This window comes from Alligator mississippiensis, chromosome 3, assembly GCF_030867095.1.
Source record: "Alligator mississippiensis isolate rAllMis1 chromosome 3, rAllMis1, whole genome shotgun sequence".
Classification (NCBI taxonomy): Eukaryota; Metazoa; Chordata; order Crocodylia; family Alligatoridae; genus Alligator; species Alligator mississippiensis.
Window position 1 is genome coordinate 167,155,930 of NC_081826.1, and position 66,672 is coordinate 167,222,601.

The 66,672-nt window shown below is 44.1% G+C and overlaps 1 protein-coding gene across 2 annotated transcripts; it reads right to left on the bottom strand.

The window, feature by feature from the left end:
- Window positions 1-3,551: 3,551 nt before the first annotated feature.
- Window positions 3,552-52,407, bottom strand: ACO1 (aconitase 1). 2 transcript variants are annotated; one of them, XM_014596344.3, is made up of 21 exons: window positions 52,300-52,407; window positions 40,228-40,345; window positions 38,459-38,627; window positions 29,316-29,453; window positions 27,289-27,358; window positions 27,000-27,183; window positions 24,527-24,666; window positions 23,018-23,189; window positions 22,366-22,466; window positions 21,183-21,299; window positions 19,643-19,802; window positions 17,318-17,453; window positions 16,568-16,652; window positions 15,128-15,284; window positions 14,510-14,634; window positions 14,277-14,381; window positions 13,375-13,517; window positions 11,445-11,592; window positions 9,211-9,333; window positions 6,963-7,148; window positions 3,552-4,753 (listed from the first exon to the last, which is right to left on the bottom strand). In XM_014596344.3, exons 2-21 carry the CDS (start codon window positions 40,322-40,324, stop codon window positions 4,640-4,642), a joined length of 2,670 nt encoding a protein of 889 aa, XP_014451830.2. In that variant the 5' UTR covers window positions 40,325-40,345; window positions 52,300-52,407; the 3' UTR covers window positions 3,552-4,639. The 2 variants fall into 2 exon arrangements, with proteins under 2 accessions (XP_014451830.2, XP_014451831.2); XM_014596345.3 differs by lacking the exon at window positions 52,300-52,407 and adding an exon at window positions 51,579-51,684.
- Window positions 52,408-66,672: the final 14,265 nt, after the last annotated feature.

Genomic DNA, 66,672 nt, shown 5'->3' on the forward strand with positions numbered 1-66,672 from the left:
AAACCCACTGCTAGAGAGATTTACTGCCACCAAGCGCGCACATTGACCTCCCCTCTAAATATCTTCTAGAACAGTAAATACAACAACCTACAGAGCTCTAAGAGTGATCCACACAGGTGTCTTTTTGTAGTCTTGAAATCAATTAACAAAAGCACTCCAAAACATGTACTCTAGCAGCACATTTAAAATACCATGCTCTAACTCTCTGACTTCTGAATAATTGTTTGAAATTCAGGACTGATCAACTGCCAGACAAAATTTTGGATCAGTGGTGACCAACCTGTGGTGTGTGCACCATAGACAACCAGCATGTTTGGCGCACATGCCCTGGGCACCAGTGCAGCACTTTGAAGGAGTGCAGAGATCAGGGATTGTTGGTGGCTCAAGGGTTTGGCTCTGGGGAAGCTGCCAAAATAGGTTCCTACCCCAGTGGTAGTGGCTGATTAGAGTGGCACTCTTTTATACTTTGAACTTAATTAGTATACCTGCCACAAAAAGTTTGCCACCACGGTTTTAGATACAATAGTACTGATGAATACAACCTTGAGTCCTATTATAACTGGAGTAATAAAGATGCTTCTTTTGACGCATGACTCTCTTAAAACTAATTTCCTCTTTGTGCCATTGTCTCATCTGGTAGCAAGGCTGCAGGAGAAGAAATTTTGTGCTTAAGTGCCTCTTTGGATGAGACTTATTTCCAGCTGGTGTTATGCAGATTGTGCTGTGGTAATGTCAGGTACTTTAGGGGGATAATACCAGCAATTTGAATTCCTCCTGTGTCCCTAGGTTGCACCACTCTCAGCCTCCCACTTGTAAATGATCCATTTTCCCAAACTTTTTTGCTCCACATGCACTCAGAGCCAGGTAACTGCAGGTGAGTGGGAGCCAGGGAGGATGCTAGGGTGACACAGGCCCAATCCTGGAAAAGCCTACACAGCTGCTAGAGAGCTGGGCAGGCATGGAACAGACTTGACAGCTCCTAGCCACACTTCTGTTCACCAGCCCTATAGTCGCAGGTCACAGCTGTGCATGTTAAAGGGTGTTAACCTTTAACGTTCAACTGCTGACAACACACACTGACTTTAATACTGTCCAACATTTCTTAGAGTTAGCACATGCAAATTGTAACCTACACCCTAAGAATTCTTTGCTCGTCCTTCCCACCAGCTGTATTGCTGCCATATTAGTTACTAGAGAGAAACTAATAAGTTAACCAGTGGGAGTGTTGTGTTTGTGCAAAACAAAACCAAGCTGTCTAAAGACCACACTCCATTTATAAGCTATTTTAGCACTTTCGGAGCCAAATACATGCACTTTTACTTCTCAGAGGGTGCATCTACACATGCAATTAATGTAACTGAATAAACTCTGAGCCAGAGTAAACTAATCCTGATGTCACCATCTACCTGTGTGGTTAAGTGCAGTAATTTACTTTGCTCTCAGATAGTCCTGTCAGATACAGGTACTATCTTACACTGGGGTATCCTACTATACTCTAATTATAGTGCATGTGTAGATGGTAATGCTTTACTGTGCAGTAAAGTAACCTACTGCACAGTAAAGCACATGTGTAGATGCAGCTAGATACAGGATTTCTTTTCAGCTGATCTGCTAGGGCATGCAAAGATAAATTCGGTGTATATAGACAAAATTGAAAGTGAAATGCCATGAATTCCTGTATCAAAAGGTATCATTATAGGCAGCCCCGTCTTGGCATTCGTACTGATGAGCTATGGGAAATCTGTAAAGGCTATAAAGTTACAATCCTTAATGTGTCTTTGCACTTGTTTGTAATAATTTTCTCCCACACACTTCTGCATAAATACAGAAGAAATTGCAGGCATAGTCAGTTCATTTCTGTAAATTAACCAAATTTGGGGGTGGGAGTGCCAGAAGTAAAAAACAGGTTTAGAAGAGAGATATTCAACTTAATTATGGAGAGAATTGCCTCAAAAGACTACGTATTTAATACATTTTCTTGTTTTGTGAACATGAATGCTACATGCCCCTGCAGGCTGGGCACAGCGAGCTCCTGCAGGTGGCAGCAGGAGTGTGGCGGAAGTGAGTGGGGAGCTGTTGCAGGCAGCTGCAGTGCTAATGGCAGCAGTGGTGGCGAGCACCAACCAGTGGTCAGTGACACCTGTAGACACTGCTGGCGGCCAGCGGCCATCATGGACTGCCCACAGACACTGCCAGTGGTGTTGGTGGTGAGGGGGGGTGGCAAGCAGCAACTGCCCACAGGCACCACCATTGGTGGTGCCTTTTGGCAGGGGGTGCATGTGCATGCACATGCACCCCTTACGCATCATCAATGTTTGTAAAGACAGCTGGATAAGTTTCAGTTGAACATGTTCTTCAGTTAAATAGTGAGGTTTTTTTAAGAAAAGGCTATTCAGGAATGCCACTCAGTTAATGTCAAATGCCACTGATCTGCTCTGCCAGTCACTGACCATTTACATATGGTGGGAGCAAGGTGTCACTAAAACATTTGGGGGGAAAAATAATTCAAACCATATTTCTTGCTTTACCAGCAACAAGTTAGCTTAATCCCTCATGTTAGAATCTTTGTTTGTCAAAACTAACATCCAGTGATTACCTATGCTTTAATAGGCACCTCCCTAGCTACGTTGTTTTCCCTACCTATAATTTTTCTATCCTGTCTTAGTTTTGTATTTGGCAAGTGCTCATAACAGGTCACAGCATGGTTCTGGAAAGCCTAGCTATCTGTAGGCAAACAGATATCTTTGCTACCGTTATTGTTTTGTTAATTCTTCAGGAAAACACATTCATTCGGTGCTTTAATGGAAGCTGCATGACAGATCTACAATTTATAATTCAAGACTGGCCTCTTTACAGGCAGGTTGCTACCTGTATCAACATGTTAACTGTAGCAAACAAGGGGTTTGAAAGATAGTGGGAAACTGATGGCCACTATTATTATTTCCCTCCACAGGATTTTAGAAGTTTTCCATTGCAGAAAGTGTTCTTGCACTTAATAGCTATCATAAAAGGGATTGCAGTGTTCTAGACATAACCTAACCTTTCCTAGATATGCTGTTATTCAACCAGGTACTATAGAATGAACTTTCAATGCCCTCTTTGTAGGACTGGATTAAGAGCAGTAGTAAAGAACCTTTTCTTTTGAAAACTATGATCACTCCTAAGAAGGTTTATACTCCCTTTCCATATAGTTTTCCATTAAATAGTTTGCCATCCCCATGGTCACTTTCTCCTAGAAGCAAGCAGAGCTATAATTCTCATAGCAGTGGAAGAGTGATTTCAGCTGTGACAGAGTTGGCAACATTGAATTCACTTGGAAGCTGTGTTATTTCTTCATAAAGCAAGAGACAAATGCTTATTTTTCTAGAAAAAACAGGATTATAAACTCTTGTCATGCCTCTTTTGGGTTAGATACCCTGTACTTTCATGGATTGGATAAAGGTCATTGTTGGGATTAGTTTTTGATAGTAACTCAAACATATCCCCATAACAGGTTCAAGCTGTTAGTTTGTTCAGAGACTTAGACACTACGCAAAGAAATCCATGGCAACTTATTTTTGAAAATAGATTTAATTTCATTAGTTAGAAATTTTTTCCTGCCCCCTTCCCTGCCCCACAAAAGAGACCCACACTTTCATAAAAGCTTGTGCTCAGACTTCAAAGGAACAAAGTTCACATTTTTTTGTAATTCATAACAGCTAAGCCATTTAATACATTTCAGCATTAGACTCCAAGGGATTCCGGCCAACTTCTATAAAAGCAAGAAAAAGCAAGTCAGGGTTTGATGCTTAGTCCAAAATCAGAAAAGGAGAAAACCCCCAGTTTGCACTGTCAGTTAATTTCTGGAACACTGAAAGAAGCTGTTTGGTGACAGAGTCTAACCCTAGATGGACTGAATATACAAATCAGCAATCAATACTTAACAGATCCACAGATTCCAGCACTGTTTTTGAATTAACCTCCATATACTAGAACAGTTCATCAGTCCAGCCACCATACAAAACAATAATAATAAGAAATTTAACTGGGGAAGATAAGAGGATTTTTAATGTCAAGAAACTGGATACCTAAGGCCACGTTCACACGTGGTGTGGACATTTGATTCCCCAGGGACAACTAGCAAAGGTGTACGGTGTGCTGCTACTTGTTGTCCCTGGGGAATGCCCATGGCACACATGCTCTGGCATGTGGCAGGCTCCTGTGGGGGTAGTACAGGAGGCAGTCTTACCTGGGGGCCTCCCAGGGCTGCAGCAGCGGTGATTCTGCCACATGAAGCCTGGCCAGCACCTGCAGTGTGGCTCTGTGTAGCCCAGCTCCACTTTTGACTGGCGCTCACTGCCCCTTCATGTGCCACTCTGCTTTTCTACTCCATGGGTTTTTTTGACCCCTGGATATCCAGGGGTCAAAAAACCCTCTGTGCTGGTCCCTTGCAGCATGGAGAACAACTGAATGTGGGGTATGTGGTGCCGCAGATGTGTTTGTGGCACCACATACTGCACAGCCGTGTTCGTCTGGACATGGCCTAAGAGTGTAAATGAGCTCCTTGATAATATAATCCACAAGGAGACCATTTCAGTTTAGGCTTCTAAAGTTGTGATTATGAGGCTTCTGTCTGGACGTGTGCTCAGTGTTGCTTCGATTAGGTTGCCATTTTGCGAATCATGTAGTTCAAAATGCCGCCATTGTGGAAATAAGTGAGTTCCACATCAGTGTCGAATCTCATGATGGTTGGAAAGGTTTTCCCAGTATCCAGCTGTAGGAGTAAAAAAAACCCAAAACAATAAAATACAGGTCATGCTAAGAGAGGACAACATGCAAGTTCCAAATGCAATGTATGTTATTTGATAGCTTGATTAACAGGTCAGAAAACCAGAGTCCAGAAACCATGGTTTAGGTTATAGAAAGTAACGGTAACAGACAACCTTCTATTAGGGGGAACCTCTGCAGATTGCCCCAAGCTAGCATATACACTCTCTTCTTTCTAGAATAGGCAAATGCAGCCATTTGTAGAGCTCTAACAGCTATCTAGACAATAAGGTTCAAAAAGCAAACAAGGGTTCATGTGAAGTTTGAAGCTTTATTTGAGCAACAAGAAACATTAGGAAAGAAGCAGTCAATGTGCAGCTATTAAAGTGCCACAGGAACAGGTATTCTGATTATTGGTCCATGTAGTCCAGTATCATGTGTTTGCCCAGAACCAGATGCTTCAAAAGAACATGAATCCCTCGTAATGGCCAGGTAAAAGGGATCATGTAGGACTTCTGCCTTGGTACATGAAAGGTTACACATTCCCTAAAGGTAGATATCCTTGACTATGGAAGGGAAACAGCCCCAGCTATTTAAAAAAAATACCTTTAATACCAAGATTTTAGTTTATTTTTATTCTAAATTTATTATTCTATTTTTTAAACCAAGCACTGATTTGTGTTTCTGTTACTGGCTATTAGAGAAAAATCTTACCTCTCCACTTTCTCGATCAATAAGAATTTCCAGGAGCTATGCACACACAATCTATACAGTTTTGTCAGTTTATTAAATGATTCACTGGCAGCAGGAGTTCCTTCATCTTAAGAGGATTTAGAAATTTGACCAGAATGGGCACAACTGATTGCTACTATTTGTATTGTGGTAGTGTGCAGTATCTCATCATGCTAGCTGCTATACAGACTGCCTCAATGAGGCATGTATAGAATCATAGAAAATGAGGGTGACCACCCCCAACTAGATCATCCTAGCCAAGGCTCTGTATAGCCAGGACTTAAAAATCTCCAAGGATGGAGAGTCCACAACCTCGCTGGGTAACCTGTTCCACTGCTTCACCACCCTCCTAGTGAGAAAGTTCTTCCTAATATCTATATCTAACCAGTATAAACTGATTTAAAATGTGAGTAGGCCAAATCTGACTCTCTATACCAGTGTAAACCAGAGCTCTCTGTTAAATATCATCACTTTCGCAAGGGATAACTAGTAATGAGAAGTCAAGGCAGATATTCAAAGACATAGGTAAGCAACAGCCTTCTACATCCAGCATCTTTAGTTTATTCAGATTTCCTGCCTGGCAGGTGCATCAGGGTGCAAACACACATTGCTTTAGTGCTGCCATAACTGTTTTTCCTTTTACCACCATAAACATTAATGAAGATCGATACCATTTGTCATACCATCAATGCCAAAATTGGTGGCTGTGAGAAGAGGAGATAACAGCTTCTGCTGCTTTATTGTGGCACATGTCTGTTAGCTTTATGGCAGGAGAGCACAGTCAGCTCAGAGCTGCCCTTCCTCTCCAGTGGCCATGGGCAGGTGCTCACAGTGCTTGAGGGGCCCAGTCCTGCAACTGCAGGAATCCCCACACAGGTTTGGGCACCTGCCCAGCTTTTCCCTCTTAAAGAGATGCACGCTAGGCAATTTCTGTGGCATGCCTCTGCGAGCAAGGAACATATCATCCATTGTTCCTTAAGACTGGGCCCCAGCCCAATATGGAAACAGCAGGCAACGTGCTTTTTCCCAGTCAAGTGGATTAACTGTGCTGGGACAGATCCTGCCACAGCTGATCCATTTCATTTGACAGCACCTGTTTATACCATTGGAGCCCATTAGGAATGGCTGGACATCACCTAGACTGTGGTTCCCAATCATTACTTTCTCATTTATTTGGATATAATGCATTTACGTGTTTCCAAATTAGCTGTACATTACTGAGATCTCAGCATGACTACTGCGATTCACTGCTGGAGAAAGGGGCGGGGAGGATTAAATCAAACTCAGGATATTGAGGGAATTCATCAATCCTTAAGCTATGATCCCCACAGTTTTAAGCATGTTCATTTTATCTCTTGCCATGCTACAGCCCTGTAACAATGTATGCTTACTACCATACCTGTGACTAGACCAAAAATGCTATTATGCAGAACTTCTAATTTGTTAACTGCTTTTGAAAATCTGATCCATAGTATCTCATTTACCTTGATCTGGACATTCATCCTTGGTTTGAGTTCTTCAGGAATGACGATTGTGTAGCGTTCCCGTCCAGTGAGGCCTAGAGTCCCAGCATTCTCCCCAGGCAGGTATTGCAAGGGAATCACCCCCATTCCTACTAAGTTACTGCGATGAATTCGCTCGTAGCTCTCAGCAATGACAGCTTTGATGCCCTGGGAAAATCAAACAGATTCACTGCACTTACATTTTGAATGATCTCTTGAGTGGGGGAAACACGCATCTAACCAAAATGTATTCTCTTGCTGTACTACAATTATAGACCAATACTCTAACAAAGATGTCAAGCTTCCTACACAAATGCAGGGGCCTCCCTGATTTTCAGTGCTCAGCACTCTCTGAAAACTGGATCCTTTTAGAGGAGTCCCCAAGCAGGGAAGCATTAGTCATTTGAAAGTCTAACCTTTGTTGACATTTATTTTTTTTTATTCCCAAGGGCAGCATTAGGGAGGGGCTAGGGGGGGAGCTATAGTCTCCCCAAAATTTGCCTTAGCACCCCCCCCCGCAGGCCAGTGCTGCCTGCCCGCAGAGGCTCAGCCCCCACACCAGGAAGAGGCTGGCGCTGCCCCTGCCCAAGACAAAGAACAGAAAGAAGCATGTACCTGTGCAGCCTGAGTAAGCTTTCACTGCAATGAGTGCCTATGCTAAGGATTTGTTTCAATATTGTGTCTCATAGCCATTTTCTAGATGCCCATACAGAAACAAAGACCAGGAAGACAAAACACCAACCTCTGCATCAGTGGTAGGAGTTTCTAGACTATATTTAATCACAATATTGAACAATGCAATAAAAGGTATACTTAAAATAGCCCAAATTCAAGTACAAACTTTCACTTAAGTCCAGACCCTCAGAAAGGACCTGGACAAGCAGAAGGATAATGCACAGATAAGCAGAAGTTCCATTACACTTTCAGGAAAGAAGTTAAGAGCAAAATTTATTTTTCATTTACTAAAATGGCAGTAGATTCCCTTTACAAAATGTGTATTGCAGTAGTATCCAGGAGCCCTTTGTATATGGTGCTGGACAAACACAGAATGAAACTAGTCCCCATCTCAAAGAGTGGTAAATATGCTGTGGCATTATTGCAGTCCTATCTTCCAACCCTCCTAGAAAGTACTGAAGGTAATGCTAGAGGGGTGATAACAAAGGCCAGAAAGTCCCTGGGCCAGATAACAAAGGGCCAGATGACAACCCACAATGTGGCTGCACATATCTTCCTCCTCCAGCTCTTCTTATACTACATATAAGACTGAAATTATCCAAAACCAATGAACAGATAAACAAACAAAATATCTAGCCACAGTTTGGTTAATGAATGATCCACATAAACCCTACTGGCTATGAAGTCATTCCTTGTTCCTAAGCTGCTGCTGAGGAGTCTGCAAATAATCAATAGTCTAAAAACTGATCATAATGTGAAGCACTACTGGTTAACTTTCATTAGAATTCATGACAGGCATTACACTTTAACTTCAAAAGCAGGCAGACAAAACACCAACATCTGCATGATTAGCAGGAGTTCCTAGACAAAAATCATGCATTTTCCTGCGAGAAAAATATTCTCAGATACCTATCATCAATTATCTGAACACCACACTCAAACTGCAAATCCTGGCACTTTCATTCATTCAAACGTACTTGCATAAGCTTGTGTCTTACTAATTACACTACAGCCTTAGGCCCTTTTCAAAAGGGCAGTCTTGTGTAGCAACGTAACGATTGCAAAATATAACACTACCTATAGAACACAACAGTTCTTAGTACGTCTGATGAGTTAATTTTTAATTTGCTTTTCCAGCACAGATCTTAATATGGGCTAAGTCACCATTGAACTTAAAAAAAAAACAAAAAAAAAAAACACCACCCAGCAGGAGGTTCTGATATAAATGTAACTCTTGTTCTTAAATGCCACTTAGTTTATCCATAGGAAGCCACATCAGGCAAATATGATCTTTAAATTCACAGTGTTTATGGTTAGAGTCTTCTCGCCATATGTGTCTGGGTGCCATATCCCATTTAAAATGGATGCATGAAAAAAAACATGGTATGAATATTTCTTTGAGAAACTTAGACACCTAAATGAAGTGGGGAATGTGTGCACTAGGGTGCTACTCTTAAGCTACTCAGGAATTTGTCAAAAATGGGTACCCATACGACCCTCCCAAACATTCCTGGCTTCTCTCCTCTTCACTCTCCCTTAAAGATTAGCTACTCACCAGCAGGAAAGGTCCCTTTGCTGCCCAGTCCCGAGAGCTTCCTGAGCCATATTCCTTACCAGTCAGCACGATGAGGGGCTGGCCAGCCTGCATATACCTCTCAGCAGCATCAAACACATCAAGCTGGAAAGAGAAGACCAGGCACATTGCAAACCTGGTGGGGAAATGCAACTACACAGAGGTAAGAGGGACCAAAAAACACTGCCACAAGGGGGCTCTAGCTCCTCACTTCACACCAGTACCATTTCATTCCATATTCTCTATGATCAAAAGCAAATGGCTAACATCATGCAGCAAGGGAGTGAGACATAAGCTACAATCAGTCCACTCTGTTCAGATAATAACTAGAGACACTGATGTAGTTACACAAGACTGATTCAGAAAGTAACAGCGCTTTCACAACAAAACCACTGTATGCGCCATGAGTGGGAAGCTACACAGCAGCAGTAAAAACTGATAGCAGTAGCATCAAATGCACCCATTATTTAGCACTGTGTAGAGAAGTCATATAGTTCATTAAGTGATCATGGCACACAAAATGGTTTTATTTCAAAATTACCATTACTTTTTTAAACACCCTTGTAGATATTACCCACTCCCAAAGTTTTGTTCCTTTCAGGTCATATGAATAGGCATTATACCAACATTTTATTCCCAGAAAAACGACATGTCATCCAGCATTTACTGACAAGTTGTCTCCATGCCACTATCACTTTTTCCATATTCTCACAAGGGGTGACCAGAACAGGACAACAGATATTGTCTTTCATGGTGTATAAGTTGGGTTTTGAAGCCCAATTTTTGGATCTTAAAAATCACACTTGACTTATACATGATGCCACATCAAATAATTGGGCATGGAGCTGGACTCTGCTGGCGCAACCCCATCCCCTGGGCCTGGGCCACAGCAGTGCTGCTTGCAGGGGATGGGGGCACACCAGCCGAGTGCCAAGCACGGCGCTGCTCACAGGGGATGGGACCAGGGCCGGGCTTGGCACTCGGCTGGTGCAGGCCCATCCCCTGTGAGTGGCGCTGGTGTGGCACAGGCACCGCTGCTCGCAAGGGATGGGGGTCGCACCAGCCAAGCACTGAACCCAGCCCCATGCCTGTCTCCCAAGAGCAGCACCAGGCTCAACGCCGCTCGCAGGGAACAGGGCTGAGCTCAGCACTCGACTGGGGATGCGCTGCTCAGTGGACAGGGACAGGCTCAGCACTTGGCTGTTGTGGCCCTGAGCCCAGCCTCAACTTCTGTGCCTACAAAAATACTTATCTTCCAAATCAGAAAGCTGAGGGTCGATCTATACACTGTGTCAACTTATACACTGTGAAATACAGCATTTTATGTAAAACCAGATTCTCCACTGGTCCTCTGTAAGTCCTGTTAAACATAGTCTTTGGCATACATTTGTTTGTAGTGCTACAAGTGCTGTATCACTCTGCAGCACTACAGAAGTGAGTGGTGTACACATTGTTCAGAGCTCCCTGGCTCGAGTGCATAGTTGCTGAATAGGTGTGCTCCTCTGCTCTGCCCCGCCCCCCCTCACAAGCACCAGGTGAGGACATCTGCTGCTGCACTGCTGACCCATCAGTCCCTGGTGGGACATCAGCTGTTTTCAGGACCCCAACAGAATAGCAGTAGCGCTCCCTGATGCTGCTCCTACAGAGGCAGCAGCACCCATCCTGCCACAGCAGTGATGGCACTGGATTCCCTGAGCAGAGCTGCAGCTCCCCTAGTGCAGCAGCGAGCTCCATGACAGCTCACTGTGGTGAGCAGAGCTGTAACCTTAGGTCACAAGTGGGCTGCAGGGTTCCTCCCTGTGGGTTGTCAGGGAATTGGCTGCTTTGCCTCACCCTTCAAAGGGATGGGGTGGGAGGGAGGAAAAGAAAGCCTTGTTGGATGCTGAGGGGTCACAGATCCTCTGTAGCACAAGTAACTGGATATATTACATTACATTTTGTGACACTACAAGACCTAGTGCTACAGAAGTTCCAGTTTCAAAACAGAAACATTTCTGTGGTGCTGCAGGCCACATATAGCGCTGCAAATGTAATGCGTGTCCAAGGCCACAATTTCCAAAATAGCTGCCACCAGACAAATAATACAACTCAATAAACTTGCAGAAAAAGGAACTCCCCCACCCCCTTTAGACCCCAGCCATCCTAGATTTAAAGAACAGGCTACTATGCCAAACCCAATCAAACTGTGGGAAGACAGCCAGCCCCACTTTACTCACAGTTTCCCCAGAAGGAAAGTGGATGGTCTGAGGTCCCTGTTTATTGATGAATTTGTTTAACAAGCGAATGTTGGCAAATGTTCCTCTGGCCATGACATCGTCATTACCTCTGCGGGAGCCGTAAGAGTTGAATTCTCTAGGAGTCAAACTTAAAAACAAACAAACAAAAAAACAGGTCTGTTTTTAAATCAAAGTACCTCCATACTTTAAAGTGATGAAAAGACCTTTTTCAGTTCAAATCCAGCCATGCTTAAATTTGGTTCAACAGCCCTCTCATCAGGCTCTTACAAGATTCCCATAAACACATTATGTCAGCAGCTCTCGACTATACATTAGTTCTATTTTTCAGATTCTTTTCTAGCCAGTCTGTTTCAGAGCCTGTTCTCATAACCCAGAACCTGCCTAGAATAGCTGTCAAAACAAAACACTGTTAGTCCCACCACAATGACAATAGGATTGCAGTCAACATTTATTAGATTCACAGCCACAAAAACCAATAGAAACCACTTCAGATTCCCCATTATTCAAAAAGTTCCCAATGAATATAAATACTGCAACAACCAGAGATCCTATAGTTCTGATCATGTATATAGTGCCTTGCACAAAGATGGTCCCTGTCTAGAGTGCTTAGTCTTGGTCAGTGGTGCTCAACCTTTTGGCCTCATGGGCTGGGTACATGGTGCAGCACCTGTTCACAGGCCAGATTTGTTGGACTGGTGCTTGGATCAGGACCTGTGCACCAAGATCCCACCTTCTGTTACACCTGGATCCAACCTTGCGCAACCTGGATTGGGCCCCACTTGCCCATATCTCACCGTGTACTGCCTAACGAGCCCCATGCACCAGATCTAGCCTCACACCCCTGGATCCCAACTTATACTTCCCAAATCAGGCCCAGAGCACTCAGATCCCACCTTGTATTGCCCTTGCCTCATGCACCCACTTTAACCCACACTATCTAGCCCACAGGACTTCCTACAGGTCCAAAATTTGGCATCAAGGGAGTGTCAGCACTGCCAATACTCTCCAACCACCAATTTTTTTGACCCATGAGGAGCCCTGCTGGCTGGATGACATGGTGCCACGAGTTGTATCTGGTTCTTGGGCTGGGGGTTGAGCAATTCCTGGTCTAGGTTACTAGGCAAACAAACGGACACAAGGTATCTGTGAGGAAGAGTATTTGGAATCCTAATTTATCAAAAAAAGTGTAGGAATCACAGCTGAGCCCCAGCCCAACTATACATCCAAGACTACTTCCCAACCCAGCCTGTAACAGGTGTGTGGTACAGAGAGCTGCAGTTTGTACTGGGCTACTGCCAAAGTGTGGTTGAAACATGTTGCAGTTATTACACAAGTTGAATGTGAGATTAATTAGATTTTAAACTGATTGACATCACTGGGACAAATGAAGCAAGACATTTGCCTTCAATGACCCATGTTACTTCAGTTCATTTTATTTACAAAATGATTGGATAAACTGTTACAAAAGCACAGTTAGGGTGTACTTCTGATTTTAAGAGACTTGGACCATTCTGAGAGAATGGAGGTAGACAGGGAACAAAGTTGCCACATTGCTTGTGAAGCAAAATGGGAAGCCATTCCCCTCTGGGTCATTACAACATTAAGTCAACTCAAGACAAACAAAAAAAAGAATGGGAACTCATTTACAGCAGTATCACAAAAACAAGATGTTCTCAACAACATGCTTTGGTGACTTTATCAGTGCAGCTGCTGCAACTGGCAAAGATTGAAGATTTAAGCAGGAGCTTCTTTGGCTCAGAATGACCCATAAAAGAGAAGTCTTGTATTGCAAAGGAAGTGCATTTGAGACAAAAATCCTAGTTCTGCTAAAGTGTAAGTATGTGTTGCTGCTGCTTTTGATGGAACCAAGACTTGGCAAGGTTCTCTGGAAGGAGGAAACTTGACTTACCCTCTGCTGGTTAAGTAACGGGCAGCAGGGCTGTTCCTTGCTATATTCCCAGCTGGAGATATGTGGTCAGTTGTCACAGAATCTCCAAAATTTAGCAGGACGTAGGCATCTACTATAGATTTAGGAGAGGAAGGCTCCAAAGTCTAGCAAGCAAAATGCAAAAGAACTCATCATAAAAGTAACCCAGGATTTCTTTAAATAATTGTAAAGAGAAGATGAAGAAGTGAAAATGACCAAGTATATCTTGCCTTTTTATGTATGCTTAGCTGCAAAAGATGGTTTCTTACAAACACCATTATTCCTCAGACATCCCCAGATCTGCACAGCATGAGACTGTTACAGATTTCTGATGACTGATTCTCCCTGTTCATATACTTGCTGTTCTTTCACTGTTCATACACTTGCTGTTAGAAAATACAGAATGCTTCCTAATTTCTGTACCTGAATAGTCAAATGTATTAATATCTAAATAAGACTGAGTTGAGTGCCTACCTCATCTCAGAGCAGTGAATTGTTTAAATAGCAAGCTTTTTACTTCTCTACTTTTATTTTCTTTTTTGGGGGGTGGGGATGTGGGGGTTTGCAAGACAGAATTTCCAAAACAGAAGTCATTTAGGTTTCTTTGGAAAGTCCTTACCAAAAATTTAACTAAAAAAAGAAGTAAATAAAATAAAAAGGAAAGACCTAAGAGTGAAAAACCAAGCACACGGGTATAAGTCACAAGCATGTTGCTATGTTACAAAAAGTGTGAGCAGAATTACTCCAGACATACACAGACAGATTTATTCTAGGTTCACACTACAGTAATAGAACCAAAGCCCTGAATGCACATTCAATGCCGTTATTTAGAGAAGTGAACAGAAAACTCTTTGGAAGGAAAAAAAACAAAACCCTGTACTTACCAGGTTTTCAAAGAAAGGGGGAGACTTTATATATGTAGACTTGGGATTCCAAGTATATAATTTATCTGATGGGGCATCTAAGGCATTCCAGGATTCATTTCCTGTCTGAAAAAGAGAAATCCCCATCCAATTACGTCTTTGCGCAAAACTTTTCCAAGTGAAACTTACATTAAGGTAGGGAAGCCTTCAACCATATCAAGTCAAACAACATAACGCACTAGGGATTAACTCACCTCTATTTTCTTGTAGACTTCCTTGAACATCCCAGGAATAACATACTGACGTTCAACAGCCTGGATCTCATCTCTTGTTGGCCAAATGTCTCTTAGAAAAATCTTATTTCCTTCTGCGTTTACTCCTGCAGGAAACCATGCATACATTACATTAAAAAATAGTTTGGTCAATATTTCCACATACACATTCCCACTTCTCTATAATCTAGTCACAGGAGCTCTGCTAGGCAGTATGAAGGTTTGATGTGGAATAGGCGCTCACACACTCCAGTGTGAAAAAAAACAGGATGCACTCCCGACTAGTATTTGTCAGCAGATGCTGCCACACAGACCTTCCAGCTCTGATGTGCCCCCATCTTGAACCTTCAAGACCCTAGTAGTTAATAAACCCAAGAAGAAACTTCCACGAGTTTAGAAGGTGCTGGTATTTGGGCTTCTCTCTCATGTGCCTAGTAGCCATCATAGGTACAGGCTTTGCATCCTAATAGCAATTCACTGGCGTCTTCAGTGACCCATGCTGAAAAGGTGCTCACTCTGGACTCTGACATTAAGAATCTTAACATCAATTGATTTCACTTAGAAGAGGGAAGGGAGGAAAGAATCCCAGTGTCTTCTTACCCAAAGGTTCTTTCTCAAAGTCAATCCTTACAGTCCCTGCAATAGCATAAGCTATCACCAGTGGTGGTGAGGCTAGGTAATTGGCACGCGTATTGGGATGGACGCGACCCTCAAAATTCCTGTTTCCAGACAACACACCCACAGCTACGAGGTCTCCCTGCAAAACAGGCAAGAAAACATCAAAACAACAGTCTAAGAGGCTTCTTGCTCAAATGCATTTGGCAGGTGTATGTATGCATTTGGTATCGGAGTGATCATTTACATTCACATCACTTTTCTTTCCAAAGGATCCCTAAAGTAGCTTCCACAGAGAAATGGAAGCATGAAGCAGTTACTGACCCACTACTGGGAACCTGACTAGGGGACAAGATAGCTAGCTAGCAGAACAACACAACTTAGAACAGCACACAGCAGAGACCTAGTTAAATGGCATGAGGAAGGCCGAAAGATGGGATATGATTTGGAGAGCGGGCAAGTGGGAGTGCTTTTCCAAAAAGAACCAGGGCATCTTCTGTGATGCCATGTCCTCTGAACCTCTTCCTTATTTCTCATCTAGAACGGGTGGGCAACCTATGAACCACGGGCTAGATCTGGCCTGGAGTTATTTGATCCAGCCCATGGAGATGGGGAGTCAGCAGCGGGAAACTTTGGCTGCAGGTATCTCCCCATGTCACTGCAGGAAAAAGTGTCAGCAGCAGGCGGCTCACCTGCCCAGCAACCTGTCTCTGACAAACTGGGACATGCCAGCTTGCAGCCTAAATGAAGGTTCCTGATCAGCAATCTAAATGGTAGCATAGCTACCACCCTAGAGGAAAGGTGAAGATCAGAGGGAATCACAAGGACCATCTTTTCCCATGACACATTCTTCTGAAGGACAAACCAGATGATCAAAAATAGTCCTCTGTGACCTTAATATCCGCAATCTTCTTGAAGCACCTTGGTCTTCCTTGAAAGCTTCCAAATACTGAACTAACCCAAAAACATTTTGCACACAGATATATGGCTACAAGCCAATCTCAATGCTGGTTACAGATAACGGTCAAATCAACCACTATATGTTACCTGAATAGCAGGTGCAAATATTGCTTTGGAGGTGCCTAACTTCACCCTATATAAATTGAGCTCTGTAGGTCTTCAATAAAACCATGTGTATTAGTGGCCTGATACCATTTGCTGCTCAGGAGTAAGGAATAAGAAATATATTCTGACAAAAAAATAAATCATTGCTAAACCCTCCTTAAGTCAAGCAATTTTCAACCTCCTACCTGACCCAAGATCTCTACAGGGCATGAGAGCTTCCAGGCTCTCTCAAAATGAAAACCAAGTTTTGAAAAGTGGAGCAAGTAAAGATTTTGGGGCACTCAAGTGAAATAAATGAATTGACTCTGGAAAAAACTTCTGCTGTTACATCCTGCAGAAGATTTGATTGCAGCTGCCTACCTGAGTGATGGCTGCAACAACAGGCTCTGGTAGAGGTCCACTGTTCCCAATGCAGGTCATACACCCATAACCCACAACATCAAACCTACAGGTAGTGTTAAACATATTAGGCAATCATTAAACATAGTAGTTGATATCAATCACTGCATGGTAAAGCATATTATATGACAGTGAAGCTATGCCTATTTTGAGATGTGTTATGTTGCAGACAAAACTGAACTGTGTTGCAAAATGGTTCGTGTTCTATTACTAATACCATAAAAGAAAAAAAATCCTTACTTTGCACATTTTTTAAATTGCATGCACATGTGCACCCAGTTGACATGCACAAAGAGACATATGTACATAATTATGCATACAGCTAGATACTAGTGCACACAATTGCAAATACTAGGCATCTATTTTTCAACCCTGAATAGGGAATGATGCCTTGCCTGTTGGTATCGAACAAGGACTTCTAGTACAGGAGTTTACGCGTGATGCTATTTTAAAACAATTACATTTAAGAAACAAGGCATTCCATTACTTCAAGACGTCAAATCTTTGACAAAAGAATGAAAAAGAAGAGCCAGCTGTCAAAAAGGATAGGTGCTTAGCTGGTATAAGAGTCACCTGACTTAATGGTGTTACATCAACTTAGGCAAGTCTGGGCCCTCTGGGCTCAACTGCATCTTTCGTTACCTTATTACATCACTCGTTTTTGCTTAAGAGTTATAAGCCCTGGGACTGTAAAATGAAAATCCCTCTTACCCTAGTTGAGAAAGGTAAGGCATTACTCCACTGTCCCTCAGATAGTAAGTCACTACTCCACTTCCTGGGGACAAGCTAGTTTTAATGTATGGCTTGACAGTCAGACCAGCATTGACAGCTTTCTTCGCTAGCAATCCTGGAAAACACAAAGGACATCCATAATTATTCTTAAAAATGGCACCCTCCAGGAAAGAAAGAAACAGGGCCGGCAGCATGAACAGCTTAACTGAAAGATTCCATTTTTCCTACTGGTTGGTCTTTTCAGGCCCTAATTCAGAAAAAACACATGCATAAGTTCCACTGATCTCCATGGAACAAGAGCAACAATAAGTCAATAAAATATGGATAGTTATATTCAAAGGTACATTTTGAAGCTTGGTTAGAATGAGGACAGACTGAAGATAAAATTTAGGCACCTAGATAATGCTGGAGCTATCTGTATGCATCAAAACAAGTGGCTTACAAACAACAGTGAAAAGGAGCCATATAACATTCCATATGACAGACTGGTGACCCAGGACTGAACTAACTGCTGGCATTGGATCACAGGCCTCAAATGCAGATGCATTTGCCAACAGGAAATCTAGCCCCTTGGCACAAGCAAGTACTCTTACAACTTGTTGGTTATTTAAGGAGCATTTTGTTGCTATTTTAACAAGCAAACCGTTCATAGCAGTGTATAACCATCTTTAGGATATGGGCCACATTAACAGAAATGATCCTGACTATCACTGGGTATTTATGTCTTTTAAACAATTTCTCTGAATCCAGGTGAAATCAGTGATCCTGGTAGAAAAGGACTTTGAAGGCAGCAGCCTTCCATTCATGGATACCACACAGCATGGATACCATAGCAACTATACAGATTTTAAACCACAGTACCCACGGCCATGGTGGCCTGAAGTTCAAAGCACTTAAATAAAAGGTTCAACTTTCACAGGTGCTGAACACACAGTTTCTAGGGAAGGAAATGTGAATTGTAGGTATACAGTCAAACCAGACATTTTTAGGTGACCATACAATGATTGAGCCTCACCCAGTTCAAGAATATTGATGTCTAGTGAATTACCATAAAAGACCTTACATGACTAGAACACGAAAGGCTGCAAAATTGGATACTCAGAAAAATGTCAGCAAATGCCAGAATTCAGGTAACCTGGGCACCTTAGTTCAGGATACCTGCACATGTATTATAACACAATTCAGAAATGTATAATGAGGCCCCTGCTGCCACCCCTCCAGAGCATCAAGCCATACTCAGTTTCCAGAAAGGATGGTGCAAACTCAGTGAGCAGTGTGCCATCTTCTTGTTGCTTAATACGTGATCCCACATTTTATTTTGTGCATACTAGTCAAACCCCACTTTGAAGGCAGAATTCTAAACTATTCTGTTGGCTTTTCTGTGATGTTGACCACCACTGTAATGGAGGGTTTCACAGAGATATGGATTTATCATAACATCATGCCTTTATTTGGAGGATGGGGGAGGGAGGGGAGTATTTGCTCCCTCTTTCAAATGGGGACAAAGCATAAAGGATGTCGGGAGACATGTGGAGATGCTGCTCCAACTTGCTGTAATTACCCAGGGCCCATGTAAAGACACCAAAGGAGATTAAGGGGGTCCATTTACTTTAGGTGCCTAATTTGAAACACTTTGGACCTGATTTTTCTAAGTACTACAAACAACTATGTAATATGAAAGTTCAAGCCCAGGTTCAAATGACTTAAATGACAGCCACTGAATGTTCAACACTTCTGCCAATCAAACCCCAACCGAACACAGGGAAATGTTAGAAAACTTGATTATGGGCAGTTCTATCAGCTCAATAATATAAGCAATTGTTTGGCATTGTAACAAACCAGAAAGGGGAAAAAAAAGCCCCCACTTAAAAGCTAAGTCACGTGCAAATGGCAAAAGGAGTTTAGTTATATTCTGCCCAATCCTGCAAAATAAACTTCCTGTCACAATCAAGCACACCTGCTCTGCATATATCAAATTCAGGGTCATCTTCGATTCGAGTACATATGGTAATATTGGCCCTTACTTGCACCTACATCAACACTTAACACCTTGAGGTGTGGAACAGGTAATAATTAAGTTGATTTGCATTACAGGCTAGACAGAATGAGAAAAGGCAAATTAAACTGTTACCTAGAACTGCCAGGTAGAAACCTAAGTATTTTCCAGGATTCCTTTTTCTAACCTTAGACAGTAAATTCAGTGAGACTCCACCGACAAGAGAAAGATCCATTTGGCCTCATTTGTTAAGATGCAGAACTGAAGTCACAGAAATACTTCTACATGTAAAATAATCACACACTTACCAGCTCCTAGCATAACTGAGGGGTTGCTCGTATTAGTACAGCTGGTAATGGCTGCAATAACTACTGAACCATGGGTAATCTCAAAATCGGAGCCTTCATAAACAAACTTCACCCGGTCACTGTGATGTTTAGGGGCAATCTGGAATCCTTTGAATCCTTGCTAAAAGGGAAAGATCAAAGCCAAAAGAACACAGTTAGCCCAAATGTGTAAGCTGAGGTGTTGCAATAAACAGTCATTTGCAGGCCTTTTCAGTGTCAAGTGATGAGTATACTACAGTTCTTCCTCTATATACACAGTCAAACATCAGCTCACATTCTAAGTTCTTGGGGTCCCTAGGTCAGTCCTCAGTGACTCAACTAAGCTGATTTGTTCTGCTGGGATTACTACTGCCCTCTCTTCCCTAAATGATGAGAAAGAAAGGTGAGGTATTTTGCACAAGAGGACTGCACAGATTCAAGTTCTGAGTTCTACAGTTTCTGCTGGAACCCAGATCAAACTGTACTTCATTGCCTGCTGGGAAATAGGTACCCATCTATCATAATGCTCTCAGATATTCTGGCCATTATGTCCAAAATATAAGAACACTGTATGGTCACAAGTTTATGTTGAGACATGGCACAGTAGTTTAACAATTGATAGTTCAAAACAAAAAAAAAATGAAGTGTGTCAGTCTCAAAATTTGGCTATGATAAGAGGCTTGAAAAAATACAGCAAACATCAATTTAGTTGGATTTGAAAAATGTAAGACAACAATTCATGGCTACTACCCAAAAAGTACAGGACATATGCATTTTAAATTCTTCATATGAATTCACTTTTAAAGGAAACAAGCCCAATTTGCAAAAGTTTAGATCTGGTTTCAGATCCAAAGTTTAAGGATGTTTGGGTTTTAGCAGTTAGGTTACAACCCAAGTCTAGTTTTTATTCATTGGTGCTTTTCACTGGATGGAACACAAAGACCCCCCTAAGTGTTTTTGATTTTGCTTCTTAAAAATAAGGCACCTCTAGAAACCTGTAGGAAGTCCTAGTGATGGTAGCTCATGTAAACATACCCACACTAGTCAGTTTGGATACTGCTAGCTGTGTACTTATGGCAGCACGGGGTTCAAAGCCAAACTGGATAAACTGGAGCAACACTTGACAAATTACACCTCAGGCTGAGCCCTACGCTGCTGCAGCAATACAGTTACTTTACACATTGCTAATTTAAATTTTGCTCAGGTATATCTACAAAGGATGAATTATAGATGCATCCTTTTATTAGTCTACAATTAGCACAAGGGAGTTACTACTTCAATACAGCAGTGGCTTCCCTAATAAGCCACCTACATTCCATGACCCATAATTTGAGAACCATTAGTTCTCAACTACTTATTCAATATGATTGTTTCCTAACCTACAAGTGAAAGTGCAGGAAATGTTCTTTCACACAAAATAATTTGTCCCTTGTAGTGAATTGACCAATACAACATGTCAGTTAAATATCAGACAGCTTCTGAAAAAAACAGACATTTCAGTTTGGGGGTGAAGCATACTTACCTTGGCTCCCAGGCAAGTCTCAAAGTCCTTCTTCATGTCTGACACGGCTACTTTGTCCTGAGGTCTTTTGGGTCCACTACAACAAGGCACGACAGTATGGAGATCCAGCTCTACAACCTGGACAACAGGGGGAACAAAGAATCTCTCACCAAAGCACTGACATGAAGCAAAACAAAGGAAGAAACATTACTCTAAAGGACACTTGTATACATTGAATAATTGGGGCAAGGAACATCAATAGGTTAAGGTAATATAGTTGGGGATGGTCCTGCTTTGAGCAGGGGGTTGTACTAGATTAATTCCAACTTTAATTTTCTATCATTCTATGAATAGCTACCATTGACTTCAAAGGGGCTATTCAGTTTCTTACAAGTTTTAGTGCTGATACCATCCAAAGAAAGACTTTAAGGGCAACTTTTCTCACAGCCATCTGAGGTGAGTTACAAGTTACAATATTGTTGGCTCCCAGGTAAAAAGGAGCCTAAAATGGCCTTGGCAATTTTGAGAATTTTGCCCCTCCATCTTGTCTTCAGAAGTCAACACACATCCTATTGCTAACATTGGGAAATACAGCACAAACATACTATACAGCACATAGGCAAACAATTTGTGATTCAAATCTTCTAGGTAATCTTCTCTCTTATTACAAAATTTTAGAGATTGTCAAACTCAATTTAGCTCTGTTTCCACCCCCAACCCCCATGTTTCCTAATTATAAGGGCTGGTTCTTCCCTTCTATAAAATCCATAAAACCCTGGCTAATAAGTTCTCTCACAGTAAAGTGACAAGTCTGCTTTAGCAATGCCAACAATGAGGGGCTGTTGTTTTTTTATTGAGGTTTCTGTTAACAAACCATGACCTTTCAGTTCCCATTGCTTCTTGAATGATACAGCTTGTATTATTTAGTGTCACATACCCAGCTTCTTAAAAGCCTGGTCCTGGCTGACACAGCCATGGAATGGATAATTAACCATGCTACAAAAAGATGCAACTGGGGATGAGACTATAAAGAAAGTTAGCATGGAAAGTTAAAAAGTCAGGCTATATTTTTTCCTTGCATCTTTTGAAATCCACCTTTACAAGATCAAATCGAAATTAACAAATGTAAATAGTATTGAAGGGGAAGGGCAAATTGGAGGAATAAAAGGGAGACTAGAGACTAAATATTGATCAGTCTACTAACCTGAGTGAAATCTGGATCTTGAGATGATCTATTGAAGTCTCTAAACATTCCCACCGCTTCAAGGTATGTCTTTATATGCTTAATTTTTTCTTCATCACGGCCTAAAGTGAAAGACATTATAAAATAAAAGGAAAAAAAACAGTCAAACCAAAGAAATGCAGCAAGATTTTAAATAGGCAGAACAGGGCATTTTGTAGGAAGGTTTTATTAGCAACAGCTTAACATACACCTAGCTGCTGTTTTACTAAAAAAGCAGGAAGAGAGAATCTGCTAGATCACAGATTATCTCAAACTTGGGTAGTTTATTTACACCCCAAGGTTTGAGTTGAGTTCTCAAAGATTTTTCAGCAGAAAATCCCTTATGCTGGAGCCCTTACAGACATGATCTGACCAGCTGCCCAGTACCCGAGACAAAGAGTTGCATTTTTATAACATATCAAATAGTCCCTGTGCAGATAAGCAAACCTAAGAGGTTTATAAATGTACTAGCACCAAAATGCATGCTGTTGTGGTTCCAGTTTCAGCCCCTTTCTTACCCATGGTGAGCAAAAGAAATTCTTTTCAAGTCAACAGAATTATACCAGCAAACTGAGGTCTACATCTCCAAGGCTCAGTGCCAGTTGGTAATCACCTGGCTGCTCTTCATACTCACCCGTTTGGATCAGGTACCTGATGCTAACTTCATCTACTGGAAAGAAAGCAGCAGTTGCTCCATACTCTGGACACATGTTGGCAATGGTGGCTCGATCTGCAATGGACAGCTGGGCTACACCAGGCCCAAAAAACTCCACAAATTTACCCACAACGCCAACCTGGCGAAGGTGCTGTAATAACAATAACAAAATTGTTCAGCATCATGTCTGGTATTCGGTTTTTACAAGCCACAGAGCTAAGGTACAAGGTGCTGCTCTACACTAGTAACCCAGATTCTTTAACATTCTTTAACCAGACCAGAGTACCAAAAACCTTTACATCTCATCATTATCGAGGCCAAATATATAGGAAAATGTTAACACTCCTCTAGTAAAATAGGGGAATTGTCATTCTGAACCTCATTTTCCTCTTAGTTACACTGGATTTAATGTTGGTGTAACTGCACTGGAATTAGTCCTAAATTACCCCAGCATAAGTGAGAAGAAAATGAAAACCAGCATCCTTCACTTTACAAAATGCATTTATCACCAAATGTCTCTGACAAAATTCTTAGATACAATCCAATTCCCTTAACTTCTTCAAAAGCAGAGACCCCATGTGCCACATGACCTTCTATGGAAAACAAACATAAAAGAATGAGAGTTGCTATACTGAGTGACTGTGACAGAAATAAAAGTAATCGGAGACGGCCCGTGCATAAATCAGCTGCCCTGGGAAGAATGAGTGCCACCAATTGCAAGATTTTTTGCTCCATGGACACATGAACATTTGAAATCAGATAAAGATGGATGACATTTGGATGAACTCAGACAAAAGAGGGTAAAAATGTCAGATTTCCTAATCCTGCTTAGCATTTGGCTTTGATGCCCCATGATGAGCTTGTGTACTAGATTTCTGAATTCCAGCTCAACAGAATCAGACCAAGTGACACTTAAATATTGCCACTAGCAGTGGTGCAAGGACTAAAAACCATTACGCTTATGCAATATGGGAGTGATAAAGTTGTAAACCAAACCTTGACTTCAGTATTTTCTGACTTGCTTTCACATTCTCATTCCTAAATGTTAAAACCCCACTAATAAAGTAGGTTAAGTTATATTATGTTTAAAGATGGGCATCATTAAAACCCTCACTGTTACTCATTTATGCATCTTTTTCCATCACCCTAGTTCCCTCTCAACCTGTTATACATCTTGGATCAGGATTATAATTGGCTTAAAGAATGGCTCACTAAGGATATTAAAGCCAACAAGGGACAAGCAGGATTGGACATTGATTCAACTGCCAGTGGTGCAATGGATTAGTAGGCAAGAGCAGACAAAGAGCTTGTGTAACTCAGGACCTTCACTGGATCTCAAGGAATGGAATCAATGTCGAATTCTCAGAGGGGGCTCCTAAGGCCACTCTAATGTTAAGACAATGCATGTAAGTACAAATGCCTGTGTTGCACTTTAGGATGTTACAAGAAATCTTCCTAAGCAGTGTCAAAAGTGGTACAGGTATTTACCTTTGTAACTGTGAGCACTATGTCAGTGGATGTTACAAGAGGTTGAGGATTTCCTTTCAGCTTGTAACCGATCACTTCAGGAAGCACCATGCTGATTGGCTGACCCAGCATCACAGCTTCTGCCTCAATGCCACCAACTCCTGAATCCCAAGACATTGCATGGTCAAAGGTTTAAAAAGGAAATAAATCTAATGAAATAATGTGGTTGCAAATGAAGTTAAAATGCAAGAAGAAGTCAATAGATAACAAGGTGGAGCTAGAGGGCACTTATCAGACTGCTCCAGTTTGTTTTGCATGCCATTTAAACCTCTGTTTATAAAAGAGGGCCAAGTTCTCAAGGATTCATACCATCTCAAAACTGAACTGCATTTAAATGCAATTGCATTATGCTGCTGCTTGATCTGCCTACACAAGAATGAGTTGAGTTCAGCACTGTTAGCTAATCATGAGTGAACCCTGGACCCAGAAGATTTTTCCTCTTGCCTACATGTAACACCACTGAGGGCAACTTGTCCTAGTCTACACAGACCAGTCAGCAGCCTGTCCGGCAACACAAATTTGTTTAAACACTGTGTAACCATTTCCTTGAAGTAGAGGCCATCATGACACAGTTCATCTTCCAAACAAAATTATTTGTACTGCATCATCACCTACCAGGCAGTTGTGGCTAAGGACCCCCATTGTGCAAGATGCTCTATAAATAAATGAATATTTTTCTTGTTCCAAACAGCTTACCATGCAAGTAAGAAAGATGGTCTGATACAGTGCTTTATAACCAAGCTAGCAGAAATTCCTATAAAACTATAAGAAAGCAATGTCTATAAAATATGAATACTGTAGCACTAGGTAATGTGGGCAACAAAACTTTACTAGTATGTTTGTGAACAGTTACATCATTGTAAAAGTCTTTGGGGGAAGAAAATTTGTGCTGAGTACAATTTGATCCTGGAAAAAGTAGGGATTCTATTGCAATACAAATTATTAGAGTTATTGGAGCATTTCTTAGGCATTCTCTATACTAATGACATCATGACTTCAAATATTTTGGTTACATTTATATACTTGTGCTGCCAACATTGCAAAGCAGCTGTTGTCTGCCACTGCATGTACACATTTCTATCTGTTGCTTTGACAAGCATTATTTAAGCACAGAACATCAGTATTAGAGTGCCAATATCAAGCTGAGACATCTTGTACTTTACACCCTCTCATTAATGTTGGCTTAGAACCAGAAGCTCCAATCCAGCATTGCATTTATAGGTATCATGATTGGGCAAAACCTTAAGAGCAGTTAAGTGACTGAGGAGCTCTCTGTCTTTCAAAAAGGTGTTGGCTCCCAAGAGTGGAAGTCACCTCTGAAACTGAAAATTGGGGTTTTTTCCTATCATTTAGGTGCTTTTTTGGGGGGGGGAAAGTACCCAGGAGAGTTTTCCTCATGCTTGTTTATACTCTAAAGAGAGAATATTAAAAAAAAGACCCCAAAAACTAAAAATACAAACATATACACATAAAACATCCCACCACCTAATGAATAAAAGCAATGTGATTTGTTGTTGGCTACTACTCTTTATCATTGGGTATAGAACAGGAGACTAAGTTAAAATGCCCTGAACCTATACGGTTATTTGAATTGGGAGAAAAAAGCAGAGGGAGGGGGAGCAGGGGAAGATCCAAAGGGGGCCAGGGGTGCAATGGCATGTACGCCCCCCACCCCCCTTCAGTCACCCACACCACAGGAGCAATACCCAGGGGTTTTAAGTCCCTGAAGCAAGAATCCCTCCCCCCTTCATGCTCAGCATGTCACCCCCACACTGTTGCCACTCTGTCCAGCTGCCCCAAGGAGGGAAGCTTCAGAGCTGCCCCTGTCCACTCCAGCCAGACTCAGCCAGGGACAACCGCAGCAGCATGCAGGTCCCTCCTCCCTGCCCAGTCCCCCTAAAAGGCTGGGAACAGGTGCAGAGGAAGGGAACCTGCCTGTACTGCTGCTACTGCCCCTGCCTCTAGAGGAGCCTGGCTCCACCTGCAGGAGTGGCTCTGGAGTCAACTTCCCCACCCCCAGGTCATCTGGGGACAGTGGCAGCAGTGGGCAGGGGAGGAAGGGGGGAAATGGGAGGGGAGGGAATGTGCCCACTGAGGACAGAAGTGGAGGGAAGTGGGAGGGAAGTTCCTTACCTGCTTGAGGAACTTTTTAAAAATTTATTTTATTTTTAATGTCCCCAGCTGCTGCTCATGTAGCACTGTCTGCCTGCCCTGATGGGCCACCCTGCAGAGCTGGTTGCTGCTCTGGCATCACCACTTTTTGAAATCCTGGATCTTACCATGGAGAGGAAGTGGGGGGAGAAGCTTGTGATGCTTAATCTGTCTTTGTTTCAACACAATAGATTTTTTTCCTCCCCGGTTCAGCTGAGGTGCATTTTGCCAGTAACTCTAGTCATACTCAGTTAAAAGGTACTCAAACATTCAATCCACTTACCCCAGCCAAGCACTCCCAAACCATCAATCATTGTAGTGTGTGAATCAGTGCCCACCACACTATCAGGATAAAAGTACCCATTCTGATCGAACACCACTCTTGCCAAGTACTCTAAATTCACTTGGTGGATAATCCCCGAGCCTGGGGGAATAATCCTCATGTTGTGGAAAGCCTGGGAGCCCCACTGAAAAACAGGGAATAGAAACCCAAAATGTTGAATGCCCAAGAACAGTAAAAAGGTGTTAATTTAGCCTTTCTTTGTAAATGGAAACAAGATGTTTTCTTCTACCTTCAAGAACTCAAACCTCTCCTTGTTCCTTTCAAACTCCAGATCTTGATTCTTCTGTAAACTGTCTGTCCTGAAAATGAAAATAAAGATTATCAAGAGCTGCAGGTCTCCAACTGGATTTGGTGTGTGGTCCAGTGTGTGTGTTCACAAAAACAAAAGAGCCTTTGCATCTAACAATGTTGATCGTATTCATATGTTCTAATCTCACTGCTGTAGTGAGTGTGAGGCAACTGATGAAAGGGGTTTAACAAGTCAGTTAACACCTACAGTATGTTTCAGAATGTTAATGCTGTATCCAATGAAGGCATTAACTTGACTTAGTAAAGTCTACTCTGCATGTTAAAGCAAAGGAAAGTTTTTAAAATCTAAATTATAAGCTATCAGCACAACAGTGAAGAAAGCTGAAACATCAGCATCCCATAATTACGACTAAATATACATTATAACTGATTCAAAATCAGTACTTTTGAAACACACAAGAAGTCCCTAAGCTTCTTCTGAAAGGTTCCAAACTGAAGCTTTTTCCCTTGTTCTGAGAACCAACTTATACATTCCTGAATACTCCCAAAGAACTAAACAGTACAGCTGGTCAACATTTTTAAATACTTTACAAACAAACAAAAAACTCCATGAGCTTGAGACAAAAAAACATTAATTTCTAGTGAAAAAGAAATTTCCAGTGAAAATAAAAAGATTTAACAAACTTAAGAATTAGAAGTGCTTCAGTTCTGATTTCACCCGAAAAAAAAAAGAATATTCTATCCTTCTGTCACAAGAAAATAAGTCATTTTCAAGGGGTTTAATAATAATACACAAATTCAAATCAAAGGAAAAAAAAAAGAAAAAAAACAGGAGTTAGAAGTAGATCTTATTTATTTTAGTTTGATGCTTTTAAGAAATAAAAAAATGGTCTTTGCAAAATATACTTGTGCAGAGACTTGACTTCTTTTATAAATGATTAAAAAAACATGATTTCATCTTGGAAATGTTCTTTATGTCAGAAAGTTTCCCTCTAATTTTGTCATTGTTTTTTTTTTCATTTAGGTAGCCAGGGCCACGAGGTATTTCAATGTGCTAGTTGAATATGCTTGCAAGTATCTAAGGATAAGCTTTTTGTTGCTGAATTTGCTGAGGACAACCGATTCACAGTTTAACTTTATAGTCATAACAGATTGTATGCCGGCAGCACTATTACCCACACCAGTGGCTTGAGTCCTCTTATTTCTTGTTACACTCAGGCAAATATAACAAGGGTAAAATGAATTCAACACAGAAAGGAGCTAGTGAGAAGCACGAAAAAAGCTAAAAGACCAGCTAAGAGGACCTAGACTGTAGAGAAGCTTTTAACGGTCCACAAAACTGTAGGTAGATAGAGCTTTGTGTAGAGCCCCATTGATTTTGGAGCGGATCAGTGAAAGTGCAAACATCTGTCTCTATAGGGAGCTTATTGCAGGGTTGGAGATTATTGTAGGATCCCCTCTTCCTTCCTTCTATTGCCTCTTCCTTCCTTCCTTCCATTTTTGTAGGGTCAGCATGTTCTCCGTGTTTCTTCTCTATGGCAGCAATGAACTAACTCATTTTCAGTGCTGCACCATGAAGTCTACTACATTCTTGCATAAACAGGCTGAAATTGAGGCACCTTAGTTTATCCTCTATGTAAGACATAAGGGTATTAAGGGGTAAGTGGGTGGTGGCAAGGAGTGTGACTTTCAAGCAATTATAGTTATCATGGAAAACTAGAAGAAAAAGTCACAGTATTTGACTGTGTCCTTTTAAAATTAACTTCAACCCAGACCAAGAGTTTATCAAAAAATCTGCTGCGAGGAAGAACAAGGTGGGGAGTGGGGAACAACCCCCACCATTAAGATAGTTTAAATTAATATGCAGGCTCCATAATGTCTTGGACAGACCCTCAGCTGGTGTAATTCATTTTATCTCCACTAATTTCAGTGGAGCAATATTAGTGAACACCTGCAAGGCCTGACTTCCTAGCAAGCACCAAAATAAGATTTGTTTCATTCCCTTACCTCCTGTTGAAATCAACTTGGATGGAATGATCAATTACTAGGTCAGCAGGACAGATGGGATTGATTTTTTCAGGGTCTCCACCAAGCTTCTTCACAGCATCACGCATTGCAGCAAAGTCAACCACTGCAGGTACACCGCTAAAATGAGACAAGATTGAACAAACTGAAGTAACTAATTTGACACACACAGCTGAAAACGCAAAACTCAATGGGGGCATAGAACTAGTGTAGCAGAAAGAGCACAGTTATAATCAGGTTCACAAAAACTAGTTTTTGGATGCAGTGGCAGGGAAAGGATGGTTGTGTAATGTAGGGAGCAGATGGGGAGTCAGGATAACTGGTCCTGCCCAGAATTTCACGCAATCCTTCCTTCCTCCACTTTGTCTGTCTGGTCATCTTAGACTGGAAGGTATTGAGGACAGGGGCTGTTTCTTACTTGGTTTGCAAACAGTGACAAGCATAAGAGAACTCTAATCTTGATCAGAGCTTTAAAGTGCTAACGTACTGAAAACATTCAAACCTTTGCCCAAGCTGACAAAAAAAGGATTTTTAGACTTGCAAGCTGAATGGATGCAAACTAGCAGGAATGTGAGTATGGAACCTCTCCATGAGGATAAGTTGCTTTCTGGAGGAGACAAAACTGTCTTGGTTGGCACTTAGGGCCACATTGAAGACAGGAAATAACAAGGCCTTGCATCCAACTGTGTCAAAGTCCTTGAATTTGGAGATTTAGAGGTAAAACTGGCCAACCACATGCTTCATGCTCCAAGAGCTTTCACTTGGCTAAAATTCACATTCAAATTATCTCTTCATATCAACTCTGAAAACGGTGAAGCTCCAAAAAATGGAAGAGCAACAAGCAAAAAAAAACTTCTTGTGGATCTGTATTTGCCTTTCATGAGAATACTGGAAGCCATTTTCTTACTGTTAATTAAAACTTCCCAGTCAAAGTGAATTAGATTAATTTTGCTGCATTTCACAAAACAGCAAATTAAGGATGAAGATATCAAATGTTTTTTCCTTCAAAAGCCACACAGCTATTTAGAGTAAAACCATGAATAGAAAAGCAAAACTTATGACACAGAGTTACAGTTATATGCTCCAACTGCATGAACTTTTTGTAACAGCAATCCAGGAGGAAGAGGAAGAGAGTGTTTTAGAGGCCCAAGTACAGCAAGGAAGGCCAAGCATCTGGACACTTACAATGTTCTTAGCTTCAAAACCCTTTAAAAGTGAGCCTAGGAAGCTTACTTATCAGAAAGCTAAATTAGCTTACTAAAAGCAGCAAGAACAATGAAGGAAAAAAAGATAAGCTTTGTTACACCACACTTTATATTACATTAGGCAAGTAACTAAATTGTCATCTTATCTCATGCTATACTTACAGCAGAGGAAGCAATCAGTAATATGAGCTAGTAGAAGTATTGGTACATACAGAAAGAAAAAAAGAAAAGGACACAGAAGGCTTGGACGGCCAAAGCCGACTCGAGGTGATTTAATAATTGCTCGTTCGTCGGGGCGGGCTGGTGAATAGAGAGGCTGAGAAAGCTTTATGGTTGTAAAACTTTACTTATGTCGCTTGTGGTTGCGACGAAAACGGTCCGGTAGTCTGAACAACTACGTTAGTTGTTCCAGCTGGCAGGGCTCAGGCCAGCACATCCGTCTACAAATCAGGCCGGCAGGGAAAAGGATACATCTGGGATTGCGCTCGGCGACGGGGAGAAGAATCGATAGGTGATCAGTCTATCGATCAGCTCAGCCACGAGTCAGATCTCTCCAGAGGCACTCTGCAGCGTGCTCAAAGTTCTCTGACTTGGGCGGAAGTCGCGCTAATTTTTAAACGGCTAGCAAGCCAATTACTAGCCGCCACGTGGGAATAATTTAGAGCTGGCCAATAGCGGGACACAAATTTGCATTTGAATGGCAGGAACTCTCTTGCACTGGGGGTTTTCTGCTGCAACAGAAAACCTTTACTTTGCAAGAGGCTCTCATGTGGCGGGAAAACTCCACCGTGCCGAGGCACCAAAATCACTGGGTTGTGACATGCCCCCTTGCCGACGGCACAACTGGAATTTTAGACACATGAGCACATCATACGGCATCTTTGTTTCGGGACTTACTGACCAGGCAAAGCTTTAACAACCAATATATATATAAACAAACAACTTGATAGACCGGTCTTTTCAACAAGTTACAAAATACAATAACTTTGAACATATAACAACAACTGTTGATCATCGTCTGATTGGAGAACGTCTGCTTGGGACTCTCCTCGTCTGGTAGTCAGTCCGTCCTCTCCTACTAACAGACAATATCAATAAAATACTTAATAAAATGAGAGTGAATAGTGTTATAGTAATCCTGAGCAAATGGACGTTCGCCGTCTCAGTGTCTCCTTTACAATCATCACTCTATTGATTCGAACGAACTGCAGTCTGGTGCTCGATGAATCTCACAATCGGGCGGTTGTGGATTATTACTTTTCTGGGGTTAAACCTGTGAAGAAAGAAAACAACAACACAAAACAAAAGAGACTTATAGTTAAATTTACTGTAAGGATACTGGGTCAACGTCGGAACGGCGTGTCATCCAGTTGTGATGAACGATAATAGGAGGACGATCGGGCTTCTCTTCCAATTGGACAGAATAGGTATTGGGATATTGTCCCGACCGCTGAACGGTCCCTTTGTGAACTTGTGGATGAGACTGATGGGGGTGCGGTATTGAAATCCACACTAACTCGTCTGGTTGGAACTTGGGCTCCCAAGGTGGAGGTTTCTGGACATTAGCTTCGTCCCATAACGGTTTAGCAGTGTTTAGTGAAATGAGAACATCATGATTGAATTTAGTCCAGTTTTTAAACGTCCCTCCTCCCCTGAGGCGAAGTTGTTCTTCGTACAGGCCTATGTGTCTTTCCACAACACCGCTGGACTGCGGGTGGTACGGCAAATGAAGATGCCAGGCTATATTGTGAAGACGAGCAAATTTGTCTAGAGCATTAGAGTTAAACGGGGGTCCTCCATCAGACTGAATCTCGTGAGGGGGTTGCCAGGTAGCAAATACAGCAGTCAAAGCAGAAATGACAGCAGTGGCATTGCTTTCCATAGGGGAACAACCTGTAACTGTCTTGTTCCCAAGTCGACAACGACTAATCCTTTATTTGGCGGCTTAGACCCTGGGAGGGGTCCTAGCAAATCTACCTGCCAAACTTTTCCTGCCTGAAATTGTGAAGGATCGAAAGCTCCTAGTTGGTACTTGGTTCTATGGCACTTTTCTTTAGCACATCTCTCACAGGCCTGAGCTACCTTTTCCCAATCACGCCGAGCTCCGTATGAGGCCGGTTCCGTAAGGGTTCGGCACCAACGTTGATGGCAAGCTCGTGGTCCCGGGTGACCCCAATTTTCATGAAGCCACGCAAGGAATGGATTTACTTCAGGACCGGAGGTAGATGTGATAGGCAAGACTATGTCGGTTTGGAGTGGATCTTCTAAGAACTTATCAATCATCTCATGTACTGGATCGGTATCTGGACGATGGGACTTAGTGTGCCTAATCAACGGGAGGCGCACAAATTTAGTTAACGTTTCCCAGATATCTTGCCAATCGTTCAAATTTTCGGAGGGAAAAGCTATACCAGTAAGAATTTTATAAATATATTGCGAATCAATTGCGATGATTGGAACGGGGAGTGTATCATTATGATGTGTCAAACAATGTTCTAGTACCTTGAGGAATCCTAATAATTCACATTTTTGGGCCGAATTATCATCTGGGTTGGCTTGAAATATTTCTCTATCATTACAAGCTTTGCAATAATACCCATAGCCTCCGCCATGTCGGGTGGTTCCATCTGAGGCCATCCATGCCGGGGCAGAAGTTCCATACGATGTAGGGACCTTCTCCTCGTCTTGTGGGCTTGGATCAGGTACCGTGTCTTCCAACCTCCAACAATGCCAGTTGTAATGGTGAGTAAGCACTAGTGTATTCCAGGTCTTAGACTCCCCCTGAAAATGTGGGTCAATTCTTTCCGCATCCAGCAAGGGTAACAACGTGGCACCGGGAGCACGTAATGTCCCATGCCCCCTTGCTAATGGCTCCACCAGTTGTTCGGCTAGGAGGATTTTCCCTACAGCTCCATATCGATGTTGTTCTGCCTGAAGCATCTTATGGGCTGTATATACTAGCTCATCGTGAGGGTTATGTGCGACAGCCCACACGTGGTTGGTGGTGAACCCGAGGGTTACGGTTAGTGACTCACCCAGATCGATGGAATGGAGTTGTGTATCTTTAACCGTGGCTAGCAGACGAAGCAGGTTCCGCTGATCTTTCGTCCAGGGCGTGGACTTTTGGGATTTGTTATGGATCTGTCGCTGCAATTTGGTGAGGAGTGCCAAATCACTAGGTCCAACATAATGCCGATACCAATTCAAATGACCCAAAAGCTGTTGAAAGTGCCTCTTGGTAGTAGGGAAGAATGTTTTTAACGGATCGATGTTAGGACCCTCATGCGAAATTCCGTGGCGGATGGAACCGATGTATCGAGTACCAAGGAACATAATGTCATCTACAGGATGTAGGCATGACTTTTCCTTGTTAATCGTCCATCCTTCACTCTGGAGGCGAGCAACTAGTTGGTTAACTATACTAGTAACTACGGAACTATCATGACCCATGATGGCGATATCATCGACATAACTCCAAATCTTTAGTTCTTTCTCTGGGGGAAGAGAGTATGAAGCTTGAAAGTTCTTTAGGGTGTTATTCATGGCACCAGTGGCTAGTGATGGAGCGCTGAGATATCTTTGTGGACAGACTGTCCACCTGTACATGATGCCATCAATACACGTTTAGTATTCCTTCCGGGTCAGTTATCGGGATGGAAAAGAACATGTTTTTTAAATCCAACGTGACTCCGACCCACTTACTTTGTTGAAACTGTGCCATCTCAAACATACATTGTGGCAGAGTAGAAGGATTAGGTTGTTGAAGTACGTGACACCTTTTGTTAACCTCTCTATAGTCTACGACTAGCCGGGCTTCCTCAGGTTTCCCAGGTTTCACAACTCCCCATCCTGATGACAGGTAGGTGCTGGCCATTACGGTCTTAATGCAGCCTCGTTGCTTGAGTCACCGCAGGAGGTCAGTAAGGGACTGCTTTAGAGAACCCTTAGTCGGGATTGGTCGATATCGCCAGGTGGAGTTGTTACGAAGCGTTGGTCGATGCCAATCCTGTTCTGGGACAATAATGGGCAATGCCTGTAGCACTTGTTCTTTAAGGTCAAGCGCTTTTATCCCCGGGATCCCTAAAATGTTGATGCCCCCTAGGACAGCCTCTAGGGGGTATCGGTGGCCTTGGACCCAAAATTTGACCTTCATTGTGACGGCGATAGTGTTAAGCCCTTGTACCTTGATCGTTTTGGTGGTCTTTTGGCGAGGTATCGTTGAGAATCACATTGGTCTGAGCTCCAGTATCGAGAAGGAAGAATGCTTGTTGTTGGTCATCCGGATCGGTAGGGTTGTAAACAGTGAGTTCGGCGTATGGTCGAGAATCAGTAGGGTCAGGTCTGAACTGGAGAAGGCCGCCAGCGGAGCCGCCGGCCATTACTCGTTTTTTGATGGGTCCTCGAATTTAAATCCTAATGCTTTGGCTATACGATATTGGGTTCGTTCTCCCAAAACTCGCAACTGAGATTTTGTAAGTCCGGTGCGGGAGAGAAGAAAACCAAACATGGTTCTTTCCTTCGGGGTTCCTGGAGGTGACCACCCTTGCTCTCGTCGAGGGATAAATTCTTGACGTCTGGGTCTCAGTGTTCCGGCTGGGTATGCTGAAGGTCGGTCCCTTATATCATCAGAAGCTTCTTCACCTTGTTGCTTAAGTGCTTGTAGACGTGGGAGATGGCCTAAGAGATTTCCCACCGGTTGACCGGCCATTGGGTTCAAGAAGAGTCGGAGTGTAACGGCATTTGCTCCTCCATATACCTCCACACAGGCATCTATAGCTTCCAAGGGCGTTGGGATTGCCCCAGGGTCCGATAGGTGGCGATGAGCCCATCTCTCTTTTCGTTGCACGGCGGTTAGTCCAATTGGATTTGTTCTCGGGCTCCATGAAAGATATGACACCCCAACTATAGCCAGGAGGAGTTGCTCTGCAGTAGCCTTCTGTGGACGACCTTCGTGCCAGGTGTGAAATTTGTGGGTTACCTGTCCCACTATGAGCGCCGGGAGCGGGATGGGCCAGCGGGCACTGTCTGTGACCATATTCAAGTCGGTAGCACGTCCTCCGCTCCACGCCGCTTGTTGGGTCAAGGCACTCGCTTCTTCTTTGTCTAAGGTGTCAGATCCAAATTCCACTATTAACCGTCCTAACCACATTGCCAAGGTTTCTTCTGATCTTATTTTAGATTCCTTGCAAAGCTCTTGAATTTCTGGTCGGGTGCGTGTGCGTGAGATAACAATGGTACGTGTAGCACCATCTTCATCCGCAACATGCTTCATCACAGCTATCGGGTGAGCTGTGGTAGAGAAAGAGTTAAATTCTTCGTCTGGGAGCGTTGGGTACATCTCTCCTCCCATTGCCCCTTCCCCTTGGCAAGGAGGCGGGGCCACTGGGAACAACATCACCTCAGGGGGCGGAGGCGCGAGGCGGATCCCTGCCTGGTCTTCTGGAGCTCCGCCCCTCTTTTCCGGGTTCCCCGGATGGCTCGCGCTTCTTTCAGTGTCATTTTCTGCCAGCGGCATCATGCGGCCGGTGCTTCCGATAAGCGCCGCTCTGGAGCTTTTTGCTGTCCACTCCAGTGACTCCTTACCCGCCGTATGCATCTGTGCCTCTAAATTTGCGTATTCCCTTAGTAGACCCGCTACTGTTCGGAACAGCACATTCATCATTTTTCCCTTCTTCCATTTAGTTAGACCCCATCTCGGCACATGACGGCCCTTAGTTTCCAAATCCTCCCGGAGCTGAACGAGGAGCTCACGGCCCCGCGACTCAGGCACCAAATCTGGACAGTTGAACCAGTCCGTGGGGGTGGGTTCCCCTCCTTCCCTTAAGTATTGAATGCATTGAGCGAACTCTTGAGCGGGGGTCAGCTTTTCTGCCTTCCGCGCTTTCACCCTGGCTAAGGATATGGTTGAGGTTTCCTTCGGGGGTCGATAATAGACCCGGTCGCTCCCCGTTATACATCTGAACTCCCCAAGGGATAGCTTAGTTCTCCATTCCTTCACTACGGCTTCTTCTCTCTTTACGGAGAAGTAACCATCAATATTTCTTTCATCCCCTTCTACCGCCTGGTGGTAAGCGATATGCGCCCATAGATCGTTGGCATTCTCTACGTGGCGGGTCCCAGTGTGCCAGGGGCAGCACCCGATTAGGTTCTTCTCTATCACCGTGCCCTTAGATCCCATCCTCGTCGCCATCCTCGGATGGCCAAAGCCGACTCGAGGTGATTTAATAATTGCTCGTTCGTCAGGGCGGGCTGGTGAATAGAGAGGCCGAGAAAGCTTTATGGTTGTAAAACTTTACTTACGTCGCTTGTGGTTGCGACGAAAATGGTCCAGTCGTCTGAACAACTACGTTAGTTGCTCCAGCTGGCAGGGCTCAGGCCAGCACATCCGTCTACAAATCAGGCCGGCAGGGAAAAGGATATGTATCCTGGGATTTCTTCTCCCTGTCGCCGAGCGCATCGATAGGTGATCAGTCTATCGATCAGTTCAGCCACGAGTCAGATCTCTCCAGAGGCACTCTGCAGCGTGCTCAAAGTTCTCCGACTTGGGCAGAAGTTGCGCTAATTTTTAAACGGCTAGCAAGCCAATTACTAGCCGCCACGTGGGAATAATTTAGAGCTGGCCAATAGCGGGACACAAATTTGCATTCGAATGGCAGGAACTCTCTTGCACCGGGGGTTTTCTGCTGCAACAGAAAACCTTTACTTTGCAAGAGGCTCTCACGTGGCAGGAAAATTCTACCGTGCCAAGGCACCAAAATCACTGGGTTGTGACAGAATCCAACTGGAAACTCCCAAAAAGTCTAACCCTGGACTTGCAATTTACTCATTATGAGGCCTCAATGTTAGTCACCAAGTTTTTTCAAGAGAGTTCAGCTCCTATTTAGACACCTACATAAAAGCAATTGTTTCAAAAATAAGGACCCAATAGCTTCCGATGCAACAGTTAAGAGATTTCAGAAGACTTCTGCACTCAGCTTGGTTGCTTCTCTAAATACCAGAATAGGAAAGCAGCTCTTCCAAAAATGTGGCTTAACCTTTCTGCCCTACAGTTCTCCATTTGTGACAAGGTAACAATAGCACCTAGCTCACAGGGCAAGAATTAAATTAGGACCTCAAGATCATTTCCAATAGAAAAATGACAGTTTCCTTTATTGACTTCAAAAGACAACCAAGACTGGGTCCTTAGTGCTTGCAAAATGATCTAGAGAATGCAAGCCAGTACAAATGCCAAGCATTAGACATTGTACCTTCTCTCTCACACCTATGGGTGAGGAACAGAATGTACTTGTGGTTTAGTAACAAACCCATGAGGCTAAACCAAATTCTCTCCTATCATGAAGGGTTGAAAGATCAAAGGACAGTGGACTATTGATTCAAGCACAGTACAAAGCAACACAACGTTCTACGTGAAAATCCATCCCTCTTGCAAACTGCCCTTAGAAAGCTAACCATACTGCAATGCAGTCAACTGATTTCTTTGTTCTGAATTTGTATTTTACAAGCAGATGGTAAAATTTTTGCATTGGTTTCAAGCAACTGCCTTAGAAACATGTAAGTTCCAGGACAATACTTACAAGTCAGTTCCCAAAGACAGAAATCTAGAATTGCCAACTATACCATCAAAATCTGTAGGACTCTGCCGAGGGGGTATTCCCTTCTGAAATACATCTCATTTTGTCCCTTCCTATTTTTAAATAGCACCATAAAGGTATTCATTTCCCTCAAAACACAGTGTTTTATGAAATGCTTTTAAAATGTCTGGTGTTTGTTTAAAGCAACACTATGAACCTAATATCCAGCAGTTTTAAGACAATATTTAAAGAATACTTCAGACACTTCACCTGCTCTCCATCCCCAACTGAACTCCTCTGCAGCTCTTACAATCATATTTCCTTAGTTTGAGGGAGTGTTAAGACTCACGTGAAGTCCTGTAGAATAACTCGTGCAGGTTTAAATGGCACCTCGACATTCTTGTGTTGCATCACCTGCCAGTTGAGGATGTTCTCAACATCTTCCTTCTTCACTAGAAACTCATCACAGTTACGGACTGCTGACTCCAGAAGGACTTTAATAGAAAATGGCAACCGTTCTGGGAAAAGAAAGAGACTGGAAGTAGTTTGGTTTTCATGTCTTAGATGTCATATCCAAATGCCTGCATGTGGCTATATCCTTTCACTTGTTAGGTGAAGTCCCAGCTACAGTGAAGCAAATGAGGCTTTTGCCATTAAGTCGGGGGGGGGGGGGGGGGGGGGGGGGAGGAACGGGACAACAGAAGGGGGGTGGGATAGGATGGGAGGCATGATTTCACTCATTAAAAGAGGATATGCCTCATGGTCATTAATAGCTGATCCCTAATAATATTTAGAGCTCTTGAAGAGAGAAATATGCTGCAAAACACACTTGATCCCTTTGAATTCAAGCCAAAGGATGCCATATCTTAATCCACAGGATGGTCACTACCTGAGTGCTAGCCCCAAAAACATACAAGAGCAAACAAAAAAACAAACAAAAAATAATCAAACCAACAAACAACCCCCCCCTCATTTTGACTCAATTAATTTCCAGTGTTCCAAGCCTTAGAACATTTCCCCACAATAATGTATATTATGATGCAGACTCTCAATCATCACCTGCATAATAGGTACTACCATAATAACGGTTTATGTGACCCTACCATATTTCAGGGATCCAGTCTCACATTTCAAGGCAGAGCCAATGCTAACTTATATGGCTAAAAAAAAAAATCTATCATCAGCAAATTACTCAGTAATTGTCTGTTATTGAGTTGCTTGCCTCTTTATTTGAAGAAGTGAACAACTGTCACTGCTGGAGCCAGCATGCCAGAACACACAAGGCATTACTAAAATTCATTATGGCAATTCTTGTATTTCTAAAGAACCCTGCTGGTATTTAAGGGACAAAATGATAGGATTAGTTTATTTGTCATCGTCAGTCTAAATGAACCACAAAATACTGGACTTGAGAGGACATTGTTTTTCACCATTTAAAGAAAAATAGCAACAATCTACCTCTTGATCAACTTTTAGTTTAAGCAACAGTTTCTCTTCTAAAGGCTGGGGGTATATATGAATACATGTACTGTAGTTTTAGCATTGGCTTTAAACATCAACAGTACCATTTAAGTATTTGAGTGTGCCATAATAGGGAAGTTTGCATGAATTCAGGAAGAGTAACAGTTTTCAATGGAGTAAGCAGGAGAGATGAAAAAGAATTCTGGTTAATTGGCAGATTCAAAGGTTAGACACACAGCAGTTACCCACCGCCTTTTTCCAGCTTTGGGAAGGAAGGATAAAACAAGCTTCATTTCTACTGTGCCCTTTCAAACTTAATGGCACCATAAGGAAAAACTGCCCTTCTACTCTTCCAGCTACTGTGGTCCTTCATGCCCGCACCGTGAAGCACATGCCGTATACTGGAAAACACTGAACTGTTACATGAAACAGGGAATTATCCAGTTCAGAGTTACAAGTAATAATATTACTGTGCTAAGAGACTAATAAAACAAAGTTTGGATTCTAGTTTGCAAACATTAGAACCCAGTTTTCAAGAAGCAACTTCCCTGTACCATTCTAGGACCGCAAGGCAGTTATTTTCAGTGCCAAATGCAGCCTAAGCAAGTAGTAGGGAGAAGATATGAAGATGTCAATTCCTTTATGGTGTCAACGTACCATATCTTTCGTCTTTCAGTTTGTTCAGATTGAAGAATTTCTTTTCAGGCTGGTTGGAGTCTAATGGCTCCGTGATCTGCGTGAAAGGGTTGCTCATGATGAAAGGTCCTTCGTGTCACTGAAAACACAAAAGAGAGAAAGTCCCATCAGCTGATACAACCTAAATGAAGAGTGGCCTCAGCAGTTAAGCCTGTATCAGATTGTATATTACTGAGCAAACAAACGATTCACTCATTATGCCTCTGAAGTAATTTTAAGATCACAGAAAGACTATAAAAGTGCAGTAATTTCTCTGTAGTATATTTTCAGCTGGATTTCATGACTCTCTAATTTAGGAACCATAGTAACACTGTGGTGCCAAGTCTTCCACAGTGATTTCCAAGATGAACTGACAAGTGTTTCCACTCTGCATTCAAACAAACAGAAAGAGTATACAGCACCAGACAGAACCGATACAGACAATAAACCCTGATCTTAAAGTTTCAAAAGGGCTAAGTACCCACAGCTTTTGTGGATTTATATGCCACCTGTTGGGGTGGCATATAAGCACTGGAAAAATAAACAGATAAATAACCTCACTGTACACATTTTTTTCCAGTTTAAACATCTCATATAACTGTGACGTAATTTTAGCTATTGTAGTGGCCCAGCAGGTGGAATATTGATTTGGAGATGGTGGTTCTAGCCACCACTCTTCGACTGGTGTACTTTGCATCCCTAGGCAAATCATGTCACTTTTCTTGGTTTCCCCATCTGTAAAATGGGGATAGCAATACTGACCCCCTTTTAAAAGTCTTTCAAATCTATGGGTGAAAAATCCCTTGTTGAGCTAAATATTTGTTCTAATCATCATACTAATACAGGCCAAGTTGTGCATTCATTTTGCCCATCAAGATTGCATCTTCCCAAGTATACCTGGGACAATTTGAATGAATAACAGGCTCACGTCCTGTCCCACTTTGTTTACAGAAACCTTTAACTAGAGGTCTCTGTGTGTAGGGAGGAGCACTGAGGTTTTAAATATGAGTAGCAAAGAAAGAAACTAGGATAGAAATAAGAAAGTTTGTATGGTTGTCACATGTACTGCTCAGTGAATAATGTAAATAATTGCCCAGGATACGCCTAAAAGCAGGCAGTGCCAAACAAACAAAAGCCAAAACCCACCATTCTATTCCATTTACTGAGCATGTTAATTGTGAATTAAAATACGTCTTCCATCTTGAAGTCCTGCAGACACAGCCTACAGAGTTAAGCTGGGTTTCTTCCGGCTTGGGCATTACGACCAAAATAAAGATTTGGTGGCTCAAACTCTGTCTTAAGTTATTGTGGGCCACTGTTTAAGTTGTAGATGCCTGTACTTTGGTGTTGACAGTCTCATGTCATACCCACTGTGGACTTTACATGGGTGCAATGACTGAAGCCCAGTAAACAATTCTGCTGGGGACATCCAGGAAGGAGGAAAATCCAGCTGCTCCTAGCCAGAAGAACAGTCAAATGATTTTTACTTCCAATGTCAATAGACTCTAAAGGACACTAATCTCAGAGGTAACAGGTAGGATGCTTAAGCAAGCATGCATTTAACAGTGACCTTTCAGAGCAGAAACACCAAGTCGGGGATTCAGACTTTAAGAGTCATAGGAAAAGCTTAGATCTAGGCCAGCCGATTACAAATAAAAAATTTTACAGTGTTGTTTTACTGGGTTCTTTGTCCTTCTCCTTTGCTCTCCTCCACCCCACCAAATCCATTGTGTTCAGTGTCTATGTGACCAGAAAGACTTTATTGGATTCTGGATCTCTGAAAAATTGTGCACATAAGAAATCAGAAATCAAGTCTGCATAATTTTTACCTAGGTGACAGTAAATAAAAATGAGTGGAAGAGGAAGTGAAGTGGCACTACAATCCTTGTACTGGTACCAAGAAAGAGAGAATCCAAACAGAATGTAAACTGATGGGGGTGGGAGGGGAGGGCATTGGAATACAAGGCCTCAGAGAGTATATGCAGAATGGAAATCAGCAGATGACTCCCCTACATATTAGCTAATCTATTCTTGTGAAATTATAGATAAGACTAAAATGGCCATACTGTGTTTAAGAGGTCAAGGTAAACATTAGGCTCTTTCCCAGCATTTACTCTGATATCCTAAATACATGGAGAAGGCTTCCACCTTTTTCCTGTAGCAAGGATTAGAGCAAAGAGGGTCTTTGAAGGATGGGGCTAAGATAACGGAAGACAGATTCCAAATGTTTCCTCATCTGCCTCAGTGGCAAATCCACTGGCCATGCAACACCACAAAGTTTACCTTTACGTCACAGAGCAACTCTCACATACACAGGCGAATATGCTTCCAGCCTCAACTACCCCTGTGCAAAATGGAGTTTATTTTCTACTTAAGAAGACTTTTACAATCTTTGATTTCTCCTCAGCCTGAAGAAGTGTGCATGCCCAAAAGTTTGCAAAAAAGAGGTTTGCTGTTTTTTAGTTGGTCTAATAAAAGATATTACCTCGGAGCCAAGACTTTTGTGTTTTCCCTTTACTCAACTGCATTTCATTTATGTCCTGGTGGTCTCTTCCTTATCTACTCTTATCTGAGTCTAGCTCTCTGTTCGCTCATTAACTGAACCCCTTCCTTAATGGCTTCTTTTACTATGAGAAGTCACTGGTTTTTGGCACAGAACATCAGTGAACAGCAATGCACAAGACAAAGCTATTTTAAAGCCCATACAAATTGAGATGTGCATTTATTTTGATTAATCTACAGCTTTCCAGATACAAGGATGTTTTTACATCTATAAGCCATAACAGTTATAACTGTTGTTTCATTTGTGCTATCCATTTCCACATGCGGTGGGGCAGTGAAAAAATGTTTATTTAGCAACAAAAATCATCATCTTCACACTACACATGAACTTATTGGCATGCACTGAGAGAATACCCCTAAGGAACTGACATAGCAACTCTTCATTTTATTAATATTAAACCATGACAGAGGAGGAAGGGGCAGGGGAGGGGAGGATAGAGGTAAAGAGGAAAAGTCAATGTTCTCTGCTCCTACCACATTACAGGATTCTTCAGAATCAGATCTCATATATTTAGTTGCATCCCCTAAGACACACCACTTTATGGTAACTCAAGAAATTTAAAGCAAATCAATAAGTGCACTAAATCAATGTGCATACATTAAAATGGCATTTGACCACCATGCAGATTCTCATTAGAGACATATTAAGGTATAACAATCCAAGATCACTTTACTCCTGAATAAGAGATTTCACCTGGGGGTTTAAGACACTAATTTATGCACACTGACTTCACACCTTTAGTTAAATTGCCTTAACTCTTCCAAACATTATTACATAGATGTAGCCGTAACAATACTTCACAATACCCTACTGACTGAGGAGATGCATGCTTTTCCACATAATTATTTAAATGCCAATAAAGTGACATGTTTGATAAGTGACCAACATTACCACTTGGCTTCTCCCCTCATAAGCGACATAAAGCAGCAATATTTTTAGAAGCAATTCCACCTAAACCAAATTAAACCAACCAAGAGAAGCACAATTAAATTTTCTCTAGTGGGGTGTTTTAGAAGTTGAAAATTTGTCGAAGATACTTCCAGGAAATCCAACAAACTACAGGGACCAAGAAAATATAATGTTTTACTTGCTGTCAAGGACAGGGAAAAAACCCAAGGCCCTATGCTTGCCTTGGCTGTCAGTTCAATGCACTCTATGCTATGTGCTGCTAGCTGAAGGCAAAACAGCCTAAGACTAAAAATGAACAGTGTAGAGCAGATGAAAACAACAAAACCACACAATCCTGCAATTAATACATATATGAACGCGAATGCTCTACCAGAAAGTGCACGTGCGTGTGTGTGTGTCAGTTTCAAACCAATATTGGGCAAAATCCCTTGATAAAAGTAAAAGCAAGTATGACTCAAGGGCACAACCTCACTTAACACACAAAGTTCAGATTCCACAAAAAAAAAAAATCTTTACAATCTACAGAAACTCTTGAAGCAGTCTTTCTCATACTCTCATATTCTGTTTAGAGATGGGATTGAGTAGAGAGATTCAAGAGTGGATCTAACCTTTCCCAAAGACTGTGCCAGCTGTGGCTCTGCTACTTGAAATCCAGAAGATGTAATAATGTGAAATTTGTTGATCAGTTAACATTTAAATGTGCTTTGAAACCCCACCTCATGAAAATATCTGCCCTCAGTGGCAAAAATATCCTCTCCAACCAAAGCTGTGGATACCCAAACATGAAATATAACTGAAAATATTTACTCTTCTTACTCAAAAATCAGAAATTCATAAAAACAAACAAAAATAGGGCTAAAAAGGACATCTGGAAATCATCTACTCCAGCCACCTGCTCATGGCAGGATTATTCCTGACTAGACAAACATAACTTGAACTTCCGTAATTTCTTAAATGTTTTTAAAGGGTCCATGTATAGTGTGGAATTACTGGCCCACAACATAGTTGCAAATTCCCTTTTCTCCCCACCAAACAACAAGAGGTGAGCATTATAGACAAATATTTTATGTTTAAATATATCCATTTTAGTTATCTACAGGCAAAATCAGGACAGTTGCAGCCCTTGGCATATACAGGAAAAGGAACCAAAGAGAAGGCTATTTGGATCAAATCCAATGCTTTGGATATTGGTTGGAACAAGCCGAGTCTTATTTTACAGTGCTTTTGGTTACAATTGTATGCCCACCAACTAGAACATAGTAAGCAAGTGAAGATACTGTTATAGTGAAGAAAACAGTTCTGTTAAGACTAAGAAAAGCTCCTTCTACTTATCATTTGCTCTATTTAGGCCAGATAAACTCACTATATAAGAAACGTACAGTGTGTTGGGACACTGCTGGAAACAGGACCATTCAGTGTAATGACTTGAGAAACAGACAAGGTTCTTTGGGTAAATGTGATATCTTTTATTAGACTAACTAAAATAGTTGGAAAAAAATCTTCTTTGCAAGCTTTCAGGTACAAAACACCCTTTGTCAGGCAGAGGAAGACAACTGCAGTTGAATGTGTGAAGGGGTTTTATATCACCATGAGATTGACACTTTATAGGTATTAAATTAATCAATTTACAGGGATTAAATGGAACAATCAGGATGGGATCCCAGGCTCAGAACACATGCATCACTTTATTCCTCATCTAAGTAGTCTTCTTAACTAACAAAGCTAGAGCTGAAATCTTAGATGACAACAAAGATACAAGTGTCTCTATACAATTCACTCTGGGAAGCATTTTCAGCATTGTAGGCAAGCAATTAAATGTATGTTATTTCTTTTCATTGTAATGTGTTTTCATCACCTCGTCTCATGCCCACTTGGAATGTTTGGGGTGTTATTTCCTTCCTTCACTCAGTTGAAGTTTACATTTGTACCCTTCTTTCAGGCAAATTCTATAGCTCAAAATTTGAGCAATTGATCTAAGGCGTTGCCAAGGAATCCCTGCTGCGGGATTGCTGAATTCAGAGGATTCAGCGGATTCTTAGTTTAGCTGCTGGTCACTGGTATAACTCCCTGATGGAAAGGTAGCCCAAGGCACATATCAACAATCATCAAGTGCTAAATTAATATTTTAAGTTTGTTCAACAAGATCAGAGCTAGTAAAGTGGCAGCAGAAGTCTCAGAACTTGGATGCCAATTTATGGCTACCTCAAGCCAGGGTCCTGGTTTCCCCCTACCTGTGCATTCATTCACTTTCTGCAACCCCATAATAAATCATGCCATACAAGTGATGGCCAAAAAAGGCTTTGGGTTTGAACAACTTCAGAAAGGTGCAAAATGCCCACTTCCAGTCTTTTTAGAGATAGCCTTTAGAGGAATAAATTGGATTCATAGTCTAAAGAAGACACAAGAGAGAGATTTGATAATTACGCTCATTTTTAACAAGGACACTTGTCACACAAAGATGTGTAATTATTACCACATTTGCTGCAGGAAGAGGCTCAAGCAAGTATTGTTAAACGGCTCTGCACTTCAAGCAGAAAATGCTTTTATGAACTATAGACTGGCAACAGTGAAAATTAAAGCCACACATTGTATCCACAGGGCAGCAGCTCTGAACTTTGCCCTACATGTTACTTCTGTAGCAACTCTCTACTGGTTGGATTCTAACCAACATACACAAGGAAGGTACTTGTGTGGACTGACTTTAACTTCGAGATCCCTGCTTCACAAACAGCAGAAGACATAGGGGTATGTTTTTTCTGCATATCTATATGGATATCTGCTACTTGCAAGCCTGAGAGAAGCATATCTAGTTTAGTTTATATTTCAACCTATTTCTACAGGAAGAGAGGAGAGAGAGAGATCAAGTATGCCATTTACTTCCTTTTATCTATCCATTTCATAAGAGGCCATGGACAGTGAGGTGGAAGATGAAGAATGATGTACAGGGGTAGGAAACACTGTGAACTACAAGTTTCCTCAATTTATTCCCATTTCAAGGAACAAACCTACAACTGAGCTGCTTTGTCTATAGACCTGCAACTCCTCTTTCATTCCCTGCCCTCTCAGTTGACCTAAGGGGATGTGCTGATGTGTGCATGGAGGAGGAGGTTCTTTTACAAGTACAGTCAAGATGAGACTTGATCAGGAATAAAAATTCTGCTCTGCAGTGTCATGTCCTCCCCATGCCCTCCCTCTCCCCCTCTCACCTTAACTGGGACAAAAAGGCAAAACCTCAGAATGTAGCAGAACAGAAGCCCACAATATTTTGTTGTTGTTCTAAAACATTTAAAATGGCATTTCCAAAGCAAAATATGTTCCCCCTATTCCTAGAAGATGCCATTATGGAACTGACATGATTCTTCTTAGTTTCAGCCTAACCACCACCTTTGATTAGTTTCACTGCTGATAGCTACTGGTAAAATGGGTTGGAATCAGGCCAATTTTGGTAAACTGATGCTAGAGGTTACTAGCAGTATTTCTTCAGAACATTCATTAAAAACAAACACACAACCACACACAGACACACTATTTTGCTTTCAAGTAATGGACATCTACTGAGATAAATTTTACCAATAGAACTTTTTTTCTGGCCAGCAATACGTAAGATGCTTTAGGATTCCTCATTTTAGACAGCTGAAATTCCTATTTCCATTTGTGCAGCCAAGAATGAAGTGAAAATATTTATCTGAGCTAAATATTCCCCATAAGCAGCACTGAAGGAGAGAGCCCTGTGAAACTGCTCATCTGCACCAAGACAGAGCAGAGAAGAATAAGAATCCCTTCCCAGCCTCCTGTTGCAAGGGGAAAGCAAAGGGAAGGGAGTCTCTTCCGATACACTCAAGTACTTCTAGTTAAATGATGACATCCTACAACAGCTTTCTTCTGCTGGCAATTATTTGAAGCATTCCTCATTGTTTCAATATAGGATCATAGGAAAACAGGGCTAGAAGGGACCTCACAAGGTCACCTAGTCTAGCTCCCTACTCAAGGCAGGATCATTCCTGGCTAAACCATCCCATCCAAGCATCTGTCTCACCTGCCTTTGAAATAAATTTCCCCTGTTGCAGCTCAAGACTCCTTTCTATAGCCTGTCTCCATCTTCTCCATAATCACTCTTCAAGTATTTGAAGGCTGTTATCAAATCCCTCCTCAGTCTTCTCTTCTATAGGCTAAATAACCCTAGCTCTTTCAGACTTTCTTCATAAATCTCGTCTCCCAGACCCTTAATCATTTTTGCTGCTCTGCACTGGACTGCTTCCAAACTGACCACTTCCTTCTTGAAGTGCAGGGCCCAAAACTGGACACAGTACTCCACGAGAAAACTCATGAGTACTGAATACAGAGGAAGAATCACCTCTCTTAATTTGCAAGTAATGTTCCTGTTCATACAACCCAAGATGTTGTTGGCCTTTATTTTATTTTTTTTGCAACAAGAACATACTGTTGGCTCAGATACAGCTTAGGGTTCACTGTAAACCCCAGGTCCTTCTCTGCAATACTGCAGCCTAACTAGTTATTCCCAAGTTTGTATTCGTGCATGTGATTATTCCATTCCAAGTGCAGGACTTTGCACTCATGCATGCTGAATCTCATTTAATTGACTGAGGACCATTTCTCCAGTGTATCCAGGTCATTCTGGATCCTAGCCCTGCCCTCCAGAGTTCTGCAATTCCACCCAACTTTGCATCATCCACAAATTTGCTAAGTATAAACTAGATGTCATTGTCCAAATCATTAATGAAAATGTTGAACAATACTGGACCCAGGACAGGCCCCTGGGGGACCCTACTTGAAACCTCATCCAAATTAGACATTGAGGACTACTTGCTGAGATGATCCAACCAGTTATGTTGGTATCTATTGGTATACATTACGGTATACATTTGTATGTAGTGCTTTCTCTTCAGGTTTTATTAATGTGTCAGTTTTATGTGCTGCCACAAAACTATTTAAATGGTAATAGAGTGGGAGAGAATTACTCAGGGTATTGGTAAATGAAGAAGGAAGGAGAGAGAGAGAAAAAGAGAGGCCAGAGTGCAAAGCCATAAGACTACTAACTAGTAAAACTTTCCATCTGTGCCAGCAGTATCCAACAGAGTGCACAATGCACAGCAGGATAATGCTACTACAAAGCTAAATCCTCCCTTTGGCTCCTGAAAGAGCACAAGGGTTTGGGGTTTTTTTTTAGTAAGTCTCCTGAAATTCACAAGGAGAGTAAAATTTCACAAGTTTAGGGGAGCAAGCCCCTTGCCTTTTTTTGGCAACTTCAGGCCATGAAAGCTAGAGGTGTCTCTGATTCCCACTCCCTTCCCTCTGCCCAAAATACTATAAATGCTTACTTCTCTCTAAACAAACAAAAAGCCCAGGAGTTTGCCCACCCCCGAACAATGCCACAGCAATGAACTTGACTGAACCTGACTACGTTTAGCCAAAGCAAGGCTAGAGGGAAAATGTTCAGTGTTGCAAATACTCTAATCCATGGAGGTCCTCCTGCACATGAACATTATAGACAAGATCAGGGGTTGTCAACTGGGGGTACTTGAGAAGGCCCTAGGGGGGTACACGCGGGTGGGTGGGGACAGAACACCACCACTCACCATCCCGCGCTGCTGTGCAGGATGTGGGGGCTGGGGGAAGCTTGAACATGGTGGTTGCTGCTGTTCTGTGTCTGGCACAGCCTGCTCCATACCCGGCTATGCACCAGCCCTCCCTCCCCCCACATCTGCCCACAGGTGGTACACTGATTAAAAAAGGTTGAAAACCCCTGGACTAGATAATTACCACCATTAGCTGGGATGGGAGTAGCCCAGGAGTCTGGTGTGCTTGACTATCATATTTGTATATTATATTGTAAGCCTTTTGGAACAATGACTCCTTATAGTGCATCTTGCATAGCCCTGGCTTCCTACTGAACATTACTCAAGTCAGAAGCTAACTCACTTTTCCTTCTTTACCCCTGCACTAGTTCTAAGCTGGAAAAAACCTGCGTGAGGTGCCAAAGTACAACTGCCACTCAGACACAAGAGAGAAGTGCACAGCTAAAATGAATCAAAGCCTCTTGAAACAGCTCCATGCTAGTTTGGCTGTCTCCCTCACTCCAGATTTGGGTACATTATCACCCTAAGGCATGTTCCAAAAGGCTTAGACAAGATGTTAAAAACGATTTTTCTGTCTCCACTACAGCAGCCACCAGTGCTATTATATTAGCAAACACCACATCTGCCACAGTGCCCCTCCAACAGAGGATAGGATTCAGAGCGTTTGCCACTTACTGCATCATGAAAGCCAGCTAAGACTACACTTATCCCAATCATGGAAGTTAATGTAATAGGGGCATTAATTTTTCTAGTATATAGGCAGCCTGATCTGGGTTCCATTCCCAACTTGTGACATTAAAAAGTTGTACAACTTTGACAAGGGGTTTGTTTCTCCCTACTGCTGCTTTTCCCCCATACTTTTTGTCTGTCCTGCTCATTTAGGCTGCAACTTCTGCATGGCAGGGATGGTCTCTTACTGCATAACCCGAAAGCTTGCAAATCGAGAACTATTTTTTTTGCAAATATCTAGTGAGTGTAATAAAAGAGATCACCTCTGCCATGAATTTTGATTCCTTTTGCATACGCATTACAGAACCAAACACAATAAAAACCTGCTCGCAGCTGAAACTTCCAGGCCCTACTGCAATATAAAGGTGCAGCAGCAGTGATACATAATAAAAAGCTACTTTAGAAGTAGCAATTTCCAGATTACCCACTCATTAAACATTATCCATCCTTCCCTCCCTCTTTTCCCCCTGCTGCAAAAGAAACCTTGAACTCACTGTGGCCATTTTGTTTACCCATGTGCTGACGTCACTGATGGCATCACAATTTTTTTCTGCTATTCCAAAAAAACAAACATCACTTTTCAAATCAATTTGCAGTATCATGACCCCTCATGCAGGGCCCTATTCACTTTGCCAGGGTGCCAAACGAGAACAGCCCCATCCATGTGGACATGAACCAAAGCCAGTAACGGTTCTGCCTGTATAACCGGCATATGTACTTGGATCTTTGTGCTGATATACATAAAAAAGAATTAGCTTCATCTTTTCCCCAGAAAAATAGGCAGCTCTGTGCATTTATAGTTTTTAAGAGGGGTTTTTAGACTTGAGTTTACTCTGCTCTAAAATACATCAGTCTGACAAGGGGCAGATCTAGAATGTAAAAAAAAACCACACAGGTGTACACAGTTGTGTGGCATCAACACCTATAAAACAACACATGGTTGCTTTGCTGCTGTATAACTCCAGGTAAAAATAAACAAGAAGCTTCACTAATAAGCCAGGGCCCTAGGGCCGCATTATTCTGTTTAAGGTGGAAGCAGAAATAAACATCACTTCATTGACATAAGCTAACAACAGTCTGCAGGGCAGTGAAATAGGAGCTCCGTTACCAGGAGCGGTTTAACCACAGGACAGAAAAGGAAGGCTGGCTTTCTTCAAGACCACTGAACAAAAGAAGGGAGGGCGGTGAACACCTGTGGAAGGAAGAGTTTAGAAAGGATCGGATAGATTATAATATGCCACAAAGTGAAGTCAAGAGACTTTCTTAGCCCAGCCTGATTAGAAAAGCTGCTGCCACTGGTGGCAGTTGGCTTTGAATGCTGGGTAGAGCAGAGATCAAAGTGGGGTGGGGAAGGGAGGGCGACAAGTGCACCCTCCCGGGCATGAAGGACATATGGGTGCCTGGGGGAGCACAGTGAGCTCCTGTAGGTGGCAGCGGTGCTGTTGGCAGCCGGAGCGTGGTGGCAACAAGCAGGGAACTCCCACAGGCAGCCGTGGCGCTGTCAGCAGCCGAGGGGGTAGGTGGGGAGCACTCACCAGTGGTTGGCGACCAGCCGCAGACGGCAGCCAGCGGCGATTGTGGACTGCCTGCAGATGCCACTGACAGTGTTGGTGGTGAGGGACGGGTGGCAAGCGGTGACTGCCCACAGGTGCTGCCGGCAGTGGTGGTGGCGCCTTTTCTGAGGGAGTGCACTGGCACACTCAGGGGGTGCATGTGCACCCATGTGCACCCCTTACATGGTGCCGATGGTCCCGGGCCTACCCGGACGCAATGCTTCCAGGCAAAGAAAGGGCTGGATATCTGGGCTGGAGGCAGGTGCCCGTGGCGGGCTCATCCAAACTCCCCAAGCCCTGGCGCAGAGGTGGAGGGGAGGCCTCATTCTGCAGCCTCCCGGCGGGGTCAAGAGGGAAGGCTGCTGGAGGGGGAGGGAGTTAGGCCCCGTCCCTGGGCCCAGGGACAACCCGGGGGTCAAAGAAAGAAACCCCCAGCTCAGCTGCTCCTGCGGCCTTGACCCTCCCAGGCCGGACAGACACCAGCCTTCCCCTCCCCTCCCCTTGCCCGGACCCCGCTGAGCAGCAGCTCCCGAGCCTGCGGCTGATCCCGCCCCGGGAGCCGAGCGGGAGGAAGGGGCAGGAGGGAGATGAGATGCAAGGCCGGCCCCTTCCCTCCTCCGCCGCAAGGGCAGGCTGGAGGGCAGCTCCGCGGCGGCATCTGCCCCGAGACGGCGGCGGCAAGGCCGGGCCCGCGCGCACTCACCAGCGGACAGCGCGGCGGCGGCGGCGGCAGCCGAGCCTGGAGCGGCGGCCGCAGCGTCCCGGCCTCGGAGGCGCCGGCTCCGCCTCGGCCCGCCCAGCCCCTCCCCGCCGCGGGCGGAGCAGCCCTGCCGCCGCCTCCTCGCTCAAGGGACTGCTGGGCTTGGGGCCCCCCCGCGCCCCGCGCACTCACTGCAGACAGCCTGGGGGCCGGCAAAGCACCGACCAAACTCTCCCTGGGCCTGGAGAAGGGGCCGTGTGCCCCTAAGCTTGCGAAGAACAGTTTTTGTTCCAGCTGTTCAGTCGGTCTAATAAAAGACCATCATCGCTTCTGCCTCCCAAGAGCCCCGATCCGCCCGAGAGCCAGGGGGAGGGCAGGCAGCCTGGGGCACCGGGGTGTCCTTGGAGAGCCTCTTTGCCCTTGACCCTGGCGGCGGGCTATCCCAGGCAGCATCCTCCAGCCTCCCGCCGCCGCCAGGTTTCAGCGCCCCCCAAGTGCACGAACGCCACGTGCCCCAGGCGAGCCCCTGCAGACGGTGGCGACACTTGGTGGCGAGCGCTGAGCTCCCGCAGGCAGCCAGGTCGCTGGTGACGGGAGGGGGTGGCGAGTGGCGAACCAGCAGTGGCAGCAGCGACCGCCCACGCGTGCTGGCTGTAGTGTCGGCGGCGCCTTTTCGCAGGGTCCACCACCACGCTCGGGGGTGTACGTGCACCTGCTATGTGTTGCCAGGGTCCCAATGCCAGCCCCTTTTGCAGTTACCTCTGCTACCCCTGAGCCCACTGGGCTGGAGACAGCTCTGCCCACCTTGCGCAGGCCGCACAGTTCTAGAGCAGTGTTTCCCCATCAGCATGGCGTGGCACAGAAGTGTGCCATCAGAAATGGACGGGCGTGCTGCAGAATTTTGCCATGGCAATGAGCTACAATAGCTATGAGGATAGGGAATGCCTTAGCAGGCAGTGGCAACGCGTAGGGGATGCACGTGCACTCCCTGAGAAAGCCAGTGGACCCCCTGACCGGATGCGCTTGCTGCTTAGGTGATGGGCAGGGAGGGCAGGCAGGAGTGCTGGTGCCCCCCCCTGCAAGCACAAGCCGATCACTGCAGCTGCTCCCAGAAGCAGCCACAGCCACTACCAGAAGTGACTGCAGCAGTCAGCCGTTGTGGGATCGGCTGCAGGGGGGTCTACCCCCCCCCCCGGGCAGCGAGATCAGCTGCAGGGGGACCCCTCCGGTCGGCAGGATTGGCCGTGGGGGGACCCCCCTCAGGTTGGCAGGACTAGTGGCGGGGGGGGGGCATGTACCCCCCCCTGACTAAGAACAGTCCAGCTCCATCCTCTTTGCAATTGCCCTTCAATCCCCGCTCAGCCTTCTCTTCTGCAGACTCAATAAGACGAGTTCCCTCAGCCTCTCCTCAAAAGCCATGTCTCTCAGCCCCCAAACCATTTTCAATGCCCTTCGCTAGACTCTCTCCAATGTGTCCACATCCCTTCTGTAGTGGGGGGCCCACAACTGGACACAGGACTCCAGATGTGGCCTCACCAGTGCAGAATAGAGGGGGAGAATCACTTCCCTCAACCTGCTGGCAATGCTCCTACCAATGCAGCCCAATATGCTGTTAGCCTTCTTGGCAACAAGGGCACACTGCTGACTCATATTCAGTTTCTTGTCCCCTGTCACCCCTCCCCGGTCCTTTTCTGCAGACTTGCTGCCCAGCTAGGCAGCCCCCAGCCTGTACTGATGCTTGGGATTGTTCTGTCCTAAGTGCAGGACTTTGCACTTGTCCTTGTTGTACCTCATGAGATTTCTTTTGGCCCAATCCTCCAATGTGTTGAAGTCTCTTTGAATCCTAGCCCTACCCTCCAGTGTATCTACTACTCCCTCCAGCTTGGTGTCTGTCACCTGCAAACTTGCTGAGAGTGCACTCCATCCCATCTTCCAGGTTGTTGATGAAGACATTGAACAAAACCTGCCTCAGGACCGACCCCTGGGGCACTCCACTTCATACCAGCTGCCAACTAGACATCGAGTATTGATTACTACTCTCTGAGCAAAATGCTCCAGCCAGTTTTCTCTCCACCTTGCAGTCCATTCATCCAGCCCATACTTCCTTAGCTGGCCTGTGAAAATGTTGTGAAGACCGCAGTGGCGATGCGTAGGGGGTCCACATGCACCCCCTGAGAGCGCTGGTGCACCCCCTGACTGGCTATGCTCGCCACTTAGGCAATGGGCAGGGGGGGCAGGCAGAAGCGCCAGTGTCTCCCCTGCAAGCACTGGCCAGTCGCTGCAGCCGATCCCAGAAGCAGCCACAGCCACTCCTGGAAGCGGCTGCCAAAATCGGCCACAGTGATTGGCCTTAGTGGGATCAGCCGTGGGGGTCCCCCCGGGCAGTGAGATCCACCAAGGGAGGGACTCCCCCCCGGCCGGGGGGACTGGTTGCAGGGGGGGCACGTGCCCGCCCTGACTAAGGCTCATGTTAGCAGGTGTGCCACAGAAAATTTTTATTAAGGTAAGTGTACTTTGGGCTGAAAAAGGTTGGGAAACACTGTTCTAGAGAGAGGCAGTGTTCATCTCAAGTCAAGGAGAAGGGGGTAGGTCTGCGCCTGATGGACTCATCTAGGCAAATGTGTGTGTACCTCATGTATGCAGTGTTGCCAACTCTTATGATTTTTGCAATTGTTCTTAAAGTCTGCGCTTCCAGAATGTGAAAAACTTTTCACATATATATTTAAATATATATATGTGAAGGACTTAGCTCTTTCTTTTATCTATATATATAAATATAAATAAAAGAGAGGGCTAAGTTTTTCACATTCTGGAAGCGTAGACTTTAAGAACAATGACAAAAATCATAAGAGTTGGCAATACTGTCAGTACGTCAAAAGCTGTGGTGACCTGAAGCTCACTCTGGCAGATGCATAGGATGCGACCCACAGGGTGAAAATCCAGTCTAGAAAGGCATGTACCTAAACCAGATCCATCAACAAGGCCCTTTAGGTCTTCAACCATGAGGATGGTGTTGGTCCAGGTTGTTTATACTGTACCTAGCAGGGGAGATCCCCTTCTTTCCAACCTTGAATGACTTGGTGTGGTTGAGGGTAGAGACCTATGTACTGCACTGCATGCAGGGAACCCCTGCGAAAGCCTATAATGCCTCCCAGTGGGAGGATCTCAGCTACACATTTTATAGCAATAAGGGTTTGTTCTCAAGCTTTCCCTCTAGCTTGCTCCTTCGGCTTTTTGGCTTGGGGCAAGCAAGACTAGGGAGCATCTGTATTCCAAGGCCTCTGGGCTTAGGGCTTGCACATAAGCTGCCTGCCATAGATCTGGGAGTATCTGAAGCCCCAGACTAAGGCTGGGAGGTAGGATACTTGCTCGTGGTAGTATCCATAGGCCACATTCACATGAATGCAAATGTTTGTTTCCCCAGGGACAAGCAGCAGCAACTCATCTTGTGCTGCTGCTACTTGTCCCCTGTGAACACCCATGCCATGCGCCCTCTGGCACATGGCAGGTTAACCCTGGTGGGGTAGGGGAGGCTGTGGCCAGCAATTGTGTTGGCCCCCAGCAGCCTTACCTGGGGCCCTCGGGGAGCTGCAGCTGTGGCACTGCTGCAGCTGGGAATGTGGCTGGCAGCCAGCGTGGCTTCTTCTGGCCAGGCTCGTTTTCAGCGGCACATGCTGATGCCACATGCCTCACCCTGCTTTTTTTTGGCACGGGTTTTTTTGACCCCAGAATTTCCCAGGGCTAACCGCCCCCCACCTCCATCCCTCCCCCCACCCCCCCCCAAGCTGCAAGGTACCAGCATGGGTAATGCCTTCATGTGTGGTGTGTGGCGTTGCAGATGGGTGTATGGCGCCACATACCACATGCTCATTTGGACACAGCCACACAGACCTAAACTCAGTTGCTGGAATTCAGAACTGATTTGGCCAATTTGGCTTGAGACATAAAATTAAAAAAACCCCAAAACAAAACATGAGGTGCCCACTTTTGAGGTGGACTCTGTGGCTTTGTGAATGAAATGGAGCCTATAACATAAAAAAAATGCTTAGAACTAGCCTTTTATTAGACCAACCCAAATGGTTGGAGAATAGTTATTAAGCAAGCTTTCGGGTTCAAAAACCCTTCGTCAGGCTAAGGACGCTGCAGCAGTTGCTGCGTGCTCTTCCTGGATGGAATGAAAAGTAAAGAAGCCAGGGACTGGGCTGGGCTGGGGAGTCAGTTGCCAGGCAGATTGTAATGTATCAAAAATCCAATGTCTATGTTTAGTCCATGATCTCTAGTATCCAGCAGGTTGATGAAATGGAGCTCATAGGCTCATCTCTGGGATGTGTTGTGTAAATTTCCCTTGAGGATCAGGACTGAGAGATTGGAGAGAGAGTGGCCCTCCTGTGAGAAATGTGCCCCCACTGGTAATTTTAATAATCAACACTTCCTCCAGATGATGGGAACAGCTATGGGCACTAAAATGGCCCCACAGTATGCCAACCTTTTTATGAGCCACCTGGAAGAAGACTTCCTCAAGAACTGCACCATCAAACCCTTGCTGTACTTACGATATATCGATGACATCTTCATCATTTGGAGTGAGAACCGGGAATATCTAATTGAGTTCCACCAGAAATTCAACAGTCACCATCCCTCCATCCGACTTTCTTTAGAATACTCCAGCACCAACATCCCCTTTTTAGACACAATGATCAGTATCCAGAAGGGTAAAATACAGACCACAGTATACAAGAAACCCACAGACCAACACACATATCTGCACAGAACCAGCAATCACCCGAAACACACCAAAAAAGCTGTGATATACAGCAAAGCCCTCAGATACCACCGCATCTGTACTGAAGAGAACACCCGGGATTGCCACCTCACCAATCTTAAACAGGCTTTCTCCCAGCAAGGACACTCCACCAGAGAGGTAGATCGCACGTTTGAAAGAGCCACCTGGATACCACGCGAAGAACTGCTGCAGTACAGAAGAAAAACACCCACAAATCGCACACCACTGGTTATGACCTATCACCCATCCCTTGAACCTATACGGAAAATCCTCAAAAAACTGCAACCCATATTAGAAAAAGACCCTATTCTTAAAAAAATCTTTCCAGAGCCACCCATCCTAGCCTTCAGACAAGCACCAAACCTCGCCAACCTCATCACCAGAAGCAAACTTCCTCAAGCCCAGAACACACCAAAAGGATCCAGACCGTGCCATGACAAGAAATGCAAAACCTGCCCCCACATCTCCACCACCCCCACTATTACTACACCCCACAACAGAGCCATCAGCATCCCAGGATCTTACAGCTGCACCTCCAGGAATGTAGTATACCTCATCCAATGCACCAAATGCCCTGATGGAAGATATGTAGGAGAGACCAGACAACAACTGCGCACCAGAATGAACGCAGACCGGAAATCCATCAAAGACAGAAACACCCAATTACCGGTGGGGGCACATTTCTCACAGGAGGGCCACTCTGTCTCCAATCTCTCAGTCCTGATCCTCAAGGGAAACTTACACAGCACTTCCCAGAGACCAGCCTATGAGCTCCATTTCATCAACCTGCTGGATACTAGAGATCAGGGACTAAACACAGACGTTGGATTTTTGATACATTACAATCTGCCTGGCAACTGACTCCCCAGCCCAGCCCCTGGCTTGTTTACTTTTCATTCCATCCAGGAAGAGCACACACCAACTGCTGAAGCTTCCTGAGCCTGACGAAGGGTTTTTGAACCTGGGTGCTACTGAGGCTGAAATTTGAAAAGCTTGGAGTGGCACAGGTCTTAACAAAGGCATGATTTGGCCTGCAATGTTCTCATTTGGAGAGCCAGGCTTATGAAAGGAGGACCCCAGCTTTGCCAGAGACATAAGTCAGACTGCCTCTTAGAAAGCACATTTTTTAAAAAGGCCATGATCAGGCCATGATGCTATTATTGCAGCCAGGTATTTCAGAGCAGAGCTGCCCTTTCATACAGAATAGGCATTGAGGCTCCCCCTGTAAGTTGAGGTTCCCTGTGATGGAGTAGATGCATCCCAGCTGGATGTGAATAGCAAGGTGGGCAGCACCTGGAACTAACATGAAGGAAGAGAAAAGGAAAACCAGGGATTTCAAGGAGTTCTGAAATAAATTAGTTAGCTGGGAGTCAGTGAGGAGTCGTTGGCAGTCCCTTGAAGTCGAGGATAATGTGTCAAGCTTGATGGGTCCTCAGGTGACTGAGGAGCCCGATTCTGGATGCACATGTTCTTTGGCAATGGGGGCATGTTGTTCCACAGGGGAGTGGGATTCCCAGCCCCAGGTTGGTCTTCTTGTCCTTCCTCTGCTGCCTCCATTCCGCCTCAGTATCAAGTCGTTAGGCCTCTAAGTGGCATGTGCCTTGATGGACCAGGTGGCACCATGCTGAACAGTCAGTAGCTTGCTCCTCCCAGCCGCTGGTGTCAATGCCTCCATGCTTGAGGGCAACCTTGAGCATGTCTTTGTACTGTTTCCTTTGGCCGCCCTTTGAGCACTAGCCAATGGAGAGCTGGGAGAAGAGAATCTGGCAAGGGAGTCAGTGAGGAATATACAAGAGCTAACTAACTACGTTTGAGAGGATAGTTAGTTAAAGACTAAGAAGGTGACCTCTAGGAGAGCTAAAAGAGTAACAGACATTATTGCTTGTGAATCTTCCTGAGCCAAAGATGGAGAAGGCAGGGAGAGTGGTAGAGGGTTGGCTTCTCTGTGTAGAAGAGTGGAGGAAAGTTAGAGATAGAAAAAACAAAGAGGGTTACCTGCTGCCTTTTCCCTACTAGTGGCTTGGGGTGGAGAGATGGGAAGTTAGTTGGTGGTCTTCTATTTTGGACAGTCAGAGGGGGTGGAGAGCTAAAAGTAGAATGTAAGCGTTCTCTTTCCCCAGATAACTCTAATTAGATGACAGTGTGCTATTTGGGGTGTAGCAACATAGTGTTTTTATTTTTTCCCCCTCAACTTTTTTTGGCTATTTGAACCCTCATAGCCTGTTGTCTTGTATGAATGAGCCATCCTGTTGCAAGAGGGCCACTGTGCCTGCACAGGGTTCAATTACAAGTTCAGCACCCTGCATTTCCTTACTTAAAACTATAATTATAAAAATATTTATTCCCTTCCTCTTGCCCCGAGGTATTCCCCTCATGGGAATTCTGTCTCACTATCACTAATACGGCATATTACCTTTTAATAAAATCACATATTTGTCTAAACATATTTGCACATTATGTCTGGAGTCTTACTTCTTTCCAATTCTCTTACATACTTTTAGGCATGGTCTTCCACAGACTTTAAAAAGTGCAAATAGCTATGTTTGGAAGGAGACCCAGTGCATTCACAGAAATGCCCATGGGATTTTTGTTTTTGCATGGAGAAGTGTCTGCAGGCTCGGGCCCTTTGTTTTTGTAGGGTAGCCTTCTTGCTTTTTCTGAGTAGTTTGTTCATAAGAAATTTAGCATGTAGCAAATATAATACATATTCTTTTATCATGGAAGGAGCCTTTTTGTTCTGTTTTTTAGTAACTTTTCCAGTGCATACATCTCTTAAGCATATGAACAAATTGTTTACACTCCTTTAAAGCCTATCCATTTCAGGCTACAAACCTTTATTTAAGGGGATAGCTCTGTTTAGTTTTAAGGAGACCATTCACCTGATTAGAGCAAACACTACTTCTGTGCATGGGGGAGCATCAGTGAGGTCCCAGTGACAGGAAACACTGCCAAAAAAGGTCAGATGCTAAGAGAAGCAAAAACATGCCTTAAACATGTTGGAAGCTTTCCTAAAGTCTCAAGTGCTTCATGAGTCAGCAAGAGCAGTTTGCCATATTTTCTTGTATATATACCTACAACCCCAAATAAGACGAATGCATTTTTTAGAAGGAAAAATGAAGAAAATAAGATATTTCCAGAGTTATAGCTCCTTAGAATAGGGACAGAGCCTAATCTTCAGTTCACTCATGATCTCTTTCCTCTTCAGGCAACAGCTACAATTTTAACCTTTTCATAGATGATCTATCAGCAGTTCTCTGTGTGGGGGCCGAGAGGGGACTGAGGATCGGGAATCCTCGGGAACACTAGCTGGGGTTGCGGCTGCGATCCCGTGGCGGGCAGATGAGTACTCTCTATCACTGGAGCGGAATTAGGCACAGACGGGACACGTATCAATTGGAAAAACAGAGATGGCTTTACTTACACTGTAGAGTCGTATACAGCGCAGGCGAGAAATGACTTCACACTTCTATCGTAGTTGCAACAATTCTAATCTCTAATCGCTAATCGAGGAGCTCTTGTAGACCGGGTAGCTGGGGTCTAACTCGGGCATGCAACATGCGGGATACGTCGTAAGGCTTCGGCGATGGGGAGTCGTTGGCAGGTGATCAAGCTGCCGGAGTTCCACTCCAGGGGGAATCGCGGAGTTCTCCAACTAGGGCGGAAACGCCTCTAACCTTTTATACGGCTAGCGAGCCAATTGCCAGCCGCCACGTGGGAATAATTTAACATCGGCCAATCGTGTTATGCAAATCTGCATATCCTCAGCGGGAACTCTATCCACGCTGGAACTCTTTACCATGCCGAGAATTCCCCTGCCTTACTGTGCCTTGTGCTGGAAAGTTCCACTGTGTCGAGGCACTGATCCAAATCAGCTCTGACATGCCCCCTGGCTGAAGACACAGCTGGGACTTGAAGCACGTGCACGCCATCCAGATTATCACTCCTTTTTAAAGATAACTGGCTAATACAAAAGTATACAACGACAGTACTTTGTCCTCTACGGATCGAACCAAATAGTAACCAACACACATGCACATACACATCAATATATTGGTCACAAAAAGTTCAATCACGAGGAGTTCAATAGGTGTTATGGTGGAGTCACACGTCAGATGACCTCTGCGTCTCTCTTTCTCTGGATCCGCTTCTGACACGTATCTCGAACCTCAGGTAAACCTGTAAAAAAAAAGAATTCTTAGACACTGTTAATCAACCTATATAACACTATCCATATGGAGAGGTAATCAGATCTCTTCTCTCAGTTACCCACTCTCCTTCAAGCACATGATACAGGTGCTCGAACTCGACTCAGCTCCGGACGGCTCTTGCATGCCCGCAGATGCACCGTCACGAATGACGATCCACACACGGACACTGCGTGGTCTTGTCTTATCATGATGAGGACGTTCTGGAGTCGCCGTCTGGATCCTTTGGACACTGGAAACCCAGCTCATGGGCCAACTGCCATTGACCCTTGTCTCCCAGGATCCACAGCTGTCGCTTCGTGAGTCTGGAGTGGTGTAACAGGAAACCAAACATAATCCTCTCCTCTCTTGTCCTCTGCGGTGGTTGCCACACTCGCTCTGGGTCATTCGAAGTTCCTGTGTCTGACTTCATGAGCGCTTGCAATCGCGGAAGCTGTCGCAGAAGGTTCCAGGCCGGTTGGCCGGCTAACGGGTTGAGGAGGACTTGAAGTACGGTGGCATTCCTCCCTCCATACACCTCAACACAAGCCTCTACGCTGTCAAAAGTCACTGGAACAGTTCCAGGGTTTCGCAGGTGGCGATGCGGCCGTGGTCTCTGCTGCTGGGTCGGTGTCAGTCCCAGCGCATGCTCCCTGGGGTTTCAGGAACCGTATGAGCTTCCTATCACTGCCAGTAGGATCTGCTCTGCACTGATCCTTGCCGGATGACCCTCGGGCCAGACGTGGGGCTTGTGATCCACTTGACCCCTGATGAGTGCTGGGAGCGGAACAGGCCAGTGAGTATTATACGTTAGCCAATCTATATCGGTGGCGTGTCCTCCACTCCACGAGGCTTGTCGAGTGAAAAAACTAGCCTCCTACAGATCAAGCAGGTCGGATCCAAACTCCACGACCAGACATCCTAACCATAAAGCCAAGGTCTCATTAGGCTTGATCCTCGACTTTTTGCACAGTTCCTGTAGCTCAGTCCAGGTTCTAGTGTGATGGGTAGTGTAGATTGTCTCCCTCATTCAGCTACTTGCTGCTTCAGAACACGTAGCCACTGTTGAGGCTGCTGCTGCATCCGTGGAGAGGGGCAGATGTCCTCCGCTCACTGCCCCCTCCCCGTGGAAAGGAGGCGGGGCTGCTGGAAGCGATGTCGCGTCGGTGGGCGGGGTCGCCGGCCGGGTTCCTGCCGATTCTCCCGAAGCTCCTCCCTTCTCTTCCGGTTCCAGGCAGCTCGCTCCTTCCTCGGCGCCATCTTGGAGTGGTGTCGACTCAGGGCTTCTCTTCTCTGCCGCTTCTTGTGCCGCTGGAACGGCCGCGAGCAGTCGGGCTTCCAGGTCTGCATTCTTCCGCAGCAAAGTTGTCACAGCGTGGAGTAACACATCCAACACTCTCTCTTTTTTATCCCTCGGGGCTACACATGTATGGCCTCTCAACCTGAGCGCCAGCGGGGGGCTGATCCGGTTAGCCGTCATCAGCTCTTCACCCTCCCGTGCGAGCTGCATGCAGCGAGCGAACTCTTGGCCAAGAGCCGGGCTCACGTCGCCCGATCCCCATTTGGCGAGGAGTGCGGTGTTCCTTCTCTCCCGGGGCCTGAACAGGACTCTCTCACTGCCCATCACACACCCAAACGCCTCCGGGTGCAGATGTGCCTCCCATACTTTCGATGCCTCTTTTCCTTTTTCCTTCAGTGAAAGGTAGCCATCAATAAACCTCTCACGCACTCCGCCCGCCTGATGATACGCGATGTGGGCGCCTAGTTCCTCGGAGCTGGCCACGTGGCATCTCCCACTATGCCAGGGGCAACTTCTCACTAGCTCCTGCTCCATTAGACCTTCCCCAAATCCTGACTCCGATCCTATCGATCCTAATTCAGATCCCGCTGATCCTGTTCATGACGCCATGTGGGGACCGAGAGGGGACCGAGGATCGGGAATCCTCGGGAACACTAGCTGGGGTTGCGGCTGCGATTCCGTGGCGGGCAGATGAGTACTCTCTATCACTGGAGCGGAATTAGGCACAGACGGGACACGTATGAATTGGAAAAACAGAGATGGCTTTACTTACACTGTAGAGTCGTATACAGCGCAGGCGAGAAATGACTTCACACTTCTATCGTAGTTGCAACAATTCTAATCTCTAATCGCTAATCGAGGAGCTCTTGTAGACCGGGTAGCTCGGGTCTAACTCGGGCATGCAACACGGAGGATACATCGTAAGGCTTCGGCGACGGGGAGTCATTGGCAGGTGATCAAGCTGCCGGAGTTCCACTCCAGGGGGAATCGTGGAGTTCTCCAACTAGGGCGGAAATGCCCCTAACCTTTTATATGGCTAGCGAGCCAATTGCCAGCTGCCACGTGGGAATAATTTAACATCGGCCAATCGTGTTATGCAAATCTGCATATCCTCGGCGGGAACTCTATCCACGCCGGAACTCTTCACCATGCCGAGACTTCCCCTGCCTTACCGTGCCTTGTGCTGGAAAGTTCCACCGTGTCGAGGCACTGATCCAAATCAGCTCTGACACTGGTGCTCAACCAAAACAGAAACTATACCTGTTGCTCAAGACTGGATGCCATGGGCAGATGTAGGGTTTTGAAAAGAGCTAAACAGTCTGCTGAGCTGTGAAATAGAAGAGAGGCCAGGAGTAGCTAACAGACAGCAAAATTGCCAAGGAATGGATAGCGTGATTAGTGGAACATCAAGACCATTAAAGAGAAGGGAGGTTCATTAACACCTGCGGAGCAGGAAGGAGGTAACTAATAAAGAGCCATGAAGTTAATTGACTCCTTCTGCACTTATTGAATAGAAGTACCACTGCTGCTGTCTGGCAGTTGGTTTCAAACTTAGGGTGGAGCAGGAATCAAATATGGTTGGGACTGCATCCCTCCTGGGTCTGCTGGACTCTGCCTCTCCTTCCGTGCAACTGCTGCAGGGAAGAGAAGGGAAAAAATCAGCAGCTGTCTTAGAGTGTCTTCACGCATCTATTCTATCTGTTTCTATTCCAGTTAAGATGTATGCCCAGTTTTGGAAGGCTAATGTTGAGGCGAAAGGTGTGTGTGGTCTGTGAGTATATGTGGTATTAGGTTTGGAGAATAAAGCATCCCCTCAAGGTTCGTATGGGAACACAGGGGTTGGGTGAAACTTGTACTTGCCAACCCCTGTGTAATTTTCTGAGAGATACAAAATCTGTGATTTTGCTAGATTGCCAGCCCTGTAGCTTCCATCAGTATTAAACTCATTCCAGTATTTAGAAGAAAGGTGTGTACTGAAATAATGTTTAATTTTAGGATTACTTTACAGAGACCTCCAACAATGCATTAGTTGTTGCTGATGCAAGTCATAAATTATGCTGAATCAGGGCCAAAGGAAGTAAGCTCTTCTACTTCTGGCAGCAGAAACTGGGCAGTGTGCTTTTCTCATAGCAGTTGTGGGAGTCCCAGAGCCTGTGATTTCCTGTTTTGTAAAATAACATTGCACATAAGTCCAGTGAAGGTCCTCACATCATGCCTTCCTCCTCTCCTCAGTGTTGGGAAATTCACTGGCAAAAGCCATACATAAAACTTCTGCTCTGTGCTTGCATCCAGTAAATAATGCCCTGTGAGGCCATTTGCTACCAGCCTAGTAGATTGACTCACTCCTTCCTTCCCCTTCCAGAACCTATGGTGACCCATGATTTCACCCCAGGATCTCTGACTGTGTACCTTTTGTCACATCTCTGGTCCTTACCCAAGCAGGCCACTACCTGATACCTAAGGGAACACTCAGATCTAAAGTTTGATTGGGTCTTAGACTAGTTCATGTTTCAATATTTCTTGTCAGTCAGATATGGCCTGCCATTTGCTTCAAACTGTTTAGAAATGCTGCCATGCAGCTGCTGAAGCAGAGAGCTTATTGTCCCACAGAAAACTAAGTAGTAATATCAAAGTGGATTACAATCATGTTAGTCTCTGGTACCTGTAACATTTATTCACAAAGCATTCTGTACCTCTTAAAAGCAATACAATGTGAGGCAGAATTTAGCAATATAATGTGAAGCAGAATTTAGAAAATCAGAGGTACTTACCTCTGATTTAAGCATTAGTTTGTCTTCTGTGCAAAAAACATGCATCTTGCTTAATTAATTTAAATGCCTTTCTTTTCAAAAAAGGAATCTAAATAATTGTAAGAAACTATTTATATAAATGATGGTGTATGTATAAACCATATACTTAACACAAATAGCAAAAAATCAGGTTCTGCCCTCTGGTGGTTAAATCTATATTGAGTTATATCTATAATCTATTAAACCTGGTGGAATGTAAACATCACGGCCAGGTACAGACATTACACTTTTGCAGGTATAAGAGATCAGAGACTGGTCTATACCCGTAACAGAACAGAAGTTTGGCACACAAAATCAGTCTATACCTGTAAAAGAACAGAAGTTCAGCACACATAGATTGATTTAAAAATGGTGGAACCAGTCTAAGGTTTGTCCCTCTCCACCAAAGGGCAAATATGTGTTCTGTTCACTACCAATCTAAACTATGCTGCTTACAGAAAACCATATAACTTAGATCAATTCTTCCTCGGGCTTTTAAGAGATCTGTACCTAGCCCTGGTGTTTTGGAAACAGAAAGTCATGGGAAAGTCCATCTTACAGTTTGATTTATTAGTATTTCCATAGTGTCTCAGAGCCCAGGGCCCCTATTATGTTTTATAATATGACATTTTGCATTCTGATAGCACTCTGCACCCAAGGATTTGAAAACCATTTTATAACATAATGGGTTTAGCTTTACAGCACCCCTGGGAACCAGGAATGACTGTCTATTCTCATTAAACAATAGGAACAGAGGCACACAGAAGTAAAGCAATTTGCCCCATATCAAATAGCAAGTCTGTTGCAAAGTTGGAAAGAGAGGCCACATCTCCTGACTCTCAGCTACATGTTTTAATCCCCAAACCATATGCCTTGCAAATATGTTGCTCTTGCAGAATTTTCTAAGAAAGGAAGTGGACAGCTGCAGCCTCACCTCCCTCAGCACCTCATAACCTTTGTATTTAGGAAAGTGTTTATGCAAGAAGACAGCCTGCTGCTGTTGAGGTCAATGGCACAATTCAGGTATGACCACAGTGGAAGCCCTGTGTCTTTCAAGCTAGCAAAAATCCTCAATGGTACAAAGGGACTGAATCTGGGCTAGAATCTGGTGCATGGCCTTTATTCAATAGAGCATCAGTAGAAAAATGAGGACTGTTTAACCTGGAGGTTTGTAAGCAATATGTGTTTATACAGGTTAGTGAACATGTGCTGAATTCCTGTTATTTTTATATACAGTGGTGCTCACAGGCACCTTAATAGAGGTCAGTGCCCCATCATGTTCTCCATTCTACAAGTCACAGTTACAGTCTGTGCTAGAGC

What these genes read in the sequence shown, in the direction of transcription:
- ACO1 (XM_014596344.3), bottom strand. Translation starts at nt 40,324, where the DNA reads ATGAGCAACCCTTTCACGCAGATCACGGAGCCATTAGACTCCAACCAG. An exon ending in AGACTTGCCTGGGAGCCAAG is followed by an intron (nt 19,803 to 21,182) that starts GTAAGTATGCTT and finishes TTTCCCTTTTAG; the next exon opens with CAAGGATTCAAAGGATTCCA. An exon ending in CAAAGGGACCTTTCCTGCTG is followed by an intron (nt 7,149 to 9,210) that starts GTGAGTAGCTAA and finishes TGATTTTCCCAG; the next exon opens with GGCATCAAAGCTGTCATTGC.